At 34.4% G+C, this 72089-nt stretch overlaps 4 protein-coding genes across 4 annotated transcripts; all 4 read right to left on the reverse strand.

Annotated features, from left to right (window-relative positions):
• Positions 1-4161: 4161 nt before the first annotated feature.
• LOC128210876 (A disintegrin and metalloproteinase with thrombospondin motifs 9-like) lies at positions 4162-27925 on the reverse strand. The gene is made up of 8 exons (XM_052915230.1): positions 27916-27925; positions 26658-26726; positions 14703-14888; positions 12486-12641; positions 11622-11704; positions 11081-11233; positions 10543-10693; positions 4162-4202 (listed from the first exon to the last, which is right to left on the reverse strand). Exons 1-8 carry the CDS (start codon positions 27923-27925, stop codon positions 4162-4164), a joined length of 849 nt encoding a protein of 282 aa, XP_052771190.1.
• Positions 27847-40322, reverse strand: LOC128211571 (ankyrin repeat and SOCS box protein 14-like). The gene is made up of 4 exons (XM_052916526.1): positions 40273-40322; positions 35806-37464; positions 35142-35262; positions 27847-31937 (listed from the first exon to the last, which is right to left on the reverse strand). The coding sequence occupies exons 2-4, from the start codon at positions 37431-37433 to the stop codon at positions 31740-31742; spliced, it is 1947 nt and encodes a 648-aa protein (XP_052772486.1). The 5' UTR covers positions 37434-37464; positions 40273-40322; the 3' UTR covers positions 27847-31739.
• Positions 40323-47458: 7136 nt separating this feature from the next.
• LOC128211572 (uncharacterized) lies at positions 47459-58284 on the reverse strand. The gene is made up of 5 exons (XM_052916527.1): positions 58135-58284; positions 51567-51928; positions 50753-51252; positions 48589-48801; positions 47459-48072 (listed from the first exon to the last, which is right to left on the reverse strand). Coding segments are annotated over exons 1-5 (1209 nt in total). The 5' UTR covers positions 58137-58284; the 3' UTR covers positions 47459-47940.
• A 1696-nt stretch (positions 58285-59980) lies between these two features.
• LOC128210877 (52 kDa repressor of the inhibitor of the protein kinase-like) lies at positions 59981-60979 on the reverse strand. The gene has a single exon (XM_052915231.1). It carries the CDS (start codon positions 60977-60979, stop codon positions 59981-59983), a length of 999 nt encoding a protein of 332 aa, XP_052771191.1.
• Positions 60980-72089: the final 11110 nt, after the last annotated feature.

Here is a 72089-nt window from a genome sequence, read left to right on the forward strand (position 1 = left end):
GGCAGTAGTTGTACACAATTAAATGCGAAATAGCTTCTGGGATTATTCATGACACGGCTACCGATGTAGAACCCATTGCGGCAAAATATAAACAAAACGTAGACCTAGTGCAATCAGAATGTTTAGCCAGTGTTTGTTTGAGTCATCAATGTTTTTATTTTGCCACCATTAGAAATCGTACAAACATTCGCAAATGTTAACACAGTTATTCCTATGGCTATATTATTTGTATTCTTATTGATTTTGTTCATAGTTACCTTGATCGTTTATGCAAGGACAAAAGTACTCAACCCCGAACAGTCTAAATAAAACATTTTCCTCCAATTCATATAGAAGAGCAGCCACGTACATGTAAGGTTTAAATCCTCTACAAAGAACGGTGAAATAACCCCAGCGTTTGACTACTGGGATTATCCCTGTTGTTTTATTCATTATCGACATTGTACGAGCCTACTTGTGCACATCGCTGTAGAACACGTTTACTACGTTTGATAAAACTGAAACATCATAAATATCCTAGAGAATAATGCTACAGAAGCTAGGGAATTATGAATACCAGATTAAAAATTCAAAGGCCATCGGTCACAAAGAGACTTTAGTAAATTGAAAGCAATCGTTTTGTCGCTGATGTATGCTGCAAGAAATGAAATGCTCATTATTTATTCAATACTTTGATCACGACACCCGGGTGGTCGATCACAATATCATCAATAAAAACAGTATATCCTGTATTCGAACTTCATGTTGAAAATATAATGTTATTATAAGTTACAGAGGTTATTTTCAAGCAGTTCTGTTTCTGACAGTAGTTATACACTGTTCTGTGCGAAATGGCTCCTGGAATTATTCATGACATAGGCACTGATGTAGGACCCAATGCGACGAAATGGAAACAAAAAGTATACCAAGTGCAATCAGGATGTTTGGCTAGTTCTTGTTTGGCACATCAGTGTTTTTCTTTTGCCACTTTTAGAAATCGTACATTCGCAAATGTCAACATAATTATTCCTATGGATGTATAATTTGTATTCTCATTGATGTTGTTTAAAGCAACCTTGCTCGTTTGTGCAAGGGAAAATAAACTCAACATTATGCGACCCAAGAGTCTAAATTATTCATAGCTATGGTCGATGATACATATTCTGTCACATAAGGGTCATTAGCAATGGAAAAATGTAAGAGAGATCAGTGCAAAGCTATAGTACGGTTGTCATCTTTATCACGTTCATGTATTGCGATTTAGATACATTTTAAACCTAAATAAACATCCGAATAATCCAAAATACAGTACATAGTTTTCTAAGTATGTTTGATTAAATTATTATTGATAAGTTCCTAATTTATTATTGTAAAGACTTTAAAGAGAGACAAAATAAAGTGATTAAAAAGATTTTCTTTATCAGTGTAAAGTGTTAATGATCGAATTATTGATGTGATAGTGACTCGGGTCAGTAAAAGGTAACAATATTGATGATTCATTATGAAAATAACACATGTTCATAGTTTGTTTTTGTTTGTTCATTACTTCATAATAATCGGTTTATTAAATGCCAATCATGAGGATAACTTATATATTGTCATTCAACTTAAGTAATTAACAGTCTCTTATATCAATTTAACAGCAAGCACGCCAAATAAAATTAATAGAAACTGCATACATCTACTAATATAGTAAAATTGTACACCTAATTAAACCCTTTGTTTATTTTGGTCAATTATAGTTGTATATATTCTTTATTTATTGCCAAACGTACTGTAAACTTAATCCAGGTTCATCCGTGAAATCGCGAATTCATTAAGTTCGTGAAGTTGAAATCGTGAAATCGCGTACTCATGAATATGTGAAAAAATTAATTTGAAATGGTTAAGTTCATAGATATCTTGGTTTAGCTTGTAAACGCGCATGGGATATTTCTAAAAGAAAGCCCAGAACCCGATTACAGCAAAATATCTCTACTTAATAGAAAATAGAGTACATCAACAGTATAACGACCATATTCTCGCCTATGACGATCCCTTGTATTCACTGTTCATTTTCTGTATACGTTTTACAATTAGTCTTGTTTTTCAAACGTTATATGTAACAAGAACAGTTTAATTCCGGTTACCTGTCCGACCTTCACGTTGTTCCCATTTCTTTCCAACCATTTTTGTTTAACTTTCGGGTATTTTTTTCGGTTGATTTTGTACCGACAAGACACGTACAATCAAGATTTAAGATTTATTTATAAACAGGAAATATATCATGTATGTGATTATAACATACGAACAATAGTATTGGTGAATCAAAACAAAACAACAACAAGTTTTTAGTATGCATACAATATACATCCATTTCGAGACAGTTGAGATATCATGTTCAATACAATTCAAAAGTTTATATATTATTAAATGTCTAATATTTGATTTATACGGAGAATGTGTTATTTTCAGTGTGATAGTATTACTTGACAGAATAGAGCAAACATTTATTAGTTTCGTCCAATCTTTACAAGTTCCTCAAGTTTGTAAATATTTGAATTAGTAATGAAATAATGTTGTAAGTATTTCTTCCTATCATTATTAAAAAGAGCACACTCGAAAAAATAATAGTATTCATGAGCCAAAGAATTACTGGCACACAGGAGGCAACAATGATGATTGTGTTGAATATTAAGATATCTACCTGTTTCTAATGGTTACTTATGGATCATAGTGCTGAGAAAAAGCTAAATTCCTAGATAACATATATAGATATTACTTAAAACCATGTTTTTTTTGCATAATCTATAAACTTAACAATTAAAGTATTAAACACAGCTGCCATGCATCTTAGACTTAACAATATATTAAAATGGCTAACGCTTTCTATTTCCTGATACATACAGACATCTGACAAACCAAGATCAAACCAAAGCAATACTTATTTGTAACTTGTTATAATAGTCAAAGATAATATTCCATCGAAGACATTTAATTATCATCATTCTAGTTATGTTAGCTATGTTTACTACGTTTGCTATGTTTCCTGTGTATACTAGTTCTATATTGCTCAGTATTAGAGCACTTTATAATCTTTAAAAATATTTGCATATCTGCCATATATGAGGAGATTTGATTGAAGTAGTATTATGCAATATCGCACAGATGTTATCATCTTTAGCAGTAATAACTTTACTCCAATAGCCCTAACATTCTAGCCCTAACATGTAATATAATTTGTTTTATACCCAAATCACCATTAACCATGCTAATTGTTGTAGATATCATATAGTTTTCATATTAAGTATAAATTGACGGTATTTGCAGCATTTACACCTAAGTCTCACAATGAACAATAGTCATGCCTAGCAAACAAAACATTCTGTAACTCAGCCTGACTAACCGAGTTTCCGCAAAACACTCTACGCAAGGGTAGGGATGGACCTATCTTACCCGAGCGGCCATGGAAGATGCCTTTTCTCCAACCACAGTTAAACTTAATATAGTAAGACTGTATTTTAATTTATCTTTTACATACGGGTAGTTTTTTATCTTTCCCCGTGGGCAAGATCAGTATTTCCAGCATGACCATACATTTGGATTTACTTATCTGGGGTTGGAGAAAACCGTATCATCAGAATACAATAATATATATATAAATGTATTGTTTGTCTTTATCGAGCGCTTTAGATAACATTGACCCAAACAAAATGATGACGATTTATATGTGAATATGGCATTTAATCAAGTCCCTAACAGAATATACCGACGTACTGACACTATTACTTTTAGGCAGTGAAATCACCGTGTGTAAATGCATGACATGTAAAGAGAAATACTCAATTGGGTATGTCGATTTGTCTTCCTTTTTAACCACAGGAGATATATTGTGCAATTCAATAACCTATTTGTGTTGAAAAATGGGAGTGGATAATTTCTTAAATGGAGCCTTCAACTGCGGCTCATAAAACATTGGAAGCAATGCTCTGATTGACTGAATATGGCGATGGATATGACTTTCATCCGATTCATTAATCAAAGACCTAGCTTGTTATAATTCACTCATTTATACGTTTTATATCGTTTGAACATGTATGCCGCGTTATGATCTCAAGGTACCATTACACCGTATATGTCGTAATGCATCAAAAACGCCTAACGGAGGGATTCTTATCGTTATCACATGGCAGGAGAAGTTCTTCAGGCACAAGATGGAACCACAGCGCTGTTATCTGGAAGAACTGAAAAACATAAAAACATGTTTGTTTGTACTTTGTGTGTTGACATATGAGGCATATTCATCAAATGTAACATTCTGATAATAATATTTTAATACTGTCACCATGTTTTTAAAATATCTTTTTCCATATTGGCATCGATATTTATATGAAAAGTACCCTAAACAAAAACAGCGCTCAGTTAAATGTACCTACTTGGCAGTTCGGATTGCAATGAGAGTACAAACTTTGCAGCGCTGATTGACATGGTAGTATGTCTACTATGTAGTACCAAATGCCAAGGGAGAACAAACTTTGCAGTGCTAATTGACATGGTAGTATACCTACTATGTACTACCACCTGCCATGAGAGAACAAACTTTGCAGTGCTAATTGACATGGTAGAATATCTGCTATGTAGTTCCGAATGCCATGAGATAACAAACTTTGAAGTGCTAATTGACATGGTAGAATATCTACTATATAGTACCAGGTGCCATGAGAGAACAAACTTTGCAGTGCTAATTGACATGGTAGAATATCTACTATGTAGTTTCGAATGCCATGAGATAACAAACTTTGCAGTGCTAATTGACATTGTAGTATATCTGCTATGTAGTTCCGAATGCCATGAGATAACAAACTTTGAAGTGCTAATTGACATGGTAGAATATCTACTATATAGTACCAGGTGCCATGAGAGAACAAACTTTGCAGTGCTAATTGACATGGTAGAATATCTACTATGTAGTTCCGAATGCCATGAGATAACAAACTTTGAAGTGCTAACTAACATGGTAGAATATCTACTATATAGTACCAGGTGCCATGAGAGAACAAACTTTGCAGTGCTAATTGACATGGTAGTATATCTGCTATGTAGTACCAGGTGACATGAGAGAACAAACTTTGCAGTGCTAATTGACATTGTAGTATATCTGCTATGTAGTACCAGGTGCCATGAGAGAACAAACTTTGCAGTGCTAATTGACATTGTAGTATATCTACTATATAGTACCAGGTGCCATGAGAGAACAAACTTTGCAGTGCTAATTGACATGGTAGTATATCTACTATATAGTACCAGGTGCCATGAGAGAACAAACTTTGCAGTGCTAATTGACATTGTAGTATATCAACTATGTAGTACCAGGTGCCATGAGAGAACAAACTTTGCAGTGCTAATTGACATGGTAGTATATCTACTATGTAGTACCAGGTGCCATGAGAGAACAAACTTTGCAGTGCTAATTGACATGGCAGAATATCTACTATATAGTACCAGGTGCCATGAGAGAACAAACTTTGAAGTGCTAATTGACATGGCAGAATATCTACTATGTAGTACCAGGTGCCATGAGAGAACAAACTTTGCAGTGCTAATTGACATGGTAGAATATCAACTATGTAGTACCAGGTGCCATGAGAGAACAAACTTTGAAGTGCTAATTGACATGGTAGTATATCTACTATATAGTACCAGGTGCCATGAGAGAACAAACTTTGCAGTGCTAATTGACATTGTAGTATATCTACTATGTAGTACCAGGTGCCATGAGAGAACAAACTTTGCAGTGCTAATTGACATTGTAGTATATCTACTATGTAGTACCAGGTGCCATGAGAGAACAAACTTTGCAGTGCTAATTGACATGGTAGAATATCTACCATGTAGTACCAGGTGCCATGAGAGAACAAACTTTGAAGTGCTAATTGACATGGTAGAATATCTACTATGTAGTACCAGGTGCCATGAGAGAACAAACTTTGCAGTGCTAATTGACATGGTAGAATATCTACTATATAGTACCAGGTGCCATGAGAGAACAAACTTTGCAGTGCTAATTGACATGGTAGAATATCTACTATGTAGTACCAGGTGCCATGAGAGAACAAACTTTGCAGTGCTAATTGACATGGTAGAATATCAACTATATAGTACCAGGTGCCATGAGAGAACAAACTTTGCAGTGCTAATTGACATTGTAGTATATCTACTATATAGTACCAGGTGCCATGAGAGAACAAACTTTGCAGTGCTAATTGACATGGTAGAATATCAACTATATAGTACCAGGTGCCATGAGAGAACAAACTTTGCAGTGCTAATTGACATGGTAGAATATCTACTATGTAGTACCAGGTGCCATGAGAGAACAAACTTTGCAGTGCTAATTGACATGGTAGTATATCTACTATATAGTACCAGGTGCCATGAGAGAACAAACTTTGCAGTGCTAATTGACATGGTAGAATATCTACTATGTAGTACCAGGTGCCATGAGAGAACAAACTTTGCAGTGCTAATTGACATGGTAGAATATCAACTATGTAGTACCAGGTGCCATGAGAGAACAAACTTTGCAGTGCTAATTGACATTGTAGTATATCTATTATATAGTACCAGGTGCCATGAGAGAACAAACTTTGCAGTGCTAATTGACATGGTAGAATATCAACTATGTAGTACCAGGTGCCATGAGAGAACAAACTTTGCAGTGCTAATTGACATGGTAGAATATCAACAATGTAGTACCAGGTGCCATGAGAGAACAAACTTTGCAGTGCTAATTGACATTGTAGTATATCTACTATATAGTACCAGGTGCCATGAGAGAACAAACTTTGCAGTGCTAATTGACATGGTAGAATATCTACTATGTAGTACCAGGTGCCATGAGAGAACAAACTTTGCAGTGCTAATTGACATGGTAGTATATCTACTATATAGTACCAGGTGCCATGAGAGAACAAACTTTGCAGTGCTAATTGACATGGTAGAATATCAACTATGTAGTACCAGGTGCCATGAGAGAACAAACTTTGCAGTGCTAATTGACATGGTAGAATATCAACTATGTAGTACCAGGTGCCATGAGAGAACAAACTTTGCAGTGCTAATTGACATGGTAGTATATCTACTATATAGTACCAGGTGCCATGAGAGAACAAACTTTGCAGTGCTAATTGACATGGTAGAATATCTACTATGTAGTACCAGGTGCCATGAGAGAACAAACTTTGCAGTGCTAATTGACATGGTAGAATATCTACTATGTAGTACCAGGTGCCATGAGAGAACAAACTTTGCAGTGCTAATTGACATGGTAGAATATCAACTATGTAGTACCAGGTGCCATGAGAGAACAAACTTTGAAGTGCTAATTGACATGGTAGAATATCAACTATGTAGTACCAGGTGCCATGAGAGAACAAACTTTGCAGTGCTAATTGACATGGTAGAATATCAACTATGTAGTACCAGGTGCCATGAGAGAACAAACTTTGCAGTGCTAATTGACATGGTAGAATATCTACTATATAGTACCAGGTGCCATGAGAGAACAAACTTTGCAGTGCTAATTGACATTGTAGTATATCTACTATGTAGTACCAGGTGCCATGAGAGAACAAACTTTGCAGTGCTAATTGACATGGTAGTATATCTACTATGTAGTACCAGGTGCCATGAGAGAACAAACTTTGCAGTGCTAATTGACATTGTAGTATATCTACTATGTAGTACCAGGTGCCATGAGAGAACAAACTTTGCAGTGCTAATTGACATGGTAGAATATCTACTATATAGTACCAGGTGCCATGAGAGAACAAACTTTGCAGTGCTAATTGACATGGTAGTATATCTACTATATAGTACCAGGTGCCATGAGAGAACAAACTTTGCAGTGCTAATTGACATTGTAGTATATCTACTATATAGTACCAGGTGCCATGAGAGAACAAACTTTGCAGTGCTAATTGACATGGTAGAATATCTACTATATAGTACCAGGTGCCATGAGAGAACAAACTTTGCAGTGCTAATTGACATGGTAGAATATCTACTATGTAGTACCAGGTGCCATGAGAGAACGAACTTTGCCAAGTGCCATGAGAGAACGAACTTTGCAGTGCCTACTAACATGGTAGTATATCTACTATGTAGTACCAAGTGACATGAGAGAACAAACTTTGCAGTGCTTATTGACATGGTAGAATATCTACTATGTAGTACCGAATGTCATGAAAGAACAAACTTTGCAGTGCTAACTGACATGGTAGAATATCTACTATATAGTACCAGGTGCCATGAGAGAACGAACTTTGCCAAGTGCCATGAGAGAACGAACTTTGCAGTGCTTACTGACATGGTAGTATATCTACTATGTAGTACCAAGTGACATGAGAGAACAATCTTTGCAGTGCTTATTGACATGGTAGTATATTTACTATGTAGTACCGAATGCCATGAAAGAACAAACTTTGCAGCGCTAATTGACATGGTAGTAAAATTACAATGTAGTACCGAGTGGCACGAGAGAACAAACTTTGCAGTGCTCATTGACATGGTAGAATATCTTCAATGTAGTACCGAGTGCCAAGGGAGAACAAACTTTGCAGTGCTGATTGACATTGTAGTATATATACTATGTAGTACCGAGTGCCAGGGGAGAACAAACTTTGCAGTGCTAACTGACATGGTAGAATATCTACTATGTAGTACCAAGTGCCATGAGAGAACGAACTTTGCAGTGTTAACTGACATGGTAGTATATCTAGTATGTAGTACCGAGTGCCATGAGGAGCAAAATTTGCAGTGCTTATTGACATGGTAGTATATCTAGTATGTAGTACCGAGTGCCATACCATTACAATTTTACAGTGCTTATTGACCTGGTAGCATATCTACTGTGCAGTCCGGAGTACGTTGCAGTGCTAATTAACATGGTAGCATATATACTGTGCACTCAGGAATGACATGACAGTTCCAACGTTGCAGGGCTTATTGAAATGGTAGCATATCTACTGTACAGTCCAGAGTGACATGACAGTACCAACGTTGCTGTGGTAATTGACCTGATAGCATATCTACTGTGCAGTCAAGAGTGACATGACATTACAAAAATTGCAGTGCTTATTGACTTGGTAGCATATCTACTGTGCAGTCGAGAGTGACATGACAGTACCAACGTTGCAGTGCTAATTGACATGGTAGCATATAAAGTGTGCAGTCAATTGTGGCATGACAGTACCAACGTCGCAGTGCTAATTGACAAGGTAGCATATATACTGTGTAGTCCATAGTGACATGACAGAAAAAACTTTTGAGTGCTAATTGACAATATAGCATCTCTACCCTACAGTCCCGAATGCCATGCCAGTACAAACTTTGCAGTATTTCCACTCTGTAGTACCAAATGTCATGACAGTACAAACTTTGCAGTGTTAATTGACATGGTAGTATATCCACTATGTAGTACCAAATGACATGACAGTACAAACTTTGCAGTGTTAATTGACATGGTAGTAAACCTACTGTGCAGACCGAATGCCATGACAGTGCAAATTTTGCAGTGCTGATTGACATGGAAGTATATCAACTGTACAGTGTCGATTACCGTGGCAGTGTTTATGTTGCAGTGCCGATTGCCATGACTGTACCTTCCATTCAGTGCCGATTGCCATGAGTACCTTCTTTTGCACTGCCGATTGCCATGGCGGAACCTATTGTGCAGTTCCGATTGCTATGATGTGCAGTGCCGAATGCAAAGGCAGTACCTGCTGTGTAGTGCCGATTTATGTTTTGTTTAACTTATGCAATGTACCTTCCCGGTTATCCTGTATTAATGATACGTATCTTCTATGGTGATTCGACATAAATGATATGTACCTTTCTATTCAGTCGGTTTAAATGACACGTTCTTTTCCGGTCAGTCGGTTAAATGGCACGTTCTTTTATGATCAGTCGGTATAAATGATACGTAACTTCCGCACAGTCGATATATAGAATACATACCTTTTAGATCAGTCGGTATAAATGATACGTACCTTTCCGGTCAGTCGATATAAATGATACGTATCTTTCTGGTCAGTCGGTATGAATGACACTCACCTTTCCGGTCAGTCGGTATGAATGATACGTACCTTTCTGGTCAGTTGGCATAAATTGTACGTTACTTTTCTGTCAGTCGATATAAATAACATGTACGTTTCTGGTCAGCCGGTATAAATGACTAATACCTTTCTGGTCAGCCGGTATAAATGAAAAACACCTTTCTGGTTAGTCGGTAAAAATTATACGTTCCTTTCTGGTCGGTCGGTATAAATGACACATACCTTTCAGGTCAGTCGGTATAAATGACACGTACCTTTCTATTCAGTCGGTTTAAATGATACGTACCTTCCATTCAGTCGGTATAGATGATACGCTTTTTTGGTCAGTTAGTGTTAATGATCCCCACCTTTCTAATTAGTCGGTATAAATAATACATTCCTTTCTTTGGCCTAAATGATACGCACCTTTCGCGTCAGTTGGTATAAACGATACGTGACATTCTGGTCGGAAGGTTTAAATGACACCTACCTTCCTGGTCATTCGGTATGAGCGGCAGTGTATCATCGACCGGCCTGCAGCCCCCACAATAACCCCCGCAGTTAGCACTGAAGGTCGTGTTGTCCTCACTCTGATACCAGTGCTCTATCTGAGGATACCATCCACGTGCAAACCACTCAGCCTTTAGTAACGGGGAAGTGGAATAGTCAATAAACGTGATATATCCATACTTTGGTTTGCAAGTCTGCTTTCTACTAAAGAGTAACTTGCTTACCAATGTTTTCTCAAAGAAGCATTTGTAAAAATAGTAAAACTAACAATTTAAAACAGTTGTTGCTTTTTTTCTATCCTCAATCGATTTGAAAACAAAATTCAAGCAAGTAGGTACAATTTCATTGCACTCAACTGTAACTTAGATGTTATCGGATAACCACCGCACAGTTCTTTCAGGCGTATGGTTAGATTGAACCTGATGTCTTTATAAATTCGGTAACGTTTTTGATAAATTGTACCTTACTCGACATTGAGATACATTCTACATAACAAATTATATATCGTCTTTACTTACTAATGGACCGAACTTGAGTCCAGTTCCGATGGTATGAACCTTAAAGTAGCCCTTCCGTGGTGGACAGCCTATGTTACAACGGCAATCATCCGCTGCTGCATAGTGATATGTTGCCGAGGCGAATGTGCTGTCCGTTATTATCACTTGCAAATTCTGCAAAAATGAGTGGATCCCATCAGCAAAACCTTGATACTCCCAACCAATCAATTAATGAGGCATGATTAACACATGGATAAACCCCATAAAGCTACACCAAACTGATGCCTCGGCAGTCGGATTGACCGCACCTATCTTTTAGAAACTGCGAAATGATATTTATAATAAAGATTGAGACCGATTGTAATTTTCACCTAAAATGCGCCTGGAAAATGCCATATTTATCATTCTATAAGCGACCGCATCCAATTTTCACCAAAAAAAAACAAAATCTGCTAAAAGCCAAAATATGCGCCTGTGCATTTCATGTTTTGCATAGAAAAACACAACTTAATTGAAAAATAAAATATTTCTTCCAATAGTTAGTACTAACTGTGATGTTTACACGAATTTTGTTGAAATATGCCGTCACTTTTTCTGCTCCATTATCTTTTCCGGCGTTATGGCCGTAGTTTTGCGTAGGGTCAACTGAAGTAGAGTAGTCTTTGTAAGTATTGAAATCAGCGATAGTTGAATTGTTAAATAAATGAACATAAGCTGAGCTATGTACACCATAACCAACGGTAAAAAATGAATAAACTATGCAAAAGATTGAAATTATACTAAATATGGACAGGACAATAAAACAATAAACATGTTTTTAAGATTAAAAGAGTAAAAATGGCATTACTGGTCTTTTACATTATTTATTTCTCTTTTTGAGTAAGTTTTGCAATTATGAAAATGAGAAATATAGACAGTTAAAAACAACGTAAGTTCTGAAAACTGTTAAGAATTTAATTCAAAGAGTATGGGGACCCGCTCATGTTTTTCAATCTTTATTTTCGGTATTGCATCTGAAAATACTTTAAGAATGATTTGTCTCTTAAATACCGAAATTGCAGAAAAATAAAATTCAAGTATAAAAACATTCTTGTTGAAGCGAAATCGAACCCACGCCGTTAGAGCCAAGAAATGTTTTAGAAAACTGACTCAATAACAATCCGCCACAAGGACTAATACATCAACTATATTGGACAATAATTAAGCAAATATCAACATTTGTTAAACGGTCCAAGCTGTCGGTATCTTAGTTTGAACACCTCTGATAATTTGACACACTGTATTTCGTAATATTTGTATAGTTTTACGTAAAACGTGCAAACCAAGAGCCAGTCCATTTCACCTAATAGCAAATAGCTATACGTACACGTCAACGTGATAAGTGTCCAAACCAAATGGAGCAACAAATAGAAATATTTTTGAAAACCTGTTATATACTCATCCGGTGACCCAGAAGCCATCGAATGACAATACACCTTGACCTTGGTGTCCTTCACGAGTTGTAGATGTAGTGGATAAAGCCAGTACTCGCCGTCTGTGTAGGCAGGCTGGCATTGGAGCACTTCCTCACAGCTGGATGGCTCTTTAAAAATTGTACAGTGTGTGCATTTTGATCATGCGACCTCAATTAAAAACATTATTTATGCAAGTTTGGTGATCAAACAAAATAGTTTTATTGTATTTCTTACAAACCACAAGTTGAACAGTTTCGTTCGTTTTAGTGGAAATAAGCTTTTGCTCTGCTAACGTGCTATAAAGTCGGGTTTGTTTGGTGAACATTTCATTGGTTTGTTACAAATTATCTAGTTTCATTCATTTAACCACATACGACTTCTTGTGCTTTAAAGAAATTCGTACTCATGAACGTTATAAAATGATGTGAACTGGCAAAGTTTTAACTGCTTTACCTCACACTGGTACCTTCAATTCATACTTGAAAACAATCCATTGTTATTATCAGAATGCAGAAATACTACTGAAGAATATTTAAAATTGTTGTGATGCCCTGGTTCGCTAATTTTGTGTTTTTATGTCGCGATGCCATGACAATATCAATCAAAATCTTAGGTTTATTTTATAAAAAAAGTGTTTTCAATTTCGACCCGATGTGATGGAATCGTTGCTATTAGCGATGAAGCGCCCATGAATAATCTTAAACTAAATGACATGTTTCTCAAAATGTTAAATTATACTGAGTCCTTTTATTTGGTTTGCCTAAGAAACATTACCGTTTACAATGAAATATCATCACAAGGAATAGTCAGATTGTAATTTACTGGTCTTTTAATTAAGATAAACATATTATTGCTTCTAAAATACCATTTTGCGAATTTAGTCCTGTTCCAATAAAGCAGACCTATACACCAATTATATTATAAAATAATAGAGAATATAATAATTTTTATATGATTATACTCCCATTACATTAATCCAATCCACAGCGTTTTGATTAATCACGTGATTGAACAGCATTTGGAGCACGCAGAGGAAACATTGAGTTGCTCTTACTGGGGTACCATCATTACGGTACACTACGCCCAACACACCTTACACTTTGTTGTCATAGAGAACGTACATACACCTCGATTGAGAAAGGGGTTTGTCTCGTGAGATAATTTAGATAACATAAGCAATGAGAAGTGAAACAACCCCGCAGTCCAACAGAGTAACGTTGTATTACCTTCATTTATGCCTATCATTTCATTTGAAAATTAAATAATTTTAAAATTGAAAAAATCTCGTTTTTATTTAGTATTGCGGACTATGATGCGCATGTTATATGCTATATTATGTTATGTGGAAACAGAAAGAATCGCGTGCAATGCATACATTTTTGTCCGGACGTCCATATTATAATAGCTAAAGCATACTGTACACCGAAAGGCTCAGTAATTAACCATTTGTTTATTCACAAAGCATGAAAATCTAAAAGCTTAACATATGGCAACATATATTCAGTACCAATATCAGGCGTTTTAAAAAAAAAACAGCACTCTGTTTCGATCTAAATAACAGACCTAATGTCTGTTCGTCTTCTTAACTTTTACTTGTTCAGTTATTTGATTAGCTCATTATGACATTGGGGCCATTTTCTAGTCATTGCACTAACGAGCGCTTCGTACGATCGAGTTTTCGAAATAATTTGAATAGTTAGGATGCACAACATTTTTAATTTGCAACTTCAATTCAATTTTTGACACACGCCTTATATTCAAACTGTTAGTCCTTACGATATTTTGTGGCACACTTATGAATAAGATGCCCTTATTATGCATTCGGGATTCATCGGCCATTTTCCACCGAAAGACAATCGGATCTCTGTGGTCATTTTCCATCGAAAACAACCTCCGATGTATGTAAGTAGAAGTAGTTCTTAAATATAAATTATATCATTAATTAATTTTAGTATTTAATGTGTATTTTGTATATCTAAGTTAAAAATAAATGCCAGTGTTTTATTGCATAAATAATTAAGATACCCGAGAGTAACGTAATCAAGTTTAATTGATAAATTGAAAATACTACGCGATCTATCTTCTGTGTAGTGAAATGTAAAGATTTCTGTAATTGTTAACTACCCATATACATCCGAGGTTGTTTTCAATGGAAAATGACTGCCTTTTATAAATAAAGAAATACTTACTTCTGCATAATGAATTGGAATAATCGGGTTTTGACCACGAATTGTTGAGCAGGCACTCGATAGTTGGTCCTGACAGATTGGCTTGAATATAGTAGCGACTACACGTGTAGGTGGTGAGGCTACCGTGTGAAGTTCCAGCAATATTTCTGGTATAACCCTTCGGAGGCGGTGGAGGCCTTCCACAATCTGTCGCACAAAAACTACATTTGGCTGATGATCTAACTACATCAGTAATACTAGTATAGTGGGCCTTAAATGTGTAAAATGTGTCGAGGGGACAAACTCTATTTACTTTTATACATGTATTCGTGTAAGTGAAAGAATTAATGTACACATATTTGTATATGGAAATCAATATCTTCATTCTTCAATTCATCTCATTTCTTCGGCATTTTCTCCTAAAACTGGATACGAAGTTACTAGTTACCCAGTTAAATAGTAAACGATAGGGTGTGGCGATTTGAGAAAAAAACAAGCTTTTAAGCCGAAATGTCGTGCTATCTTAAACGCCTTTATCAGGGTAAGACGTCACATAATTTTAATATTTTACTTCGGAAAAACATAAATAATAACCTAATAAAGTACTCAGGGGGTGTAACTTCGCGTGACTTCAAGGGCTTATCACATTGGTCACCACGGGTCACAACCGACTTAAATACACGAGTAAGTGACGTTTAATTTACTTTTTTTACTAAAACGATATAAAAGAATTTTCATATATTTTCAGTCAAAAAAGTTAGTTTATTCTTCATACATCACGAGTCACGCTGTACAAAGAATTTGCTTTAACTATAAAAGAAAATAAATATTGAATTGCAACATAGCAAAATCTTTGCCACGGGGTTAGCAAATATTATTCCCTGCATATTATAAAAAAAGAAAATTGTACAGAAACTCAACCATTTTCGTTCTAAGTACGTTTTTAATGTTCAAATGAAACATATATGCACATATAAGTTCATACTGCTTTCTCATACACTCTTCATGACCTTGTTTACAAATCGATCGCCGTTTTCCTTTCATATTTATTTCTTGTTCACCTTATGATAGATTTACTTGGTTTGCAGCAATCTTACTTTTCCACAAGGCGATGCATACATGGAAAATATGATATTTCCCATTTACGTTTTCTACTTTAATCGGTGTGAGGTTGTGCATGAGAAAGAGTTTAACCCCATCACCGCCCCCCCCCCCCTCCAAAAAAGGAGAAATACTTTTTGCTGACCGTTCCAAAGCGGTGTCCTAACAATTCAAACGCGCTAAGTTTGATACATCTTATATGTGGAGCGTTAAAAGTTGTTTGTGTATGTGTGTGTTGTTTTGTGTTCCCAGCTTTGGCGTCATTGAATGTTTGTGTTCAAGCTTTCGACTACTGGACATGTTTCTGTAGTTTTTATATAGCACTTACCAGGCGAAGCTTATAAAATGCAATATACACGATAGTAAAACAGACTTGCCCAAATCTTCACATGTTGGAACCACGACAGTTGGAATGCATCTTTGTGTTGGAGCACATCTGTTGTTAGCACACGAACCAACCAGAAACTCCTGGAAATAAACCACTGACACGATCAGATGAATACCATGCGGTAAACAACAGGGGACATTCGATATGCAAAGCTATTTAGGTTCGTAATGTAATAAACGTCATCGAACTACTAGTAGTTTGTTAACTATGTTATCATGTTCTAAAACCATTTACTGGGCATGCTGATTATATAATCTTATTCGGACAGTTCTAAACTTATTTATAGAGATATAGGCTGACTGCAATTAATCAACTTTGAACTTAACCCCACCTACTGAAAGTATATTTCCATATGAGTCTGCTACGACGGGGCAGTATAACGAACTCGAAAATCGAATGACCCCCCCCCCCCCCCCGAACGGTTGGAGAAAAAGGATGGCCAGCTACAAAATTTTGATTCTTCGTCTTGCAGAGAAATCTCATTTGAACGGATTTTCGGTCTTACTTTGAACTGCAAAATGATACACCATATGTGTTTTTACTTAAACTTGCAATGTCGACTTACAATTTTCAAGTACGTTCCTGGACTATGGCAAAGTCAAAACATGTGCAAAATAAATAAACACGGTTATGAATAAAATTCTTACGTTGAATATTAGCATGAAACTATCTCGTAAAACCTACATATTTTCATAAATCTATAACGTATGATAACATGACATAACAAAACATATCGTTTATTCGTCACTAAATGAACTTTACAGCCATATACCATATACAACACGTAAAAAGAAAGACATATTGTTAACAGAGAAGTTTAAAAAATAAAATGCTAAATGTAAATTATATTAAATTAAGCTTTTTTTCAGTTCTTGATCGTAAACGATATGAATTGCTTATAATGTTGGTATAAGTTTATGAAACGGAAGTTGTTGTGGTTGGCCGGTTGGCAGTGGTAATCGCACTCGCTTCTCACCGGGTTCGATTCCCGGCCTGGGCGCATGTGAGTTTGGTTTGTGGTTACCAAGGCGGACAAGTGGGTTTCCTCCGGGTACTCCGGTTTCCCCCACAACACAAGACCACAATCTCGCGTAAAATCGTGCCAACGAGAGTGATTAATATAATGTGGCAATAACTTGTTTCACAATCGTTGTAAAATGAATAAGTTTGAACTATCGATGTCTTATTCTTGTTTGCCAAGCATTAGTTTCCTTAATCATTATTATTTATGATTTGGGATACTCTATTTGAATAAAATTGTATGCTAACTCGACATTTCTTGTGTTTAAATACATATTCCTTTAAACAATATATTGTGTTACATGTTGTTTCATATAAATGTAAAACTGACATCTATGACCGGTGTAAGGAAGTATTGTAAACCCGATAGAATCATGTTTCCCCGGTCATTATTCTTTAGGAAAAGTGACCCCCGGCTCATAATATATTGATGTCCGGGTCATAATATTACAACTCCTCTTCACGAAAAACATGAACCCTAACGAAGAATTTTGAGAGGGACTTCACCCTATATCATTTCATTCTTTATTCAATTGGAATCATATTTATATATATAATTATGACAGCTGTGTTAAAATTATATGACAATATGGTATGCTATGTGTTTCACCATGTCAGGGAGTCCTTTTTCTATATTGATGATGGGCATTTTTCTACATAAAAAGTGACACCTGTCGTTATGCTATGGGGTTCATTATTTCTTGTTACACTGGCCTCATAGAATCCAAGCATCAAACAACTGGCACAATATATGAGACTACTGAGCTTGTTTCTGTAGTTTTTCACATTAGTGTTGTATTCTTTATATTTTATTTTATACAATAATACATTTAAGCCTTAATAGCTTTACCCGCTAAATATTCTTGGTTTAATGCATAATAACCAGTATAGTTAAAACCAGTTCCTATATAGTTAAAATCACTAACCACTTCTATGTTTTTGCCATCATATGTCCAGCTTTCATGTGGCAACAAACGCCCGCGTTTACGGGATACCGTAATTTTGGTTTGATCAGTGTTTCCTATAAGACCCCCCCCCGTATTTCAATACGTATGAAGTAAATCCAAGTGTTGTTGAACATCAGTTAATGTCTTTCCTAAAATGGCCATTTTGTCGGCAAAAAGTAATTAATACAACATCATCTATGTTCAGACCAGAACTTACGCTATCTTGTAAAAACAATTCTAGGTCTTCAACAAATAGTGAAAACAATATTGGGGACACTACCTACCCTTGGCGTAACCCAACTGCATAACCAAAATATTGTGAATATGATGAACATGATTTTACACATGATTTTACACATGATTTAAAATGTTGATACGTATATTTGATGACATTTCTATAGATAGTACCAAACCACTGCATCATATCGACAAAAATAACCAACAATCTTTTATTTTTATTGACATATTTTTTAACTATAGAAGTTAGTAAAAATATAACGTACACAGTAGATCGACCCTTTGGAAATCCGAATTGGGCGTCCGAAATAGTATTATTGTTATCACATATAGATTCAATGACTTTATTCAATACAGTGGTCAACAGTTTCGAAAGGCAACAAACTAGAGTATTACCCCTATAATTGTTAAAATCATTTAAAGAGCTTTTTATACAATGATACAATAATTCCTTTTGTCCATTTATTCGGATAACAGCCGGAGTTCAAAAAACAATTAAAATTATCACGTACGTGCGCTGCAAGTAAGTATGCACATTCAATTTAATACTCATTTAACATGCAATCATTATAATTGGATTGACAACGCTTTATTGTTTTAATAACCTTCTTCACCCCACCAATGCTTATCGGATTATCTAATTCTGGATATATAGTATTAGGTTGGCTATAGTTACGATTTTCGGAAACGATTCTGCTTATGCATTAAAACAATCAAATATATTATCACGAAGTTGTTCAACTAACATCTAACGATATAATGTTCTTAGCACTCATTCTTATTGACATTATACAATTTCAAAGCTTCTAACTAAAAAGTGCGAGCATTTATGCAATCTTCGTCAAACCAATCTGCATTTTTCAAACATTCATCATTGTCAAATACCGGTACATCTGTAAGCAAACATTGTTTAAAGAGTGTACAGGATCCGCTACACCCCGTACATTATTCAATAACGAATTTTCAACATTATTAACGGATTCCTTATTTGTACAATCAATATGACTAACATCAGTATTTAATTGCGGTAGCAAATAAATTATTTCCGCTCGAAATTGAGCTTTAAAATTTAAATCCCCTCTATATTTAACATCATTGTATCTTTTTGGCTCAGGTGTACCATTGTAACAATGCAATGAAAAGTAACGGAGCGTGATTACTCCACTCATTAAATGACCCGATCGTAAAATCGTTAAACAATGAAAAAATGCGCTCATGTGTTAAAAGGTAATCTCTAACAGAAGAGCCGTTGAGAGAAAATAAGTATATTGGTAAGTATTGCCTACTCGACCATTTAAAATGCGTAAACAAGATTTACAAATATATTATAATCGTATACCATCATAGTCAAATCTAGTGTCGATTGTGGCCATAACGGGTGAAATATCTGGCTCATAATCTTCATCATCAGTGAAAGAATTATAATTATTATGAGTGATAAAATCATGTTTATTGCTCACACGGCTGTTTAAATCGCCGAAAACAAAGACTTCTCCATTTTCTTTAATAGAAGCTACATCATTTTCTAAAATATAAAAAAGGTCAACATAGATAATATTATACTCAGGAGAGTCCTCTCCCCATATATAAACACCACGCACGCACGCACGCACGCACGCACGCACGCACGCACGCACGCACACACACACATATATATATATCATTGTCAATATTTAAAGAAAGTTTTTATCTAATTAAACACTAATTATAGTGTCTAATTCTTTCTTTACAATAGAAGTCTTTCAAATGTTCCTTATACTATATTAAAACGCCACCTCTATTTCTACGAGCATTCCTATCCTGAAAAGTTCTATATAAATTATGAGAAACATAACCATTCAAATTAACTTTGCTTATAAAACTAGCCCAAGTTTCAAACAGAAAACAAATATCCTTAGATGAAATAATATGTACAAAATCAGTACTCGGCTGCTTAGTAGCAGTAAGTCCATTTGTAAATGGCCAAAGGCAAGATATCAATTTGCCAATAAAACTTGTGGTCTGGACAAGTCATAGTCATTATCGACACCAATATTTCATGATCACATTGTTCCCAAAGAGGTTGGCGATAATTATCTTTCTAATTACAAATAGATAAAATCTTTACTAATGTTGCCTGTCATATAGTGGCCAAAAATAAAAATGTGCAAATCGGAATATGGGCGAGACACGACTTAATTGTTCTAAATTCATTAACAATAAATGTTAAAATTCGGCGAATTATAAACACACTCAAGGGGACGTATATCACTTTGTGCCGTGTTTGTACGCTCAATAAAGCCTTTTGGCCATTCAGTTGCGCAAGAGGTATAGAGCTATAATCAATAGAATTCCTATCCTTATCCCTAGGCATACCTCACTAATTACTTTCAGACCATCGGTCAGTTATTTTCCATCGGTCAGTCCAATCAAAACACTTGCACACTACCTGACTATTTGAGAATTCTGTAATTTGGTTATCAAACCAACGTTTGCATGAAGGGTTCCCAACATAAGCATAGATAAAGTACACATATAAAGAATTCTGCAATTCTTAATTATCACTTATATAACGATAAAAAATACTTCTGGAACGTATATAAAAGAATGAGTATACAGCGTACACTGACTACGGATCACTCTTACAGAATACATAACATTCGTTTGACCAGAACAACACGATAAATTTAGTATAAATCTATTTAAATAGTTTAAGATACAGCACAAAAAGGGGTAAATAGTCAGATCACACCTTGTAACGATACCTGAGAATTGTTGAAACTGAACAACAGAACAGAACAGAAAATGTTTCTTCAAGTATCAGACTTATTTGTCTTGCCTATTTAATGTTCATTGTATTAACACCCTATCGCATTGATTCTTATCTAAACTTATACGACTCATTTGTATAACTTAAATTGATAAGTTATGACGCGTTTCGAGCTATTTCCACATGTTTTCATGAGATACGAAATTGAGTGAAAAAAACAATTGCCTTGATTTAATACAACATATTTATTGAACATTTATTTTTGTTTACTGTATCATTTACCTCAGTTAACATAACAATGTATGCAAGTTGATTCTGAATTATGAACATTAACATTTAGAAACCATGTTCTCACTTGGGAACTGAAATGATCACAATATCGTAGAAACTCTTGGACGTGGGGTGACGGTAAAAACATGACAAAATGAGCTTGAAGAAAAAGCAATATAATACAACATGCATTGTAAACATATTGAAATTAATAATTAAGATATTTATTTAGATTTTCTAATTACTAATACGTTTAAATTTACTTACATTACATTTGAGAAATTTACATTTTTTTTTATAAAATTTTAATTATCTTTGGGGTACCGAAGGCCATGTCGAAACAATATTAGTAGTGATCTTTATACATACACACACACACACACACACACACACACACACACTTACCGAAGGCCATGCCGAGATAATACTGGTAGTGAAATTATCGTCGGTTAAACTTGTCGTGAACTGTGGGGATGAACTGTCAATTGTATGTAAAACACAAGAACCATTGACTGCTGCAAAACTCACTGACTGACAAACGGAGATAACGAGGCAATCAATGACGCAGGCAGTGACGTTAGAACGGGTGACGTTGCCGATTTCATAACCAGCAAGATATTTCAAAGGAAAGTGTCTGTCACCACTTATTAAATGACACGTATCTGTATATATTGGGCGCACAACACAACATAACACTAAAACTGTCCCTGCTAAGCTTAACCTCATTGCTAATAATGATTTAATTAAGTACACATCAAGATGTATTTTAGATTTGCTTGTCTGGTTGTTGGCCCTTTCACAGACGTTTAACCTTAAAAAAAAGTAGCATTTATGGTATCCATGGTTTTATTTTAAAAAAAATAGAAATTAAAAAAAATCAAATATCTAAATTTAAAAACAAGATATATGCTATAATAAAGCTCGTATGTCCAAACACGTCTCTCCTTTCTTCATGAACTGAAGAGGGATGAATTTGTTAATTCCCGCGAGATAACTGATTTTAATGAATAGTCGATATTTCAATTAAATCTCCATCGATTCAATGGAATATTCATAACGATTTTTGATTACTAAACAATTGATTCTGTAATTAAGTAAATATCACGATATTTACATATTAGAAAATGAAGTGCCATTTTCTGGTTCTAAATATGAACAGTTATTACACTAAGACATGAATTGTCTTGTGTATAAATCTTTTAAAGAAATATCTTTTTACTCAAATGATAATCTACCATTTATTATTTAAAAAATAATTAAACAAAATTATTACCACAATGAATAATTCTTACTAACTAGTATCTTAAGTAAACACATGTTTTCAAATCAAAATAGTCAGAATATCCCTGACAACATAAACTAGACTTCGTCACAATTTTTGAATTTCAGCAATAATACCGAACACCACAGACTAGACTAAACATTTCTGTATTTCAATAAATTTATCCGACATCACAGGCTCCTTCTCATCACAAAAACAATAACACGTATTAGGAACATGGCATGTTATTGGCAGCAAATATATAGATCAATTGAAAAAGCTGTATTCTAGTTGAACTGTATCAGATGGAAGTCACATCACATGGGTTCGCTTTGTCAAATGTGAAAACGTCAGGAAACTCTTCCCCCCAAACATGATTTGCAAACGACAGTACAAGTAATCAACGCAGCCCCACAAACAAACGACACGACATGACTACAGAACCATGACAGAAGAATGATACTAAGACTCGAGGATTGGGAAAACAATATTCAGAATGTCCATGCATATCGAGTACAGATAATCCTTCGTATATCAACAACAATTTTTTTCTCTTTTGATTATTCTAAAAGTAATTACAAATTCATAATTAATTTCATATTTTGACCACGGAAAGGTTCATGCTTAACCAATCATGATATATGTAATGACGTCAATGTTCCAGTATCTGAGCTTCATGTTTAGTTAATGAGAAATATTGTCACGATAAGATACATAGGGGAGTACCATGGAGTGCGATAAAGGTACTGTGATCCATCTGTTTCACATTCCAAGGACATAAGTATTCCCACAAAACCAAATTTCCATAGAATCGCATGAATATTCATCTTTTGTTTGACCTTTTTCTTATGGCCAGTTCTTTAACTAGCGAAATATGTTCTTATTGAAAAAAGAAACATGCACATAAATATTAGAAGTCATGGTTTGCGGTGTTTATACGTTTGTCTCTCAACATCATTATCGTTTGGGTCCTTGCCGTGTGCCTCTAACAGGTTTTTTTAATGTTTGACTCCAGGTTTTTTTTAGTTTTCATTGTATTTTTCAAAACTGTAAGCAATTTAAAAAAAAAAATGATCTCCAATATTTTACAATGGTGAAAAGAGTTGTCCTTAAAGGGCTCTATTCTTTCTTGAAACCATATGTTTCGGCTGACAATAATTTCGACCTTCTCTGCACAACGTACATCTTTTTGTCAAATCTGGACCATTTCATAAACCGATCGATATTAATTATCTCCTTTGATATCATTTAATGTACGCTAGAATACTTAATATTATGACTTCAAAATCAAATGCAATATTTAATGTTATATAGTGTAACGCAATAGGTTACATGTTGTTCTGTTTAAAAAGATCTGCCTGCGTCTTATAAAAACTGAATTATGGCTTGATCCCTTCACATTCCCAAGTGTGACTAAAACACAATACGCGGAAGAAATGTTTACCCCTTCGGGTGGTGAGATATTCGCCAAAGGAGAAATTTTGTAAGACAATGCCACGAGACCTGCGATAAATGACACAATTAAGACCATAGGTAAAATAAATCTCTAAGTTAATTTACATATAGTCCATAGGGAATTCAGGGAATATATCAATTTGCACGCGGAGTAAAACTAAATTCAAGTACATCATATATTAATGTAAGCCCCACTTCAAATAGTAAGCAAGAATTGAAAATAAACTATACGTTTCATATAAGAAAAATAAAATTGATGTATAATTCGATAAAGCGCTCATAACCGGTGAATGAGTAAATACAGATTTTTGTACGACAAAATACGAGTAGAAGTGTTGGAATGACGTCAAAAGTTGTTTCACAAATAATTTATTTGACGATAACTGAAGTGTACATATTTCTTGTCTATGTTTAACATACAAGCAGGTAACGAGATAGTACCTTTTGTCAATGATTGGTAATAAGTGTATGGCAAATGGAATGACTGTTAACATTAGTAAAAGTAAATATGATCACATCCACTACTTGTTTCAAACTAAGCATTTAAGTGTGGTGATTAAAATTTGGATATTGCTAGGCAATTCAATTCAATTCAAATAATTCAAACAGCGTTTATTTTCTCATACCATAATGCATGGCAAATGGGGTTTAATACACTTACAAGGCATGGCGGCACAAACATGATTAGATTTAGAATGTGATACCCAATGGATATTGGAGAGTGATGGATTTAACTTGAAATATATCCGTCCAGTGCATGTATGTATATTTATGAAGAAATAAACAAACCATACTTTTTTATAATTTGGTACTAAACTTTATATGCGAAATGTATTTTGTTCACATGTAATTTTAAGTGTATAACATAAACTAATATCATAAATGAGGATGTTACCATGTGGTTAAATGGTTTTAAGAGTAGAAATTGGGCATTAATGCATATTTCATAATGCTACGACAGATAAAAATTACAAAATGCTATTATTTTTTTTACATTCTGACATAATTTGAGAAATTCATTATTTCACCAGTAGGTTTGGCGAGAAATGCAATAAGTTTACTTCCTGTAAGTAAAGTTTTATTCTAATTGGGCGTGAAGCCATAACTAACTACATGTAAAAGACACAAACACGGAAGTGAACCCCAATATTATCGACAACCAATCCTAAATAAAGCATATACTTTATGCGGGATTGTTGGGATAAGAGTGAAGTTGTGCACATGCACACACTAACACTAGTTCAAACCCTCAGTGAATTTAGATTTTTAATGACCGTTCCACAGCGGTACCTAACAATCCTTTATAAGCACCCCTAGTTTTATATATTTTATATGTAGTGTGTTGTATGTGAAGGTTTGTGTTGTTGTTCCATGTTTCTGGTTTGTGATTGTTTTTGTGTTATGTGTCATTGGCCATCCTCGGCACCCCAGCGTATCATAACCTAAATGATACCCTGGGCAAATCAGCTGTTTAAATCTCGTACTCATGAACAATTCATAAGGTGAAATCAAGCCGCTTGATTGGTCACATGAGACACACCTCATGAGTTGCGAAAATGGCCGAGAAGTAACGGATGTAATCTCGGTTCGAAAGAATCCAATAAGATCACGGCTTACAGATCGTTTTAGGCGGAATATTGTTAAATATGCCGGTGTCTCTTCACAAAGGAGACTCTTTCCTTTTGTATCGGCTATTTCATTGGTCGGAAAATGCTTATGAATATTCAAGATTTACGAAGTTTCCCTAGTCAATTTGCCCAGAGTATCATATAGGTTATGATACGCTGGGGTGTCGAGGATGTCATAAAGGTTATGATACGCTGGGGTGCCGAGGATATCATTAAGGTTATGATACGCTGGGGTGCCGAGGATGTCATTGGCGTGACCGTGTGCCATTTAATGTGGTTTATTTTTTTAACGTTCGAATACTGGACTTGTTTGTGTAGTTCTTCATATACATATTAAAGTAGATATGATAAAATTGGCCACTAGTTCCAGGTAAGGGCCATGTTTGCTATTTTCATTACTATGTGTCGTAACTTCCTGATGAAGTTTAGTTCACATGAAGTATTGAATTATGTTTAATATATGTTAATTAAATTTATGACAAATAGCGACTTATGAAATTAGAGGGAATTTATCGAGTTTCCCCATGTAAGGCTAGGTTAATTTTCATATTTAATGCTTTGTTTATGAACTTTCGGTACAGCCGTTTGAAGCGATCGACTGTGGAGAACCCCATAATTCTCCACAATAATTAAGAATCGAGATACGTACGCATCGAATAGCCAAATGAAATACTTAATGGTCGCAATGCAAATCAATTATCATATTCCGAAGAAACATAATAATTGTATTGTTCTACTAGCAACATTGTCAACACAGTTGCAAAAAGAACCCCTAGATCTAATAACAAACCCCAGGTAATTGTAATTGACCACAACCTCTAAATCATTATGAAGTATCAGTGTCTACTTGAAGTTATTGGCTCTTGCAGAACACCATTATTTGGTTTTGACATGATTTACTTTGAGTTTCCATTGCTCACAGAACCGGTGTAGGACGTTAAGGTGATCCTGCAGTCCTTCGGCTGTCTCGCTTAGAAGCACACACTCTTCTGCAAACACGATAATGAATATCAGCAGGTCTAAAGTTAAGCAGTAATTCATATGTTCATGTAAATGGTGGTCTCGATATGATTCACGAAAGTATTTACACCTCAACTTCCATTCTTTAAATGAACTGCCTTTCGGCAATTGCGTTCATCAATCGATGAACATACCATCTTTGGATATGTTCGGATCGCAATTAATCGCATAACAATATACATGAAAACTATTGATCCTTTGGACTCAACACACTTAGACCAGCCCAATTGCGTTCATACCCCGATAATGACATCAACCCCGCAATTCATTCCTTAATTGAACACTATCAGCGTTGTTATCTCCCTTGAAGTAAGCCAGTGCCGTTCTTAACACGTTCTGCTACACCATGTTTCTTTAATCTAGCTGCAAACGTCTTGAATAATTGCTGGATCCAGTAAAAACAGTTATAGTATCATTATTTTAGTTGATATAGCAACCAGAGTCACAGTCCGGCTTTGGTGACTATAAACCAAACTCACATGCTTCGATAAATAGAATCCGGTTCAGAATGAAGAAACAGTAAGAGCAGTTGATCTAGGGTCGTGGATAAATATATATTTATATATGTATATATATATATATATATATATATATATATTGACTCGACAAGTCAGCAAATGACCTTATTGTGCATTTGATCCTTTCCATTCAACTTGAAACAGAAGATTTCAGTTCCACACTACATGTTTATCAAAGGCTTTGGAAATATCACAGTTAACGGCTCCTTTTCCTTCTTCGAGAGATTCACAAATTGAATCGTCGACATATGTTAGTTGGTAGACGTTTTTTTGTCTTTAAAAGTTGATTAATTAATTTACACAAGTCGTGCGAAAACAAAATATTTTATTGCATCATATGATAAATTAACAAAACAAATCTAGTAAATAAATAACAACTTTCTAAACGAAGGCTATTCTCAATATTCAACAGCGCAATTAAGTAAATAAATCAAACATACTAATAACGCATGCTATTAAATCTTTACATATTTAATATATATATATATATATATATATATATATATATATATATATATATATATATATATATATATATATATATATATATTATAATATACAACACAATAATATGTCCCTGCTCCTGTATGTATAGTACATCTGTGCTGCAATCAAGGTTTATAGTCATGTCGTAACCAACCTGTAGTCATTTCGTACCCTATATTTAATTTATATTGTAAGTTGTTTTTCATATGAAAAACAATAATGGAGTGGATAAAGACTCAACTAATTAACATATATATGAAAAAAAGAATCTGATAAACCAAAGTAACAAATACGATACGAATAGGTCAGGTACGAAATGACTATCTAAAGGGTACGAAATAACCAAAAAAATCGGAGGGTACGAAATGGTCAGGGTACGAAATGCCTAGTTCCCCAATCGAGTGTGTCCTGCAGCGTTTCCCTGGTATCTACATTAATATGTGAAAACCTAGTAGCATGTAACATGAACAATGACAAGCTCAACGTAATAATCTTATATCACAGAAATTTGATCCATGTACATGTATTAAAGAAGCTCTCTGAAACATGCAGTGAAACCTTCAATCACAGTTAAGTTTCAACTTATTTCTTACAGCAAGATGGTGACAACACTGATGGCTGAAGTACGTTTCCTGGATAGAAACTAGTACTGGTGGCCATTTTCAGGGGCCGTGGGAAAGTTATCCTGGTGGGGATTTATCACACAATCTTTTTGTTGGTAGGTGGACATCTTTACTACTAGACCACTGTCACTCCTTAGATCGCATTTTAATCATATTAGTTTCCATACTGATGCAGTGTATGACATTATTTATCCACCAAAGGAATGTTTTCACAAAATACAATATATAAATATGCATGTATATACATATCATTACACAAATATACAACAATTTCTTAAAATTACTTGAAATGTGGTACAAAGCATACTTACTAGTATTTGTATTCAAATCTTTAAAAATAGGAATTCATATTAAAGTGACTTGCTCATGTTTTTGGAAGAAAAAATAGTTTTCCTGGTAATGCATCTGTGTTTATTTTAACATTATTTTTCTCTATGATATAGAAATTGCAGAACAAAATACATTTATAGCATAAAAAAGTGTTCTGGTTTTAGTGGGGTTCAGACCTACACCGGTCAAGTAAAAAAAAGAAAATAAAAAAGCCTGCTAGTCCACACCACCACCGGGACTTTAACAGAAGTGGTGGATATGTTGACCTGTTTAAGATATCGTGTGACAATGTCAATCAACAAATCATGCAACACCACAGCCGTAATTAATTTTCAAAACGTTATTGTGGTCTTCAAAGATGATATTTAAGCAAATATCAACATTTCCTGAAGGGTTCCAGCTCTTGGTATTTTTAACACTGCTTATGATTTGCCAAACTTTATTTTGTAATTAAAAAAGAGTGCATTTTACAAACCATGAGCGAGTCACTTTAAGGTCCATGATTTTAATACATGGGAAATTAAGGCACACCATGATTCCATTTTTTAGTATCCAATTCCATTTTAAAAACGTTGGAATAACTAAAGATATCACAGAAATGATGACTGCACCAACACTCCACATTGACAAAGGATGTTTTTGTTTGACTTTGTTTGGCAAATATTAAAACAAGAGCTGTCACAGAGACAGCGCGCTCGACTATTCCGCCGCTTTTCAGTGTATAGATTGAAAAGTTTTGGCGAAACATGCATGGATCACTTAGATTAGATTTCAAATGCAATACATGATGTGCTGAGCTATTTACATAAATTGGTGGTACGCAAACTTTAATGTAAATTCTAAGTCGAAAAAGGGGCATAATTCTGTCAAAATGCTTGATACAGTGACCTCTTCCTGTGTACAGGTTGGGGGCATGATGGTGATCAAGCGTGCAAATTTTCAAAGCCAGATGTCAATGGACTTTGAAAATATTTGAGGTGGTACGCAAACTTTAACGTAAATTCTAAGTAGAAAAAGGGGCATAATTTTGTCAAAATGCTTGATAGAGTTACCTCCTCCTGTGTACAGGTTGGGGGCATGATGGTGAACAAGCGAGCAAAGTTTCAAAGCCATATGTCAATGGACTTTGAAAATATTTAAGGTGGTATGCAAACTTTAACGTAAATTCTTAGTCGAAAAAGGGGCATAATTTTGTCAAAATGCCTGATACAGTTACCTCCTCCTGTGTACAGGTTGGGGGCATGATGGTGAAAGCCATATGTCAGTGGACTTTGAAAATATTTGAGGTGGTACGCAAACTTTAACATAAGTGGTTACGCCGAAGCTCAGGTGACTAAGATAGCTCTCCTTACTCTTCCAATAGTCGAGCCAATAAACATCATACCGTTATATATGTTTAAAGATAATACGAAGAAAATCAATTTTTATTTGCCGCAAGATCAACTTTTAATGTTAAATATAGCCTAACACATAACTCAAACACGCACAAACATGCGCAAATACATTGACCCAGCCATGTGAGTGACCTTGACCTTGAAATTTAAGAATGCGGATGTCGTCTCCTTATTGTGGTCATTATTTCAGAATTTAACCATGCATGGCAGGTATGGACATGAATCAACATTATCAGTAAGGCTTATATAGCAAAACTCTCAATGTTCGAGGCCACACAGTGACCTTGATATCAAAGCTGTGGACCTGGGTGTGGCGCGTGACATGTCATCTCATGGTGTGCACTAATGCAAAGTTATTTCGAAATCCCACCCAGTATGACAAAGTTATGGACCGAACATGAACAACTGTAACTTACAAAGTTTTAAGGAGTGCAATGGTCAAGATATTATAGCTATGAACCCAGGTCTACGCGCCACACATCGTCATCTAATGGTGGTCACAAAACGCATTTTGCTTTCAAATCAATCCACGTTTTACTAATTTATGGATGGGACAGGAAAGTGGGATGGACGGACAGAGGAGTGGTAACCCGCATGATTCCTATAAAGTGCAAACTTCTCTTGGCAAAGAGACAAAACAATATACTACATGTAACTGGGGCATAAATTGCTTAAGTCGAATAATGTTAAATGTATATAATGACGTATATTCTACTTCTGGATCTATCCATTTTAACATAATCTTAATTAAAATAGCTTTCTCTAGCATATCTTGACTTTTGAATGCTTTTTATTTGGTTTCGTCGACCCAAATCCAGAAGACGTCAAACATTAAATCAATCTTGCACGGCCTGATATATGTGATAACAGTAACTAACTCAATTTCAAATGTAGTGAATTCAATTATATTACTAAGATAAAAAATGAAATAGAAGTGTAAGTTAATAATAAAATAAATAATGTTTCTCAATGAAATATCTTTTTTTTCATTAAAGTAACTGCATTTCACTGCCCTTATCGTAATTGTTCCCATGTTGGTTTATAATAGTACCAATGCCAGGTTCACTTAGCAGGGTCTTAATTTGTTAAAATAACATCTCCCAAATGAGGTCACAACATTTTGTTTCTCTTACAAATTTCCAATAAAATTAACATTTTTCTAAAATTTTAGCACATTATCAACAAAAATTAAGCTGAATTGTAGTGTTGGATAGAAATTTATATCACCTGTGAAATTTTCATTTTGGCTCATGGCTGAAAAATATTTTATATTTACATATTTCAATAGGACATATATTGCTAACTTTTACTTGTCTAAAATGTTCAGCCTGACTACTAAAAAAGCTGCTGACTTGAGTTATATTAAAGATGATATACTAAATATCCATATAACCAGCCATAAAAACTCTATATGATCAATTAAATGTAGAACAAGATTCATATCACCTTATATCTCTTGTTACCTAACCAAAAATTGACGATATTTTCACTAAATCTGCATTAAGTTTTATCCTCGATGCGTGCTATTTCACTAATTGTAAATCAACTCATTTCACCTGAACAATGGCCAAATGGTCTTGACAACCCTGTAGCATTTCAACAACAAAATAAAATGTTTCTGCAAATCTTTCTCATGAGGTAGTGTTTAAAGCCAGGAAGCTCTTCAATGGAGGAGGTAGAGGAAGTGACATCACAGCAGGAATTATGGTCCGACCACCATGTGTTTGAGCTAGGTGCCCTCGTATCCCATAGCGACAGAGGTGTTGTAGACTATGGGGTTGGCTGACGTAGTCATAGAGCAAGGCCTTCAGTTCGGGATTGCGCATCACCTGAAAAAGAATACAATTATTTTTACAATTATTTTTACATGTGTACATGACTATATAATGTGTTTGCCATGAAGTCAAATGTATACTCATAAGGAAAATAGTCTTTAAATATTAAATAGTACTTTCTTAAGTATTAAAATTTACATATTTTAAAGAGTAGAATAATTGTGTTATACAACATCATGCTTATTATTTCAGGTTAAAGTAAAGTATATCAGTAAGATAAAATTCCAATTCCACATAATGTTTATGCACCAGTCAATTGTAACCACCGCCCCCCCAGGGGGGGGGGGAGGGGGGGAGGGGGGCGTGGTTTCAATTGACTGGTGCATTACTGTAGTTTTCAGGATATTTTTTTCAGCAACAAAGACAAACATACAAGTAAACTGATGGCACAAACTTTTATAAATCTTCTGTACATTGATTTTATATCCATCAATATAGCTTGATTTTAAATTAAGCTTAAGGCCACACCAAATTAATGTTTCACTCCTCAGATTTTTGCCCAAAAAAATTGGAGCGAGCGAGCGAAAAAATAAATAAATCAGTTTTCATAAAACCCAAAGCGAGCCAAGAGCGAAAACATTTTTTTTCTTATGATCAATATAAAAAACAAATATTGCTCAATAAAATTGCCCTTAAACCACTTTCTGAATGCAATCTTAAAACTGAACCTCAAATGGACATTGGGATAATGTCCGAATACATACTATTTATTTATCCGTTTTAAGTGCACACATTAAATGGATACACCAAATTCTAATATAATTAAAACATAGTAGTTTGACGATCATTCATAATTAAAAATAACGCAGCTTTTAGGAAAAATTTGAATAGACTTATATAAATCTACTTGAATCACATTAACATCATTTGCAACTGTATTCATTAGGATTGATTTTGGATGTATAAAAAATGATGTATTACACTGGCATCTTCAAACATTAGACTCCATATACATGTACAATGAAATTTCTTGACTTAATTTAGTTTTGATTATTACAGTTAGTGCAATGAGATGTGCTTATCAAAATGAAAAGTACAAGAATATGTTCAGAGTACTTTCATGGTCAGTGAGATGTTTTTATAATACAGGATTATGCTGTAAAATAAAGTTAAAATTAAAGCGATAAACTTAGGTTAGGCTTACCAGTCTATCCAGCCCAGTGTTAATATTGCTATATTAGTGAAAAGATATTTGTTCGAAACTGTTGCTATGTCAGAATTTGGTAAAAAATGACTTTGATACACCAATTTGGACTAAACAATGATTCATGTTCCTGTTAAGTTAAGCTGTCTTCTTTAGCATCATGTCATATTAAAGGTAAAATTCTGGTCACTTGTATTTTGACTTGAATCAAATAATACTAACTTAATTGAGTCATTGTTCATCATTACAATTTCCATCCAAAAAGAATCTCTAATAACTAGTCCACCTAAATGGACCAATCTTTGTCGTTACAGGGATACATTAAAAATGTCAAAATAATAAAAGTGTCCCTGATCTCTTATTATTGTATTTACACTAATATCAGATACACATGTTTAATTGCATAATTATTGATTCAATTAATGATCTTTTAGTGCATGAGACAATGAACAATGACTTCCAGCATGGTCAAAATACATTTATTGTCAAAGATAAGATTAAACTTCCAAAATTTGAGCCACAGTGTCAATACCGGAAGCCGCCATTTTGATTGAATTTATTGAAACAAACACTAAAACTATCGAAATATAATATAAAACACCATGCATCGGTTACTTCCCTTTACAAAAACACTTAAACAAGCATAGAAAAATATTATTGACTATTATTTCAGCCTTTAAAAAAACTATCACTACAAAAAATCAGGTTGGCGATAAAATATAGGAATGGCGCACCAAAAAATTAAAAAAAAAAACATTTTCAAAAAATTGGAGCGGTAAATCCGAGGAAGGAAACAACAATTTGGTGTGGCCTTAGTATTTTATTTCTACATTTATGTAAATCATCTGCCTGAACTTTGATATCTAAGTATTTTCAGGGAACTAAACAATTGTATCATGGGTACAAACTGTTACTGTCTGCAATTACCGCAGTAGTGTTTCGTTAAATTTGAGATTTCTACTATTTTCTACCAAATCTTAATATATTACATATGAAATTCCTGAAATTGAAGATTCAACTTCTATGTTTAGAGACAATTGCCTTTAACAAAGATGAAAATTGCTCATCATTATAATATTTGGACATTAGACAAAATAGTGAAGTAAGATATTTTAAAGTAGAAAATCAGGAAACTTGTTGTTCGAAAGGTATGCTTTTTTTAAAAAAATGGGGGGTGGGCGTTTAAAGGAGGCTTTTTTCCCCAAAATTTGCCCCAAAAATGGTCGTTTTCAGGCCAAAAACTTGAGGCGGAGGCAAATGGGCGATTAAGGGGCCAATTTTGACCCCTGGGACATAATTTGAGCATGCTTAGTTGCCATTTCATGATGCTACATACATGTACCAATTATCAAAAGAAGTGGCCCTGCTGTTTCAGTGTGATTCTTCCATTAATATCAGAGGCAACAAGGGCTCATCAGCTAAAAATATATTATTATTGTTAATCTTCAATTGACATGACCTTGAGCTGAGAGCCAAGTCATTACTTATTAGCCCTCTTTGATCTTATCTGGGGCCCTAAAGGTAATTTCTAAAGGATGAAGTTTATTTCTATAGATGCAGTTTTTCATGTACTTGACACTTGATGTTGTTTTTATTAAGACAAAAATTTAACTTCCAAAACTGCATCAATCTAGGTATAGGACCACTACATAAGGCTGCATACCGAATATATCACAGATCTGGGCCATGGTGTCTCTGAGCAGATGTTTAAATTTTTAAAATGAACGTCCTACAATGCACTTCATGCTCAGGCGAGCTTGAAATAAATCAGAGTGGACTTTTTCTTAAGCCAAAATTTAAATTCCAGAGAAGAAACTTATCCTGGTATATACTTTTGGAAGAATGCAGGAAACCTGAACCCACAATGATTAAGCTAGGGACTCCCATTTTAAATTCACTGTGCAACCCTGAGACCTCCCAAAATAAACTTTCATTGAGCGTATAACCATAGTTTGGAACCTCAGCCAATTACCAAACACTTCTCATTTGTCAATCAAGAGATCGAGTCACAGCTACTCACGCAGAAAATCATATGACAACCCCAGGTACGGTACCTTGATGTTCTTGGGATATGTGGAAAGTTCCGCTCTTGTTAACCTTGCACCAGCTTGTAAGAGTAACCTCAACGCTCTCTCCCGGCAGTTGAATATTGCCCAGTACATCGCATTTGTGTCCCTAAACAACAAACATGCAAATTTTTTTTTCTGAATTGCTATCTTTTTTAATAATTAGACAGATATAACAGTTGTGAAAAATCCTTCAGTTTTAATCTTTTATCGACATGTTAGCTTTATTGATTTAAATGTCAATGCCAAATCCATGAAACAAAGGAATGAACTAAACCTTAAAATTGTCATTATATTATTTATTATATAAAGAAACAAACTACAGAAAAGATGCTTGTTCTTTTAACATTTTCCTATTGTTGAAATTGTGTTAAAAACTAATTTATACTAATATTTTAGCAAGACTTATAGAATTGCTACATATAATACAAGAGATAATTGTCAAACAATACATTTCATAATAATATCTGTGATGAATTTTAAGCATGGCCAAACCTTAAATTTTGAAAGCCCCTGACAACACAGGATATGCTACGTATGACAATACAATACATATATATCTGTTTTCGCCAGAAATAGACAACCTTCAAGCTTACATATTTGATGATTTTGTTATATAAAGAGTACAACAATCTAATGTTCCAATTCTCACCTGTGGTCTGGTAAGTCTGCACTTGCCCCATGGCTTATCAGCAGTTCAGCATTGTCTTCAAATCCAAAATACACACTGGTCGAGAGGGCGGTCTCGCCATACCTTCCATCCTGAACATTGAGCAAGGCCCCGTTTTCAATTAACAAGCGACATACACCAGCAGTGACCTTGCGGGAAGCAAGAATCAAGCTTGTATTCCCGTCATCATTTTTCTTGTTAAGATCAAAGTTGAATTTTAAAACAAATTTTAGTAACTCTTCACCCATTTGGGTGGCCATTACAGCAGCATGGAGAAGGCTTCCATTTTGGCAAGAAATATATGGGTCCGCCCCTTGGCTGATCAGAAATTGTGCGCCAGCCAAGTTGTTTCCAAGAACTGCCATATGCAATGCAGTTGAGCCATCAATTGCTTGGGTATTAATGAATGCCTGTTGCTCTTTTATGGTCAAGTTTGAAGTCCGCTCAGAGCAACTTAAACTTCTTCTTAAGTTTTGTCTAGATGGTCCAACAATGGGGTCTGTTTCATAACTTAATGAACAACTTTGAAGGTTGTCTGCCAGAGTGTTCATTCTATCCATTTCAACAATATCTGACATCTCAATTAGCCTTTTGATAAACTCCAGATGATAATCAGACCCAAAGAAGGCAGCAATATGTAAGGGTGGATAGTGTTTTCTAAACACAGCTATGGGACTGCCTTTTGTGCGACTGCAGCCAGCTGACATAAGAGCCTCAGTCAAGGTAGTGATCATTGGGCCCTTGCAATGGCTAAGCACCAGAGCCAATGGTGTCGTTCCTCTGCCGTTACGCTTATTCAGATTAGCCCCATACTGAATTAACAATTTTACCATATCGCTGTTGCTCCTAATGATTGCAAAATGAATAGGAGAATGCGAGCAGGCTCCATAACCTTGGTTTACATCTTCACCATGTTCGAGAAGAATAGATGCTAAGAAGAGGTTGTCTGTTTCAACTGCATGAATCAAAGGAGGAGTCGTGAGGAGCACTTCTCGTCCCTGCATCTGCATAACTTGTTGGACATCGGCACCATTTTGTAAGAGCACTTTTGAAACATCTATTGACTTGTTCAATGAGAGCTGTAAAGGAGTCAAATCTTGGCAACATGGGCCATTTACTTTAGCACCAAAAGAAAACAAGAGTTTCAGTATATTCGCATCATTCAAAATAATTGTTAATGCTATGGCATTCATTTTCGTTTCAAGAGTTTTCAAATTTACATCAGCACCATGTTCTAATATAATTCGGATAAAGTCAGTGTCGTGTGTGCTAACTGCACACAGAAAGGGTGTCTCTCCATAGTGGTGTGTATTTGAAGAAACTCCATGACGGAGCAACTCTTTCATCAAGGAAAACACCTCCCCTCTCTTTTCACCTTTCCTTACTTGTTCATTTGTCCATGCAGCAGAGAGCCCCAAGCCTTCTGAGTGGGAAAACTCCTTTAGGAAGTTCAGATAAAATTTAGCGAGAAGGAAAACAGATAAACCATCAACATCTTCATATTTATCCAAAGATGAAAGTGTACTCTTGGCTTCCAGGATGTCGCCATTTAAAATTAATTTGCATATTTCGCAAGATGGTGTTGTCTGGGGCTGGATGCATGTTGCCATGGTAAGGGGTACGTGGCCAGAACATGAACATCTGCAAGAAACCATTGACATCTTTACATTTTGCATAAAAGTTATTATATAGTATAAAATAAAGAAAATGTGCATGTAAAAATATACCAGTTCTATAATAACCCCAGAAATAGCAACTTTTAAAGAAGTTATTCTGAAAATAGTCACAAGCTTTGAGGTAGTATTTCTCTATATAACAGTTGATCACATTTATGTCCCAAAAAGTTGAAGGAAACATCATGTTATCATCAAAATGCTTGACCTTATTTGAGACGAATATCGTATTAGGCAAAATTCATTTTCCACTAGTAAATTAGAACAATTGATTACATAAGAACAATAGTACACTTCTTTTATTTCAATGCATTTTTTATTTAATAATGGATGTTGAAGAAGCCTGTCAAAAGCTTGATGATATTATAGTATTGTTGACATTTAGCCTTTAATTGAATACAGTGTTAAAGTATTATTCATGTCAACTACTATTTCTGTTGTTTTTATATATAAATAGAAACAATAGGGTCATCTACATGTCAGGACCAGCCTCCATGTCAAGTTTTGAGTTTGATGATCATAGGTTCAGGCATTGTTGAGCTATGTCCCTGCTTATATCTCTGGATAAAAAAGTATCAGCCTGCAATAACATCAACAGTTCAACATATTGCTCTTCACAAGCAATCTAAATCTTCCCCAATACATGCAAATTAAGTGCAAAGTTGTCAGCTAAGCATCAACTCCGCATCAGTGTTCCCGCTGGCGATCATCATTGTCAGCATTTGCTACCAAATTGCAAAAGTGGCGATAACTTTTCAAATTTGGCGAATTTATGCCGACAACTTTTAATTTATTTTTTTCTTAAAATGACATAAGCGGTGCCCATGTAACCTGCATGATAATCGATTCTGTCACTGTCATAAATCAAGCGCATCTGCAGGTAGTCACGGCCCAGTCAACACCTTGCTAATTATTGCAGAATTTTATTGCTTTCATGGATCAACAATGATATCCTTTAAATATTATTTCTCTTATTAGCAAACAATTTTAATATTTAGCTCAACAGCTTTGTTGTTGCGTAATTAAAGTGTTAGTTTTAAAAATGCAAATCATAGAATTTTATGTTGTCGGAAAGTCACGTGATATGCAAATTTCGTAATGATGTTTACGCGCTAAAAATAGATTTGCTTTCGGTTTTGTCGCAATATGTAATTGCTACAAATGCAGCATTCTAGGGGGTTAAAAAGTGTCAAAAAGATTAACAGAAATCATTAAGTGTGCTTACAAATAAATAGAATTACAACCCATTTGATGAGGCTTCCAATAAGTTGGCTGGAGTAAAGAGTAGACAAATTTCTATTAGGATTATAAGTATGGCCTTAGTTTGACAATGGTTTTATATCAACTATAAAATATTTAATTATTCACCAAGAATATGTCAAAGTTAACAGGTAGTCACTCCCGGCAGTAATTAATTTCATATCAATTCTGATTGGTTGCTTTATTTTGCGAGAATTTTGGTGCAATTTTTTCCGCGCTAAAATATTCATTCTATCTTTGTTTGTCTTGCCTGACAGTTGTTCTTGAAATAAGTTTTATAAAAAAAAAAGCCCACCCTCCCAACCCTAGTGTTATATTGCAGTGTACTGTGTTTGATGTATGTTGTTAAAGCTACATAATTGTTGTTTAACTTCATCTGCATGTGTTGTGCTATATGCTTACTGTTTGTTTGCATGTGTCAGTCAATATTTATCATGATTAAGACATCATGTTAGTTGTAGTTACAGTTTTATTAGCTGTTACATAAGTTGTATTGACTGTGGACATAAATAAAATACCAGGTTCAGTTAAAAACCACAATGGAAAGCCTTCATCTCCCCAAAAAAGTCAATGCACCTTTCAGCAAAAATCCTTTTTTTTGCTCGAGTCTAATAAGTATGAATGTTCTTGCTATCTGAACTGTTAACAAGTGTTTCCTTCTAGTCAAACAAGTGTATATATTATATCTATATACATGTATCTATATTGTAAATTTGTAAATATATTGATAATCATGAAACAAGTTACTGTTTTGCATTGTTTTATCACTGCGTTATCCATGTATTATAAAAATCTCACTGAAATTAAAATTCTCTCTCACCAATTTTGGACAAATGGGAGCAATTCTCTCATTAAAAATCTGACATAGAATTATCCCTGCTATTGTATGCAGGCATTAGACTGAAATCAATATATTGATGTATATATGTCACATTTTTTGCAATATTTTCATTATTTTTTTATTTATATACTTGCCCATATATTTTGTCAATACAGTAACAATTTGCTAATATCTTGTGCATCATGTACAACAAAATATTATGTTTTTGAATGACAATGTGCTAATTAAATGTAATTTAAGGCTCTTAAAATGCTTAAACTACATGAGCCTCAGGGCCTTGCCCTGGACCCATAAGAGGGCCATTCACGGCCACCTTAACCCCTTGCGAAAAAGTGGCGTCAACTTTTTAGAACCCAGAGACCCCTGTGCATCATCACAAATTGGTGATTTTATGCTTGAATCATGCATCATAAGTGCATTTTATTACTGGTAAAATGTGTACTTTGATTAATAACAGACAGAACTTAAGAATATGATAACAGCGTGATATACAGATAAAGTTTCACAGTTTGTCCGAATATCATAATATCCGAAATTGTTTACTTGGAATATAGCCAATTTTTTACAGTTCCACTTAAAAACACAACATTTTGTATTTCGAGCCTTTACAAAACTTATTTATATATATTTTTTATGCACATATTACATTTAACCAAATTCGTTTAATGTTTTTACCTGTATTTGACATTAAAAAAGTTTTTGTTCCGATTTAGGAGGCAGACAACACTTCGCAGCGGCCAACAGATTTATGATTCAGTTATTGTCCACGGATTTGATCTCTATGGCTATAAGAGAATGTCTTTAATATGGAAATTAAAATATTTCAAGTAAGGGTTGAAAAGTTTCGAAATAAGGGTTGAAAAGTCTTTAAAACAGGGGTTGAAAAGTCTAAAGGGTGAAAGTCTTCGTTTTGAGAAGGGCTTAAAAGGTCTTGTGGTTAAAAAGTCCTGCTCCCCTAAAATTGTAAATTCTTACCCTTTTCTTCTTTAAAACTGTTTCTGACAAACCCCCAAATTCCAATCTGCGGCTCAACTTAAAGCATATTGTCTGCTTGCCTGTGGTGCGCTCAACGTCAAATTTGACACATACATGTTGTGATCCGTCAGTTGCTGCTGAAAATAATCCAGCCATGCTAATGTCTCTCGCAAGTAAATTTGTTGACCTGATTTTAATGTATAGAAAACTTAACTTGCTTTTATGTAATGTATAACTCTTATTATTTTAAAGTCAGCATTTTTGCAAAACCATCGTAATACTTATACTTGCTGAGAATACTCATTATGACAACTGGGATATAGTCAATACATTTCTTGAACTTGTAAGGAATTAAATTAGGGACAAAGTATCTGCCATTGATAAAATGAGTCATACGCTGTGATGGTAGTTTAAGTTTTGACACATTCACAGTCAAACATGGGAGAGATTGTTGCAAGTACGTCATTAAAAAGGGTGAAATACGCACTTCCTTCTTGTCGGACACAACTCTTTCAAGTTGTTCAGCAGAAAAGCTTCTCAACACAAAAAACTTAACAACTGGAAGACGATGGACTTGACCACTCCAAGGCGATAATCCTATCATTTAGCTATTCTGATGAACGTGTTGTCTATTTGTGGTGTTCGTACGTTTTGTGTCAAGCGTTAAGTATATAGCCCTTCATTTAGTTTTAAAGAGAGATGAATGCAATTTGCAGTTGCTTGTATTTTTTTCCTGTTGATATCATGTGTTTATTTTAATTTTCAGAAGACAAAGGTCACGTGGACCAACGATAAAATATGCTGTTTAAGGGTAAACACGCTAAGATATACACCTAATTATTATAAGACCCGGTCAACTAACCTCTTTCTAAAAATAAACACGACAAAACAATAAAAAACATATTATATTTCCAAAAAATCAGCCAAATATATAATGGTAATGTATGGCAACATATTGTTGACGTTCCACGTTCATTATATTTAAAATGAAGCCCCCAAAACCAATTTTCTCCTAAAATCTGTACATAAAGCAACTCCAACAACTTTTATCTAGTTTAGTTTAAATAGAACTCAGAAATATTTAAATATATTTTAATACCTAATAATGTTTCTCACCAGGAACTCTGCTGCTTTCGTGATTGAGGACGAATCCTTTAATGAAATCCAATGAATACGTACCTTCTCTGGACCTGTGATCGACTGTCAAGAGAAATAAACCTCCATACCGTGTGGTCAATTTGATCCGTTCACCGTATTAGTTGTCGAGGTCTTAATAAATAGTTGTTACATAACAAAATTTTGTACAACTATCGAAAAAAATGATAAAACGGATACTTCCGACTGTTGTTTTTTTACGAAAAAAACAAACAAATCTTAAAAGCTAATATATAGCATTCAGATTACATTTGAAGGACGAAACGATGTTTTTGAAGGTATCAAGGTATGCGAGCGACCGAACTCGGATAATATAGGCGAACAACCACATTGTTTTAATCAATATTGAAGGACTAACGAATAAAGCTACCGTCCACTAGATGTGCCAATTCATTGTAAGAATACGTACATGGTTTGGGGTACTGTGACAATGTCTTTACTAAATTATTCCAATAACATCTAAATAATAGGATAGACAGGTAGATGCACATTTTTTTATATTTTTTTTATTTAAGAACCATTTCATGTACCACACATGAAGATCTTCAGCAGGGTCTACACATTTTGTACTTACTGTTATTTAATGTTGATAGTGTACTGGTCCAATTAAGCATTCTGATGGTAACATTTTGAGATTTGAAAACTCATGTACACATTTTAAACATAAATCAAGGTGAAAATGAATGAATGAATGAAGACAGCAACACTTACCATGTTTTTTTTCAAAGTTTAACCTGTAGAGCAATTAGCTAACATTTGTAGAAATTTTCCCGAATCAGTCTACAGTTATAATGAGAAGATAGCGAGGATATTATTTTCTACCCTCGCAATATGAATAATATTTTAGTTAGAATCTAACTCAGCCACCAAGCTGCTTTGAATATTAAACTACGATAGATTGTTCGGTATTGTCCGAAAAACAGTATTACAATATATTTGAATATACCCATCCTGTTTCGCGTTATATCTTTGAAAATAAAAACAAAGTAGTTTAAAGTATTAATGAAATATATGCCATATTTTGACAACTGAACACAATAAAACAACAATAACTGTCGTATGCTATATTCATATACATTTTGTACATTTATAAGACATTTACAGTAGGAAAGAAATCAACTTTATTTGACGCAACCTGGTCACCTTCATTCTTTACCATTCCTCAACAACAGTATCAAAATTTTCTTTAATAATCTAGGAATAAGTTCCATATCACCGGAACCTCATATCTAAATGGAGTTTTACCGAACGTTGTTGATTGCTTACTTGGATATAATGTAGAATATTTGTTTTCACGGAATAGATGAGGTTCTTAATTATTTATTGAATCTAGTTTGGAATTAATAGTTACTGATTTTAATTTTGAAAAATAACTTTATGTAAGATAAACATTAATGAATTGTTTTGATCCATTCGGAACTCCTCGGCCATTTTATCGAAAACAACCTCGGTTGTATGCCGGTACATCAGTTGAAGTAGTTCGTAAATATTTGAATTATATCATTAATTAAATGTATTGTTTTAGAGTTGTATTTATTGATCCAAGTTTAAAATGATTGCCAGTGAAGTGAATTATTGTAAACAAAATTAAGATTCCCACGAGCAAAGTCGTAAAGTTTAACCGCTTAATAAAATTTCTACGCGATCTACTTGCAGCGGACTTAAACGTGCCAGTTTTTGAGTATGTAAACTGTCCAAATACATCCGAGGTTGTTTTCGATTAAATGGCCGAGGAGCTCCGAATGGTTTTGATCGAGATTCCGGCGTTACCTGCAACCTTAAAATAGCAAACGTCACCATTTCAGTCAAAACGTCCCAATATGTCGTTTAAACCTTTTAACCAAAACTGTGACGTATTGACCGGCTACCTTTACACCTCTTTGTCAGTAGACCATCGTCAATTACGTCGTTTAAAAGTATATACCAAAGCAGGATGATTTTTTTCTACCACTTTAGTCAAAATGTCCAAATTCTAGTCAAAACGTTCTAATTAAATGCCATATATTAGCCGTTTGGGTAAAATGTCGTTAATACAGCAATAAAACGTTATTGCCACATCTTGATGTTGTGATGTTCTACGTCTTTAGTCAAAACATTTTGATCGTATCGTAATTTTGGCCAAGCTGACCCCAAAATGGAAGCTATTTGGCGGTGCTAGGTGATAGACCTGGATGTCCCCTACATGTCAGTACCCGGTCTTATGGCGTCACATAGCCTCCTTCTGGTCGTAAAGGCCACCCGAAGTGTGGCAATGTGCTTGTTTTACCCAAATAAGGCGTCCTAGACGTTTGGGGTAAGTTTTGGTCAAGCTGAACCCAAGATGGAAGTTATTGAGCGGCACTAGGTGATAGCCCTGGATGTCCCCTACATGTCAGTACACAGTCTTTGGGCGTCAAATCGCCAACTTAGGATCGTAACAGCCATATTAAGTAGTTGATTGTCAAATTGCTTGGTTTTTAAACATCCACACTAAATAATAATAAAAAAAATGAATTTTGGTCAAAGAGGGGCAGATAAATATTGTCTTGACAGAGCAAAACGCCACTGATATTACAAATGGTTCTTGGAACGCTAATTGCAAAACTTGGGCAATGATAACTGGAGAATAAAAATCTTTGCTATTCAAATAGATTTTTTTTGGTAACCTAGTTTCTCACTCAATATAACCAATATTCAAATTACTTTTGAGCAAGTCCCTTTTCTATCTTATAAAAGTTGTTTCTTGTGTGTTCTCAAGATTTGTCTTTGATTTCACTAAGTGACTATTTCAAAGTGACTATTTCGTTGACCCGATCAATATTCAAACGACATATTTCATGAGACAACTTTCTTAATGATCATAAATGGAGAATGTACCTATTGATATTAATGCAGTGTGTTGGGACCCAACGTCATGAGTCCCGCATCCGCAAAACAGAATTGCAAGTTCAAGTTTTTTTCAAGTTTTATTCATACTCTTGGCCCACATGGGCATGAGAGGTAACAAAAACATGTATCAAAACATACAACAGCAAGAAAAATATAAATATGAAAATGAACAGCAAAAAAACAAACAAACAAACATATCAGCATATCATGAAAAGTATTTTAGAATAAAATTAAGGAAGATGATTCAAATAAAATTCAGCATTATTATTTTTGCAAAAAGTGCTTGCTTTATCAATGTATTTTTATCAGAACTACACATTAAATTTTTATAGTTCAAAATATTTGGATATCTACAGAAGTTATGATTAACATATTTACGTCTTTCATAAATAAAGTGATTACAATTAAAAATATAATGAAATTCGTCTCCTAGTTCTTGTCTATCACACAGTGAACACAGTCTTTTTCCTCTTTCAATGCCATAGAAACGACCCTTTTCAATAGGTAAATTAAAATTTAGGCATCTAAATCTACAAAGATCAATAGCCAAGTTTTTTGGCAAACATTGCAGATAATTCTCCAGTTTCATTTCAATTTTATAGATCCTATAGTTCAAACATTTAGGAGAATCATAAACACTGCTATGCCAGTTTTGTAGATATTAATCATACAATGCAGATTTCGTTTTATTCTTAAAATAATTTAAATTAGGTATACTCTGCATAATATAATACTCTGAACATCCAATGTTATCTAGAATATTTTTAATTTTGACAATCCATTCACAATGTAGAATACCCTTTTCATGTAAATTATACATAGTTCGATACAAAATTGAAATTATTCTATCTTTATTACCACTAACTAATCTACCCCAGAAATTAAACATACTGGAATAATCGTTATGGGGGTTAATTGTCCGCCGCACTGAGTAGTGGGGATACAGTGAAACGTGTAGCGCCTTTGTATTTTCCAAATTTTAATCCGAAACCAACAACAGACTTATAACAGTGAACAGTTTAGGAAGTGTATTATGTTTTAATTCGAATTAACTTAATAATGCTTCTTAAGCCGTCACAAGGTTTTTGTTAGTTTCACAAAGTTAATGTTTGTTTACACTAAGTATGTATAACAAAATTTCATTTAGAACTAAAGATGCAATGTCCTTCACAAAGTCTCATAAAGTAACACCAAGTATTCTTAATGCTATTATCATTAACTTACATGTATGTCTTACAACGAATATCGTATATCTTCGTTTACAAGACAGATGTTTGTCGTTTATAGTCCTAAAATTATCAGCGAATTTCAGCGAATATGTACGGTATAATAATTTAATTTGCTGTTGCTATGATTCAATATTCATGTATTGACATAGTGTTTGACCAGACATGGCCCATATTTGATTTCACGTATTCACTCATTATGAGCAAGTTTCTACGTCCCTTTGAGTGAACACCTATTCCAAAACGAAACTGGCTTTGCCCTTATATTCTAACATTACTTAATCGAGTGCGTTAACATCATTTGTTAATGCACATTTATATAACATGTTTGGTTCTGCATATGCCTTTTCCAATTCATACAATTGATCACTGAATCACTAATCATATCGACTGGAATGTAATCACTTTGAAAATTTAAACAAAATGAAATTGGCCTATGTATTGACATGTGTTTTGCAACTGCCATCAGTTACTTGCATAACACAAATAGCTTCTAATGATATGCAGATATAGTTAAGATTCGACGAACCACAACTGCCATTTAACAACGACGTCTCAAATGAACATAAGCATATATTAAGCATATCAAAATCGCTCATAAATCTATCAAAATGTTTCAAGTCTTCTGTCTCTAGTATTAAACAGGTTTGCGTTAATCTAAGCATCAAAATCACCGATAAAATGTCGTGCTTTTATCACAGTATGTGTAATGCAAATCAATTCATTGGTACATTCCTCGTATTCTGCAATTGGATGGTTAATACAAGGCAAAAACAACTAAAAACATATTTTCTCAGCACAATCTGAAATTGATTTTATGGTCACCGATGTTTAATTGTAAAATGAAATTGTCAAAAAGTTTATGCAACACAATTGATACTCTGCCTCTCCCTATTTTTGCTATTTAATATGTAACCCAGCATTTTCATGAATCGTAGAGTGTCAGAAGTCATCTGAAATTGACTCCATAAAGTGCAGCCTAATGGGTAACAGCCAATGTTCACCAATACCACATACATCAATACCCACATCAGTCAATATCACAAAGGTATACGGCACTAGACATACTGCTGCTTATATTCTATGCCAAGAGGTTAAAGCAACTGTGCACCAGATGATCAAATTGCAGGAAAAGATGAAAATTGTCGAAAACTGACATAAACTTGGTATTAATGTGTACAATGCATTGAAACTTACTAAATGAAGTACCACATAGTTTACAATTTATTTAAGTTTAGCAGTTATTTCGTATTTTTCCATTAAAATATTACTGGGTATGTCTACCTAGTAGAATTCATTCCTTATGCGTGATTAGCTAGTCTATCTTATCACGTGATATTACTAAGTTAGGTATAAAGCTTAAATATACCACTCGTATAGCATATAAGCCTTCGTAGCATAATGGATACAACACTGGACTGCAATTTTGGCGACACGGGTTCGAACCCGGTCTCCGATACATTTTTTTTTTACATTTTGGTACTTTTACAATTATGATATCAAAGCGTAACACATTCTATTAAATAATTGTCCTGAGATTCGTTACAGAAAATATTTTTTGGTGCCAATCTGGTGTACAGTCCCTTTAAGACTGAATGTAGTGACCTTGCTCTGAAAATGAGGATGAAAACAGCAACTGTTTATAGGAGATTATAATCATTATTATATAGCATTTGAAAACACCGAGTACACATTCAGCAAAATCATACATATCTAAGTATAGTAAACACAACAAAAATGAAGTATAGTATTAGAAATGTCTAACAGTTACGCGCAAATGTGTGTTTTGTACAAACAATTAAATGAAATGATGGTGCATATCAATCAAAATCTTTTTGATCTTTACTAATGTATCATATATAATTTTTACACAATTTGTCACGTATACACATACACGCTTCCTAAAATCTCTGTTATATTACGTCTGTTGCTCCCTCTAGCACATAAGCGTGTAAATAGCAAGTAAATCTCGTCTACACGTTAATTTAAAAACATTTAAAATGTCATCCTGCAAGTCATATTTAGAAATACATTTTTTTTGCACCCGCCGAAACACTATATTTACCTTATGAATCATACACTACTGATGACGTGCAATATCATACAATCACACAATGCATTAGGGTGGTAACAGTTTATTCCGTAATGGTTTCACATCCAGTCTTTTCCAGCCAGAAGAGCTCTTTTTATCCTTGATTTCAATCCCAATAACCATGACAACCATAACCAGCTGCCAAATTTCTGAAAAATTCTGAAAAAAGAAAAGAAAGTAGAAAATGAATCCCGATCAAATTCGACGTCGTCAATTATCAGGCATTTGTTGTTGATTATAAGAGATAAGAAAAGAAATGTATTTATTATAGTGACATAAGTAATGAGCAATAAATATAATTATTCTTGACAAAAATATCACACTTCCGGCCCAGTGGATCTATAAATCACCTTACAAAAGTAAATTATATTTTTTATATCAAGGTAAAGTATTGTTACTATGAATAATATAGGCAGTCAATATATACATTAAATACATATGGTAATCTATGCAATGACAACAGACATTTATGTTATTTGAGAACATAACAAACATCTTCTTAATAAGTAACCCTTGGTGATATATTCTGCTATCTTCCTGGGATTTAAATGCATAAGCGGTTATAGTTTATTCAATTATTACAGGTTAACATCATTCAGAACATAAGAATTTTTAATTAAAAAATAATGGTTTAAAATTACCAATACAGCTGATTTTTATTTCGTTAGCTCTCACCTTTTCCTTAGATTCAATGAACTGATACTTTTCATTGTGTTTGATAATCCTTAGCTTTTGGTGTCTTCCGTTGTCATCTATAAAGTCCATCGTATATTCTTGTGTAGCATTAGCAGGCAGAACTGGATTGGCACCACTAGCGTATGCTGTTTTATAAGTTGCGTCTGTGTTAGGTGGACTTGAGGAAGCTTTCCTTATCAGAAATGTACCAGCCTGAAAACAACATCAAACTGATTCTCATCATCTGTCATACCTGCTCGTTTGAACACTTAATCGTTTTGGATTGAACATTTTTCAGATTTCCTTTAAAATATAATGCAAACAGTAAATGAGATTATCATGAGAATGCCTGGTTGTTAAGATTTTGGTAGTATATATGATAAGAGTGCTACTAGGAAATGGAACCATGAGTTAGTATTCTATAAACTAGCATGTGTCAGTAGGCGATAGTGGACTGTTGCAGCATGATGTGTACTAGCGTGTGTCAGTAGGCGATGGTTAACATTGACTTCATTAGATTTTTATGGCGTGTCAGTAGGCGATGGTTTAATGTGGCAGCATTAAACAACTTTATATAGTGTGCAAGCAGGCGGTGGTTCACTGTGGCCGCATTATATATACACTTAGTCTGGTGTGTGTCAGTAGGCGGCAGCCCAGCAAACAATTGGCATTGGATCGACGTAAGTTTCATGAAATCATACTTGTGAAGAGGATGATGTTAAATACACTTACTTAAACAATGAACAATTATAATGGTAAATAACAAACTAGTTTAATAACATACACAACAAAATTGCACACGGGTCTTTCAGAATCTGACCAAAGATTAGATTAACACAGAAAAGACTAATATTGATCTCAAAAAAGATTTTTTATTAAAGAGAACAATTAACATTATCTTCTCATACAAAAAATTACAAATCGGCACGTTCAATGCCAAATGATGGCGAATGGGGTTGAATTACATGTACTCTAAATTTTCATTAAAACAGCCTTGTAAAACAACAGAAAATTAATTAGTAGTATGAACTCTTAAACATGTATCATTATCTTTCTGTATTAATATAAATATAAACAGTAAAGCCTCTACAGAAGTAATTGATTATTTACTCTCTCGTCAATATTCAAACATCCAGGTGAGCAATATGGCGGATTGAAATGGATTCATCATTGCGCGGTTCTATTTTAAGAAAAGGAATTAAAATTCACTTACTTTCGGAATTATTGAAATTACATGATAGGAAGCTGTCGATATTAATATTTCTGAAAATCCATGTTCAAAAAGATGAATTGAAACAAAAGATTTCAACAGAAAGAAAAAAGTCTATAAACACGCGACACCATGCGGAAATTCCATAACCGAAACCAAGGGCTCAAACAGGGGAAGCAACTTAAATTATAAAATGATCGATGTATGTGTGTGTATATATATATATATATATATATATATATATATATATATATATATATATATATATATATATATATATATATATATATATATATATATATATATATATATATATATATATATATATATATATAATCATGTGTCAGTAAGCGATTTTTAACTGTGACAGAATTATAACTACTAAAGTGTGCCAGTACGCGTTGTTGAAATCTTGCAGCATTAAATAAAAATAATGTGCATGTAGGCGATCGGGAAATGTGTCAGTATTGCATATACTTTAGTGTGTCAGAAAGCCATGGTTAACTGTGGCAGCATTAGATATACTTAAGTGTATCAGAAAACGACGATGTCTTGTGAAAGCATTATATATACTTTAGTGTGTCAGTAAGCGATTGCGAAATGTTGCAGCTTGGAGATATATTTTGCATATGTCAAAAGACGGTGGAAAAATGTGATAGGATTGAAAATACATAATTAAGTCAATAGATGACGATGAACTGTGGCAGCATCATATATACTATAGTGTGGCAGTATGCAATGGTGGTGAATTGCGGTAGCATTATTTAAACTTAAGTGTGCCAAAACTACGTAAGCATAATATATACTGTAATACGTTAGTCCTCAAAACTATTTAGAAAACGTACAAATATCCCATAGCATAGGCAATATCCACCAAAGAAACATATCTTCTATAACTTATTGGCCGGGGACTTTTGCAAAAACATCAATGTTATGCGTCAGAAAATAGCATACCGGTTTTCCTCTGAGTCTCGCCTTGGCTTCATCCTTACTAACATCACCGTGGAACCAGCTAAATCGGTATAAATCAACGTTATGGTGACATCTATACTCCCAATGACAAGCAAAAATATCGACAGCATTTCCTCGACTTTCTCGTATAAAACGTTGAACATCTGTATTTTTCAAAATTGCTTTCATATTTTCACGTGTATTGTTTTTGGACTTGATAGTTAACCTTTTATTATCATTTGGTCGGTTGTATGCCTCAAGATCCAAGTACGGTGCGTTACTCGTTTCAGCACTAGGACACTGGGCTGGGCCGCGGGAACAGGGTGGAGGCGCAGTCGCAACTTGCTCAGGTAATATCGTCGGACGGCGATCACGCATAAGTGATTCGTGGATTCTAGCTCTTCGAATATATTCTGGATCTGACTCTTTCTGAGAATGGAATTTGACGTCTTTGGCCAAAGAGTATACCGTATAGGGTCCGTAGGACTTCATTTCAACATCAACTGAAATATATATTTTAAATGGATTATTTGAAACAAATGCTAATCGAGTTATCTGATATCAGTTCAAACCAAAAAGAACAACCATTTGTTACAATGTGTAAGAACGTTAACCCGTTCAGTCCGAAAATAAATATACTAAAAGAATGGATCATGCCATACCGTTAACTGCTTATTCTGAATGTTGTGTATTAGTTGAAGACTCATGATACAGGCTAAGCTTTATGATGCTTTGAGAGTTATCATACTCTTTGCCAGTTATTGAAACCAAATGTATTCTAAATCAATTTCAGTAAGATGATGATCCTATTTCTTACAGCCATTTGGAAAACAATGCAGATAATCGTCTTCGTCTTCAAAATGTATAAGTTGAAAGAAATTGGTCCTCATGTGAATATGAACGTCTTTGTCGTCTTTTCTTATCTGTTCGTCTTCCCTTTCCACTGGTCCATATATCATCACATTCACGTTGCCTTCCCCATCCCGAAAATCTCTCGAATAAATAGGATTCCGATCGTAGTCCTCAGGTTTATCATACGGGTCATCAGCGTCAAAAATGCCTTTATGTTTAATGGTGCTGTGCTGGCAATGGTCATCGAATACACAGTTGCTTTCTATTTCTATTTTAGCCGCGTCTAGTTGTCTGTTCAGCCACTGGATTTTAGCACTCTGTGAAGCCCTATAATACACGAATATCAAAATATAATGGGTGTTAGATATCTACCGAGTTAGTAATCTAGCTTTTTGAGTATTGCCTTCTTGTCTTTGTTAATTAAACAATGACAATGCAGTGGTTCACTAACTTGCTCATGTATGTAATGGGACCCATCAAGACAAAATATACAAACAAAATTACCGCAATCATCTTCGCGCGTTCATAAATCGTGTCGATGATTGTTGTTTATTGACGATGATTGGATTATTAATGCAGGTGCTTGCCATCCGTTATGAAATTAATGTTGTCTGAAATCCAACTGAGCCTCTATTTTTATCTTTTGTGGCGTTAGATGTTTGGTACCTGCTATAAGATATACTCGCCATTTTACTTTAAACAGGTAATAAAATATTGAAGTAGTATATCTTATACACACTGGCCAACATGATGTAAGAATTAAATTATGAACTCCAAATAAATTCTTTAAACCATGCAAACATTTTAAATCGCCTCGACGTCGTGGCGATGTCGCCTCGACGTCGGAATCCGAGGTAGGTTTGACGTGGATTTTTGGTGGGTTTTGAGGCGACTTCGCAGTCATTACCAGAACATCAATCGGTTCGACATTCTTTTAGATATCTTCTGTCTTCACATACAAGTTATTTTTAAAACAACGTTCTCTCTATTTAACAAGATGAAATACTTGAACAAATTTCTCTCCACTGTTAGTCCAGTGAAATCGTGACATATGTTACCATATTGTACATTTTGGGTTAAAATAATTAAATTTTGTCAGGCGACTCATATGCATGTTGAGATTAAAAAAGCTCAGGACCCACCTTAATTTCGTCCAAGATGGCGGCCAAAATGAAGGATTGCCACCATCACTCTTATTATTATAAAGAAGAACTTTTATAAATAAATAAATTGTTATATGATCAAGTAAATACATTATTTATTTTGAATTTACCTTTTTTTGTAAAAATCTTACAAAGAAGCCCTGTACAAATCAGATATGTTTGATAGAATAAGCTTTTTTGTTGAAGTTCATAAATGTTAACAGATTTGCTTTGTTAACATGTACTTCATATACGGTGTCAATATTCTTTTGAAGTCTCTGTTGTAGAAAATTAATGTGAAACTATGCCAATAGCAAATAAAGCTTCTTTCATCTCATGATTGTTATCATTGAAATAACTACACATAATAATGGAATGTCAATCAGGTCAAAAGTGGCTGATTGAAGGAGTAGGTGTTCAAAAGCAGTCTTATATATCAACATGTTCGGCCAAGTATGGTGTATGGAAGTTATGGTATATATTTCCATCGCGTGGTGTCGATCGATAATTCCAAAATTGGCTGCCATAACGTTTCAATTCAGTAAATATGTTATGTTTAAAAATGGCAAATTTGTTGACATAGATAAGGATGAATATTTACTTCAGGTAATAGAGATCAGAGTATGAAAGAAACCCAACAATAATTCAAACATCTTTTTCATCCTTTTTAGTTTATTTATATAAAAAAAATTCAGAATTGGTGATTTCAAAAAAGTATTTTCCTTCAATTAAAATAATATTTAGGGTAATGTTTTCAGTTTTTTTATAACACGCAAATATCACGTCAATTTGTTATGTTTTTTGTTTTCAAGTTTAACTGTTTGGTCTTTCTTGATGAGTTATATGCTAGTAAAATGGATTGCTAAACCTTCAAATACATTTAATTATATAAGCTATCGCTCTCCTATTTCAGCTGATACTTTTAGAAGTTGTCAACTTTATAATACAATAAAAGTACAGGGAAACGTTCTCTATTTTTTAGAGTGAAAAACACTTAAATACGTAAAGCTTAATTATTTTTAACATGTGTAAGAGTTGAATTAAATGCAGATATGAAATATTGATTTGATGTTAGTAATATTAGCTTAATCATTGTCAAGGTGCAAATTGTATGGATATACGATGTAGGTGTTTTACTATACTCAAAAAGTCCAAAATAATTTGAATGTCAAAAAACGAAGTATAACCAATGTCATTTTTCTTCATTGTATTTGAAAAAATCATTACATTAATGAAATCAGTCAAACATGTTTAATTATATTTCATACCTTTTCCAATATTAAAAGTCAAGCTATCTATATACCGTCCATACTTCAGCTCATACAGTGCTTAATAAGCTTCATGTAACATATCTGTGTGAGTTTCCTTTCATCCTATCCAGGCGGAAGCAATAATTATATGTTTATCCAAAGGTGTCGAACCTTATGTGCTGTCATTCTAGTACCAAACAACCCAAAAACAAAATCTTTGGCAGGTCAAATAAGTATTTAGAAATCATGTTGTTATAAGTCCACTGAGTGCCTAAAACCTCATAAGAGGGGGGGGGGAAATAAAAATAGTCTTTTGTATATACAATAGGTCCCCAGCAGCCCTCCGTATACCTATTGTGGGTACAGTGAAGCCAAATAATTATCAAACAAACACCAGCCGGGGTTTACAAAAGTCCAGCCAGAGCTTATTCAACCACATTTTGGCTACTATCTATACAAATCTGCCATACAGCCACCATACAGCCACCATAGACTGACTGTTCTCAAGTCCGCTGTTTGTTCTAAAAACCTTTTTACAGTCCATATTGTACTAAAATTACAATAAAGAGGCAATTAAGCTATACCATGTGCAAATAAACACTAGTTTTGCTGAATTTGAAACCATGACGTATAAGTAAATCCTATATAGTCAATTCGATGCCCAGTTAATTCGAATTTTGCTGCAAAAAGTTTATTTACTGTCAAACATATCACAGGAGGTACTTATATCTCGGTACCAAATCTACAGTATAAGTCCATCATGTGTCATGCAAGCACCAAAGCATCGTAATAATCAGCATTCTTAACCACAAAAAGCATCTACACGAACCCTTCGAGCGTTTGACCTTTAATGGTTACAGTAAAGCATTTTCATATATATATATATATATATATATTTAACTCCCATAAGGTCTATACAAAGTCAATCAAAAGCTCTATCTTTTTAATTTGACTACAATTTAGAACCAAACAAACAGATTCAAAACAAACTGGGAATTTCTAATAAAGCCTTTGCATTGCAAAAGGCTTCATTCATCAACCATGATCCCAATTTGTAGCAAAACAAAACCATGGGCTGCTCTTATTAAGCATACTGATTTCAAAATTGAACACATTCTGGTAACCATTCATTTAAAGACCCAAACGAATCTAAGTATAACTCTAATTGAGTAAAAAACCCAGTTTGAATACCACAAGCCCATTCAGAGCTTAAATGTCATGTGCATTTCTTATAAAGCCTACTGAGTTCTAAAGGCTCCACATTTTGACAACAACAAACTCCGTTCAACGCCGAACGATCACATGCAAAACTTAAATAAAGCATACTCCCTGCCAAATAATACAGTTTGGCAAACATAAACCCGATTGAGAGCCGAACAATCACCTGCGAAACTTTTATAAAGCATACTTCGTGCCAAATAATACAGGGTGACAAACATAAACCCGATTGAGAGCCGAACAATCACCTGCGAAACTTTTATAAAGCATACTTCGTGCCAAATAATACAGTGTGACAAATATAAACCCGATTGAGAGCCGAACAATCACCTGTGAAACTTTTATAAAGCATACTTCGTGCCAAATAATACAGTGTGACAAACATAAACCCGATTGAGAGCCGAACAATCACCTGCGAAACTTTTATAAAGCATACTTCGTGCCAAATAATACAGTGTGACAAACATAAAGCCCATTCAGAGCACAACAGAGAAATATGAAGATCTTATTAAGTAAAAAAGCATGTCTTTGCAAAATCAATGAAGACCATTCAGAGCAAAAACCCATGCACGGCTCTACTTAAGTACATTATGTGTCGAATAAACTAAGTTTACCATAACGATTTTTCAGAGCCAACGAAACATGTATTCAGCTCTAATTAAGCTTTAAATATCACATTAATTGGCCCAATGCAGTGCCAAAAAACTCAGTGCAAAGTTGTCAACACGTTGGCAACCATTAAGCCCTTTTCAAAATTTATGCAAAAAGCTACAGAAACAAGCTCAGTAGCAAAATGTTTAAACATAAACCCGGTTTAATGGCACTGGGCAGACGCAAAGCCTATTCAGCTCATGTGCAGCTGTCATTAAGCATGTTCTGTGCCAATTAGACAACATGTCGGCAACAAGTTAGACCGTTCAGAGCAAAACAAACCACGCGCTGTTCACAATAGGCATGCCCAGTGCCAAAAAACTTTTTGACAACCATAAAACCAATTCAAAGCCAACAAATCCAATGTTACACTCAATAATTAAGACAAGTCGTCCATGCCACGTGTTGGGCATGAGTGGATTTGTGGACTTATTGAATAATTTGTGAGAAGGTCCTTACCCTACCCATAACACTAGTAGTTTACTAAATTATGTTAACGGTTCCATAAAAAGTAAGCTGATGCTAATGAAAACTATCTAATTTATATTAATGTCATGCCCATGTAGTTACACACAAATTGCATAAGCATCAAAAACTAGAACATTATACAGGAATTTCTTTCATTGACCGTGAAATGGCCTTGGGATAGTAACATAATGTAAACTTAAGGTACACTGGGAACAAGAGCAATAAACTTTTAAATAAATAGTCTTATCTTATTAATTGTGTGTCATATTCTCATATAATTTATCGCGGCCATCTTGAACGCCATCTTGTATCTTTTGGTCCTCAACATAGTAAGGTAATATAACATTAAGTTCAAACATGTCTTTTATCCTCAAACTCATTAAATGGATGTAAATGTTCAAACATTTCGTCATGATAAGCATCAAATTTTTAAATTTAGGGTTCTTTCCGGTTAAAATCAATAAAGTAATCATTATCAAGGATATTATGATTGCAAGGGCAACTCAAGATCTTGTTTTGAGAAGTATATGTATAAATATTTTAAAAGTTCACTTTTAACATATTAATCATCCTTAAATGTATCGAAACAAGCAATTTATTCAGGTCACAGGAAGTACCGCGACTATATAGTGATGGAATTATGGTGGTGGTGGTCATCTTTAGGATTGGTCGCCATATTGGATAAATGAGTGGGTCCTTCATGGGCCGTATTTAATGAGCAAATTAGATAGAGCTTAAATTTAAGATTAGAAACTAAGTGTTTTGTTTAGCATTTTTATTTAGCTGACCAATAGGCTGAATCACTGTGGCATGTGTAAGGATACGGATAAGAACAATATCGAATACTGACCCTAACTTTTTTCTCGATCATTCACCTATTTTTGCAAGTGTACAATGTTATAAACATATTTAAGTTTACCCACTGTGCCCATGTTTACATTATATCTACCTACTATGTAGCTTTAACTTAATTTATTTCATCATAGTTATTGAATAATACATAAAATCGTTTATAAAAACAACTAACGTACACTTTTATCATTTGTTTTCATAATTTACTTTATTTGATCATTTCGAGATATCTAAAATGGAAGTTTTAAACAACTTACGGTAAACTCTAGTGAATTAAACTCAAGGGATTAATTATATGTTAAAGAATAAAGATTTTCACCAACTGTAAGGACATAGGTCCGATATCGGACCGATATATTTTACGATCTAAAACTAAAAGCATTTAAAAACAATTCAATATAAATCAAGAGTATTTCGGTTATTAAAATATATTATTAACCATAAAGCTACTCTGTGTTTTGTTTTTATCATTAAATTCATTGGGTTATTTTGATATAAAGAACGAGAACCTGATCAAACTTATTTTGAAATCCACAATGTATGTTACGTACCCAAAACATAACATTTACCACCCAAATTTTCATTGGATTTTCAATTGAAATAATTTTGAAATAACACGAAACTGTATTTTCGTATGACAAAAAAAAATGTGAATTTAATTGTTGTTGTTTATTTAAATTATTTAAAATCAACCGTAAGTGTTAAACGCGTGACAAGAACACTCTTAAACATTCGTTTGCGTAGGCAGTAATTAAAAGATGTAAAAGATTGAGCCAAAGGTCATTTATGCATTTTAGTATTTTACACTAAGTTACCTGTGATCACATAAATATCAACTAGTTTCGTTTTACTAGTCTATGTTTATAGTCTTAAAATATGAATTTAAATCTGCAAAAATATACTCGTTTTGTAAACAATGGCTCAAAAAATAAAACAAAATATTAGAACTTACATATTTTTTTCACGTCTAAGACATTATAACTGAGAATTTAATCCATTTAAGTTTAAGATCTGTAACCGTTTCATATCAGGAAGTAGACGAATCCTAACAAGTGTGTTACGGGTTAGATAATCTTCATAAATACGTATCGAGTATCGGTTTATGCTGGCTGTATTTGGCACATTCGTACTGCATGTTAAATGATATTCACATGAATCAGTTGTATGAAATCTTAAAATCAGGGCGTTATTCTCTACGTCTCGTATTACACGATGCATTTATTTCTTATAACACACATATTACGTACGTCTCATTTTGAAATTAAACGTATTCATTTCTCTGTCCTTTATCTAACTGTTATTAATATTGGTATTTTAAAGATAAAACTGGTTATTAATGTTTTTATTTATCTTAACATTTCTCTGTTTATTATCAAGCTTTCTGTTAAATGTGTTAAAGATGTTAAACGGAAGATCATTACTCTCAAAATAAACTGCAAACTTTCGGTTTTTCTTATCCAATGAGAGGACAGTGTATGTCGGTTTTTCCAATACAATTATTTAAGTAAATCAGCAGACAGCCGTTATTGATTTAAATCAGGTAAAGCGATAAATATTAACAGTGACTTGTCCATTTATAAGGTAGTTTACACAATAAAATGTAGATCACTAAAAGGTTAAATTCCATAAATTCTGATGTTTTCATTTAAGTGTTTGCAGCCAGATTGTTGAAATTTACTTACAGTGTGATGCAAAGCGTAATCATTATTTTTAGTTATTTAACCACTTTTTAAGTCTACCGCTTCAACCATTTATATTCAAAAACTACTGACTGTTAATCTACTGAACTAAATGTACAAGACAACTTGAGAAATACTGCCGTCGCATTGAACAAGATATAATATTGAACACTAAAATATTAAAAAACAACTGGAATCTATGTATGTAATAATCTAGAAAAGTCAATAGTATGTAGTTAATTCATTTCATTCTAAATTTGAATCAACACGTAAATATCCAGTCATAATATACTGAATATGGATATCTACGAACAAGTTTTTCTCAAAATGTATTCATACAAACAAGTTCGGTGTTATGTTTTGGCTTAAAGCTGTGCCCCTAGATGGAGTTTTCGTTAAATGTGGGACTACAGGGATTTCTACTCTCCAATGTACTATAGTGTTAAGATCATAAACAAATTATGTGGGTGTTACGTTACGTTTTTCTATTTTATATATATACATGTATAACCCTCTTATATTTGCTTAAGTCTCGTTAATTTTACTGCTATATTCTCTCGACATTTCTTTCAATAATCAGTTATAACACATGCATCATTGTGAACATTGGTTGTGGTATGAGTCCAGGAACAGTGTTTTATGGGAAAATTGAGTTAAAAACATCCTTAATGGAAGTGTGTGTGTGTGTGTACCTTGACGTTGAAATATAATCCAGTGAATGCAAGAAATAATATGTATAACCAGGGGCGTAGCGTGGGCAGAATTGAGTTTACTTGAAATATGGTATTTGTTTGTGGGGGGTCGTCCCCCGGAATTTTTTTTTTAGAAGAACGCAAAATCAGGGGTTTATGGGCTTAAAATGATATCAACTGTATTGTTTTTGAAGCTGTTTTTTGTCTAGTTTTTCAAAATAAAATGAAGGAGATCATATATATGACTTGCCAGACATTTAATAAAACACGTTTTCTTACGATCTAATATAATTATCGCGGTTCAAAGTCATGATCTACTTCAAATGTATAACTATCAGTCGTCATAGTTTGATAATTATAAATGACTACAGACGTTATATAATGATTTCAGGTTAAGAATTGATATATTGTTGTTCTTTGTCATTGTTTAAACACGAAATATAAGAGCTAGTCTTCTGTTATTGCGCCTAGCAAAGATGTCGACCACTCTCTCGGAACTGATCTCCCTATCTCTGTAAATATTTATCAAACCTAAGCCAGAGAGTCGTTCTGTTGTCATGGTGTTTCTCAGATACGTTTTAACGCGCTTCATCGTCGAAAACGACCTTTCTGCTGTTGCCGTAGAAACTGGCATAGCCAGTAAAATTGATAGGCACATTCTTATGTTTGGATACAATTCCAAAGGGGCTCTTTTTATAGCTGTTTCAAGTGAGTTGGGGACATCTTTCGGCGTCACTGCTCTCCATCTCGTTTTCCAACGTCGAACTTCGTTGCAGAATTGATCAATGTCGCCGTTGATATCAGCCTCAAATTCGGTAAAGATTTGCTGCACCGTCTCATTTTCCAGCTCACCAACCTGGTTTGGAATGAGGTACTGCGCCCTAAAACGCCCATGTGGAACAAGAAGGCGATCCCTCAATTCTGTAATGAGATGATCTACGAATTTTTTATACATGTTTCGTCTCCAGAAGTCTGATGGTGTTGCTGCTGGAGCATTAGGCCTGTTTTCCTGCCTTTTAGCGTTACGAGGAATCGAAGGCTCCACTCCAACTTGCTGCGCCAAAACCACCGCTTTAGTAAACAAACTGTCCCAAGTACTATCATCGTTCCTATCAGTATCGAGTTGGGCTGTTAAAACCCTCGCCTCTAACGATGCTTGAACAAGATCGCAATTTTCTTTCTGCAACATCTTGGACAGAGGAACGACGCCACTGAGAATGTACTCGACAGCTACAAGAGTGACGATAAAGTCGAAGCTTAAGATCCCGCTTCTGTATGATGCAGCTTTTGTATCTCCATGTTCAGTTGCGAGCACATTCAGTGCTGATTCAACGGCTGTAAATGCGGACACAAACGTGAATAGAGCGTCAGCCATGGCAGCCCAACGCGTCGCACAGAGAGACTGTAGTTTGGTTCTTTTCTCCATCTCTTGCTAGCTAGCATGATCTCCTGCCAGCTGCTCTTTAAAGCATAGCATTCGCTTAGCAGAATAGTTAAACGCAAATGCGATGGTTTGCACAAGATCCATCATATTCCTTGCGTAGACCACAGTTGATGCGTGGACAATGGCAAGATTCAAGCAGTGTGCCTTACAGTGTGTATATACAGCTCCTGGATACTGTTCTCTTATCCTTGCTTGAACGCCTCTGAACCTGTATATCAAAGATGAAATAGAGTAGGATTAGCAATAAACAAATCATATATTGTCTATGTGTGTCAGTGCATTTTAAAGCCCTAAATTACACATAAACAACATTTTGCCCAAGATATTTTCGTAAACTTACCAAAAGCTATCGATACTATTACTAATTCTAGCTATAATTAGCTTTTTCGAAAATCACCGAACAGTTCGGGGTGTCTCTAAGTCTTTCGCGTATCGAGATTCAAATCCAAACATCCAAATTAAGGGAACGTTTATATACTAACGGGAACGTTTTGAATACAATGGCTGTTGAATAACAAACTTTAAACATGTGTATACATATATAAGTATATATATACAGCCATAACTCGCATCCGTGTCTATGGTGTTTATATTGCAGGTTTGTTGTTAATATTACACCTTTATAAATTTTATCAGTCGTTACACCAAATTGGCACAGTGTTGGTTAATGATACCTTTAACGATTTGTTTTAAATGTGAAATTACCGTCCGCTCATGTTAGCAGCGCCGTCATAGCCCTGACCTCTCATCTTGTCGAGTTGAATGTTCAAGGCGCGCAGATTGCCCAAAAAGGCTGCGGTCAGCGTGGCACCGTCTGTGGCTTCACATTCGGCAAATCCCAAGAATTCTTCTCTCAGGACACTTTAAGCGTCATCATAGAATCTGAACAATGATGTGTTGAGAAAAATTAATTTCAAACTGAGAAAACCAGACCTTTAAAGCTGCACTCTCACAGATATACCGTTTTTACAACTTATTTATATATTGTCTTGGAAAGAACAATTTTTTGCGTAAATAACTGCAAAAGATTGCTGACAAAAGATCAGATCGTAATTTTTCATATTGCCGTTCGAAAATTAATGTATTATGGTTACTAACGGTTTAAGAAAAATGCATAAAACATCAATTTTTGAACTAAGATATGAAAATCTGCGATCTAATTTTTGTCAGCAGTCTAATACAACTGGTTTCCATGCATTTTCGTAAAGAATGGCTTGTTATAAGACAAAAAATAAAACAAAGTTATCAAAACGTTCAATCTGTGAGAGTGCAGCTTTAAAACATTAAAACACAATAAAGGTAATGTACGATGTATGATAATGACCACGTAAAAAGATATGGTAGTATTTCTGTAGGCCGTCGTAGAAATATATTTGATTACGCAATTATCGTTTAAGCCGTAAACACTTCACAATTTACCTCACACACAACACCATCTGTTCCATCGTCGCCGCATCCGTAGCCTCGTCAGCGATAAACCCGAAACAAGGGGCCTTGTTGCATGCTGACACGATATCTTCGACGAGAAGTTCTCCACATATAGAAATGAATTCGTTTTGAATTTCTGGAGACGTGTATTTAGTGGAAGAATCTCCTTTCTTTAAGTGTTCTCTCAGCAAGGGGTTGTGTTTAGCTTGGAAGCGAAGCAATGCCTCAAAGTTGCCTTCTCCTTCGGAGTGTTCACGCAAGGCTATGTTTTGTTGTCCACATAAAACAATAGCATCGACGATGCTTACCAACACCTGTCGGTTTTTCTCAACTAGCATAATGTGTGAGCTTGATAACGTACTCATAATGTCCTTTTTCTGCCCTTCCATGATAGCGACAAAGTTATCAGCTGCTTCTGTGGCACTGGCATGGGAGGAACTCTTCTTGTGACCCGCTGCATGAAAACAATATTAAAACATGTTACCTCATTTATGCAGATGAAATCATCGATATATCTTAATAGTTTAAAAAATCGAAATAGAATGTATTTCATTTTAAACAAGCTATTGCAGTATTGCCAGCAATACATAAGTCGCCTGCAGGTTTGGCGGAGTAAAAAGCCGAGTTCCTTCATGCAATTTTATAGGCAGAAAGGGTTTTTTGGAAATTAAATAAATCATAACCTGTAATCATTGACAGAAGCTATTGCCTTTATTTATATACTAAGTTTAATTAACCTACCTAGGGTATTTTTTAAGTATTGCATTATCCAGTTTGTTTGCGTTTTCAAAGTATGTGTGTTGCCATAGCAACCCCAATATTTTTGTGACGCTTTTGTCATGCTAGATGAATACTTGCCATCATGCCCCCTATACACAGACACAATTTCATAAACCAAGCTCGTTTACTTTGTAATTGCAAAATCAACTTTATGGTATTTTCAGCGTTACTGTTCCTATAGCAACCAAAATATTTGTCGTACAAAATAATAAACTAACGTGCATAAGCCCCAAAATGCTCAATGGTTTTAGTATAAGTGTACATAAGTTACCTATATTCTTGGTGATGTTGCTCCAGTCTGTGAGAGGTGCCGATACCAAGACCTTGACTTTTTCTTCGGAGTTGCCAAACAAGTAGCACGGCCCGCAATATATACCATCTTTGGATACGGAATAGCGAAGCCAACTGTTTTCTGTCAACCACTTATGGTTTAGTTTTCGAAAGCACCCTGCTTGATATCTAAGAATAAATCATATGTAACTATAAGCAAGTGTATAATGAATTTTCGGCAGTTTATTGAAAAAAGAATTGTTAAAGGTTCATGATAAGGGATATAATTTCATTCATTTTTCATATATAGCAATAATTGCAAGGTGTTTGGATATATGTGCTCAATATATCAAAATAATATGCATTATTACTTATTTATTTGTATTGTATAGGTTAAGTAAAATATCACTGCTTTGAGAGAAATGTTTATTCTATTTTCGTGTAGCTTAGCTAGTCATTTGGATGAATCATAGATTTACTAATTAAAAAAATATGATAAAGAAATCATAGATTTACTAATTAAAAAAAATATGATAAAGAAACCGCTAAAAAAGAGGCGTGATCGGGATTTGAACCCGGGTCGCTCGGGCAGTGCTCCACTTTCTTAACCACTACGCCACCGACTCTTACGCTACTGTACTAGGACAGTTTATTTAAAGTATATTTAAGTATCTCATAGTTAAGTAGATCATGAAGGTGGAAAAGTATTTTGACCCGATAGAAAAGTATTTGGCAAGGTTTCCTAAAAAAAAAAGGTTTTGTATACTGTTGCATAGGCAACTTGGTATACAGTACAGATTTATTTTCAAGCAAAAAATCAACTTTGTATATATCTTAAAATATTATCTACAAAAACATTGAATTTAACGATTCAATGAATGTTTGTATGTTCTAGTATGTTTACCTGGATGGAAAGGCATATTTGTGCGCCATATCCCACTTCGATGTCAATATCTTTAATTTAAAGTTATTGTCTGCGTTCTTTTTTTCTTCACAAACATCTGGATACGGAGGATCGAAGGTCATGTTTACTGCAGACGAAACGACTACAAGAAAACGGCGATGTAGACGATAAGAGAAGTAACACCGTTAAACATAATAGATACTCGAGCTGGGTTACCGGTCGTAAACAATATAGACACAGCGCTAGCTAGCTCTACTGGGCAACTAAATAATTGGCGTATTTTAATATAAGAGTTGGAACACTAGTATATTTTATCCGTTTAATACTTAAAGTAAGTAGGAGTTCATCTATGTTAGACCCCCCTACATCCATTCAAAATATTTTTATTGTCTTTTTCGCATTTAAAAGTGATTTTATTTTTTTTAATTTCAATTTAAAAGTTTACTCGAACGAGTAAACGAGTATGCCACGCTACGCGCCTGATAACACAATGCCGTAAACATTCAATAAGCATTCAGCCAATATAAATTGATTGTTAGAAGTTCATCCATTTATTTTACATTTTTCTTTGATGGGTATTTTACCGTTGAGTATGTGTTCTTGCTCCTTTTTATTACATAAGGGACCATATACAAGTGTTTCTGGACGAACAAAAATCAAGGTCGTAACAAATCTCTTATTAACATATAAATGTTACACATCGTCATCGTCGGTATGAATAAACACCGTTTCCGTACAGTACCGGACCGAGGCGCAAAAACAGAACCTAGTGCAACATGTCTTTTAAGAACACAAAATTTATTCATAGTCAGTTAAATATTTGTTTAAATGATTTTGTTATGTGTCTGTTTGACCTTATCTTATTAATTGTGTGTCATATTCTCATATAATTTATGGCGGCCATCTTGAACGCCATCTTGTATCTTTTGGTCCTCAACATAGTAAGGTAATATAACATTAAGTTCAAACATGTCTTTTATCCTCCAACTCATTAAATGGATGTAAATGTTCAAACCCGTGGTCCCCAAACACAATCTTCAGTACTGGGCTTGTATTTTACACTGCAATCACACTAAGGAAGCGACGCGAATGATAAAGTATTCGAATTCTATCCGAATGTTTATGCAAATCATATCCTCAAAATAATGCTTGGCATTGTGATAAATTTTATGAACTTCTGATTCAGCTGATTCCTTTCTTTGAATAGCGAAGGGCTTTATACCCCTACAAGCTAATAACCGTTAACATCAAATAGGTTAGGAGAATATAGCAATACAAGTGATAGGCTGCATAAAATTCCTACATCTTCTAAGAACGTGTTAACGCTATCAGTTAATGTATTGTCTAAAATTAATTATTATTTCTAGTGTATTTTTTTTTTGCTTTTCAAATATAATCAGATTTCACATTAATATTTATTATATATAATTAGATGCGGTTTGTAGAGTTGACGTTTGGAAGTAGTAGGGAGTTTGGAACATGCTCTTCCATCTGGCAAACTGATATAGGTTTAAATGAGCTATGGGAGCTAAGCGGCTCAGCTGTTCTACCCGGAAACCAATTATGTCAGCATTCTTAAAAACATGTGTCAATATTGACGATTTTTTTTGTAAAGAAAGTCAATTAAATTTAAGTCACTTATATTTGCTAGTTTTCAAGTTTGCTTTTTAAGTTGAATCCGGCGTACCTAGTTTCATCGTCGGATAGCCTTATATAACGCTTTGCTTCGATGTGTACCGTGGCCGATTTGGCTAGGTAAATCTCGTAATCATGAATAATTAATTCATGAGGCAGTTTCATTGGTTCTGCATGGAAACCCCTCTGCGAATCTGACTCTCACATATGCACAAAAACTCATACTTATGTTTTCCAGTAGGAAATAAATTCTAGCGAAAGTTCGAAGTGAACTTGGTCCGGCAACCTAGACCACTCGCCTGGGGAAACAACTGACAGAACAGGGTTATAAAAGAGTAATGCATTGTTACATGCAACTTCTTCGTCCGTTGTATTGCTGGTAATTATAAACGGTGAAAAAACATATTATTTATATTTTGAATACGTCTCCACAGACATTCCCTAGAGATGCATACTTGCTCTTCAATTTAAAATGTGTTATCGCCTCCCTGAAATGATACATCTGCTCTGTAGGAAGAATTTTCTCCTTCGCGAAGTTTGGCATACCTCTATCAAAGGGATAACTTGCTCACCATTGTGAGCATTGTGCACGCCTCTCTGAAGGGTCACATTTGCTTTCCATTGTAAAAGGTTGGCAAACCTCTCTGTATTAGCTCATTTGCTTTCCATTGCCAGCATTTGAATAGCCCCTCTGAAAGATCACACCTGCTCTCCTTTGTGACCAGTTTGCACGACACGTGAGGGACACAGTTGCTCTGTATTGTGAATAGTTGGCATTTGAATCTGTAAGGACACTCGTTCTCTAGTTTGAAAAGTTGGCATGAGAATATGGAGGAATACTCGTTCTTTATTTTTAACATTTTGAATGGAAATCCAGGAAAAAAGTAGCTCTCTACTGTGAACATCTGGTATGGGACTTATGAGGGAAACTTGCTCTTATTGTGAACATTTGGCATGGGGATCCAGAGGGACACAGTCGCGTTCTATGTGAACAGTTGAAATGGCAATCTGGAGGGACACAGTCGCGTTCTATGTGAACAGTTGGCATGGAATCTGGAGGGACACAGTCGCTTTCATTGTAAAAAATTGTAGCAAGTTTCCCTCATAAGTCCCATCAGCTGAATCAGAAGTTCATAAAATTTATCACAATGCCAAGCATTATTTTAAGGATATGATTTGCATAATCATTCGGATAGAATTCGAATACTTTATCATTCGCGTCGCTTCCTTAGTGTGATTGCAGTGTAAAAATACAAGCCCAGTACTGAAGATTGTGTTTGGGGACCACGGGTTTGAACATTTACATCCATTTAATGAGTTGGAGGATAAAAGACATGTTTGAACTTAATGTTATATTACCTTACTATGTTGAGGACCAAAAGATACAAGATGGCGTTCAAGATGGCCGCCATAAATTATATGAGAATATGACACACAATTAACAAGATAAGGTCAAACAGACACATAACAAAATCATTTAAACAAATATTTAACTGATTATGAATAAATTTTGTGTTCTTAAAAGACATGTTGCACTAGGTTCTGTTTTTGCGTCTCGGTCCGGTACTGTACGGAAACGGTGTTTATTCATACCGACGATGATGATGTGTAACATTTATATGTTAATAAGAGATTTGTTACGACCTTGATTTTTGTTCGTCCAGAAACACTTGTATATGGTCCCTTATGTAATAAAAAGGAGCAAGAACACATACTCAACGGTAAAATACCCATCAAAGAAAAATGTAAAATAAATGGATGAACTTCTAGCAATCAATTTATATTGGCTGAATGCTTATTGAATGTTTACGGCATTGTGTTATCAGGCGCGTAGCGTGGCATACTCGTTTACTCGTTCGAGTAAACATATAAATTGAAATTAAAAAAAATAAAATCACTATTAAATGCGAAAAAGACAATAAAAATATTTCGAATGGATGTAGGGGGGTCTAACATAGATGAACTTATTATTATTATTATTATTATTATTATTATTATTACAATGCTTTAGAATAAAATAAGAGTAATGTTATATTCTATACATGTATATAAAAACCCATTAATATGATTTAACCATGATGCTTGACAATTTGGATATTACAATGGTGACCATGTATTTAAAGTGGATTAAAATATATCCGTTATATAACTATTAAAACACGATAACTCTTATTTGTTTATTATTTATATTCCATCGGTCAAATTAATAAATACATTGGATATACAAATTATACAAGAATTGATTATGTATTAGTGAGACAATGAGACTATCTAAGTGTCAGCTCTAAATGCCCCTGTGTCAATAAACAAATACACAGGAAATTGTCCCCTTCTGTGACCCAGTGCAATAAACAAGGGATGCTCAGCAGGGAATGAACATGCCAAACAAGTCCGATAGAAATCTTTCGTCTCCTCAGAATGATGCATGGCGGACGTGTTTTCCGAATCATATCATTTTAATGTGTTTTCAAATATCTTGTAGGAAATTGACTTCATTGAATACTTTCCACATTTTATCAGGCGCGTTAAACGCGCATATGTTTATGTGGTATTTTGAGGGCTAATCGTGTGCTTTTGGGTGTTCTTTTACTAGTTAAAGACGTTAAACATCTCTTTTTGTACACCGAGAATCTAACTACTTTGGTTGTAATCACAGAAGCGAGTTTTTTTTCATCGACGACTTGCTAGCATTTTATGTTCTTGTATTGACGGATTTCTTTGCCACTGCGGTCTTGTGTGATTTTCTGTATAACGTGAGGATCGTTCGCCTTCTAAATCGGGCCATGGGGAAGTTCCTGAAGTGAAAAAGTCGTTTACTTCAAATAATGATACACATCACATGCCATACTGAAAGGCTCGTAATCATTAGCGATTATCAGAACTAAAAACGTATCCTCTCAAGGCTAAACAATTGTGCAGAAGTTTGTTTACATTTCACCAAAATGTGGATAATGTGCTTGCAATAAACAAAATGGGGGGTTAAGGAACAAAAAATCGGCCAGGAAACGTGTACAGTCGGGCAATAACCAAGTTTTGAAAATAGGAATATATACACGCAAGCACAGTTACAACATGCATCGATATGTAATATTTGCCGAGAAAATACAAAAAAATGTGGATAAAATCAACACGTTTATTTGTAAACATTGCCTCCTAAGCCACAACCTTTTCAATAACTTTTTTTATCTTTAAACGTATGATACTTAACTAAGATGTCGATCGAAGAAATTTTTTTCGTCACATACTGGACGCATACATTTTTCAAAAATTTAAGAAAAAGTCCACTTACCAGGCAAAAGTTGGTTCCTGAATCAGTACTAAATCCGCCATTTTGTTTGCCATGAAACATTTTTCTCACTTAATGTTTGCATGAAACGAAATTACGTCCTCCCCCTTGTTTTTTCTTTGTTCGCCTGCAGCGCTTCCCCATGGCAAGGGGAGGCCGCATTATTCTGAAAAAAGAAGACATTTTGTTTGATTAAATCATTGACCCTCTTTATTGTGCCGATAAACATGGTTTTGCTTCAGTTGTTCGACATCAAGGTTTATGAGCATGTATAGACTACAACATATGTCTATCAATATGCATTTAATCAAGTTGCACTTCTAACCTACCGACGACACATAAACTCCATTTTTGTCAAAAAATACCAGACAAGCTTATGAAGAACATGCAACGTGTTGTTGGAATCATGAAGTTTTCTGATCAATAAATTGAGTGACATACTTAGCAGTGACATGTAGTTGTTATATATGTATATATCTTTTAATTGCTGTAAAATATAACCGATGCTCATTGCAAAACAGGCTCAAAGTGGGCTCATTGCAAGATGGAGCGAGGTCGGCAATTGTTCCTAAAAACTGCTTTTCGTCATAACCAAATAGGTTTTGCTTTTCGTCATAACAAAATACAATCATTTGATATTTCTATATACTGTATGCCTTATTTGTAGGTATGTATATATCCTGAGGATAGAATATGCATTCCGACACTTCCCTTTTAAGGCAAACATGGTGAATATATATATAAACAACTTTTTGGACCAGAAACGTAATTTGCTTCTCGTCATAACCAACAATATTTTGTCAATTTTCAGCATTTGCCCACGATTTTTTAAAAAACTATATATTACTCAACATGCCGCTTAGTAACCGAGTGTAGTGTACATTTTTCCGCTTAGATTCCGCTAGGTTTTATAAAAAATGATATAAAAATAACACACAGCGATAATCCTTTTTGAGTCGAGCGGTATTTTACTTCACGTTATAACTAAATGTGACGTCACAAACCACGTGGTATACCTACACTGTTAATAAAACTTTTTAAATAACAAGCAGTTCTGTTGCTGTTAGCAATTCATTTAGTGTATACGCAACAATCTTCAATAATAGTGTATACATTATATATAATGCATTAATCTATATTTTATATGAAGTTTAGAGTTATTCTTCTTAATTAACTTAAATAAAGCTACTATGCATTTGAGATCAAGTACACAAACGTATTTGAAGAAAATGTTACAAACAGAAAATAAATAAAAACAAGAGCTGTCACAGAGATAGCGCGCTCGACTATTCCGCCGCTTTTCGGTGTATGGACTGAAAAGTATTGGAGAAACATGCATTGATCACTGTTATATTAGATTTCAATGCAATACATGATGTGCTGAGATATTTACATAAATTGAATTGGAAAATATTTGAGGTGGTACGCAAACTTTTACATAAATTGTAAGTTGAAAAAGGGGCATAATTTTGTCAAAATGCTTGATAGAGTTACCGCCTCCTGTGTACAGGTTGGGGGCATGAACAAGCGTGCAAAGTTTCATAGCCAGATGTCAATGGACTTTGAAAATATTTGAGGTGGTACGCAAACTTACACGTAAATTCCAAGTAAAAAAGGGGCATAATTCTGTCAAAATGCTCGATACAGTGACCTCCTCCTGTGTACAGGTTGGGAGCATGATGGTGAACAAGCATGCGAAGTTTCAAAACAGTATGTCAATGGACTTTGAAAATATTTGAGGTGGTACGCAAACTTTTACATAAGTGGTAATGCTGACGCTGACACTCGGGTGACTAGGATAGCTCTCCTTATTCATCGAATAGTCAAGCTTAAAATGATCACATATCAATAATGTTGCACTGAAGTATATTACAAACAGGGGTAATTATAATTTTAGCTAGAATTGAATGTGCAAAAATCTATTTAAATATGATGGCAAAACATTTAATCAATTACTAATAATTATGATTGTATATGAAAAATATGTAGCCAAGCAGCTCTGGAAAATTGTCTGCAAAATATCTCAGTGAGAATACAGAATATATTCTTATTTGTTAAACACACCACACCCCGCCAAAAAAGTTGCAAAATGTTAATTATGAACAAATGTGTTGTTTAGATTTTAAAGGCTAATACAAATCTGCTTTAATAACAGAATTATCTTAACGATGCTTTCAATAAACTTTAAAATAATTTGTGTTTGAAATGACAAATCTGACAAACATCATGTCTAATGATCAAAATTATCTAAATTTCAATAAATGAATATTGTAAACAGCTTTGCTAAAATCAGGTATAAACCAAAAGACCTGTGACAGTTAAATATGCAGCAACAAATGTATTTTTTACAGATCACCAACAGTGACCGTTTTGTCTTGCTTTTTGATAAAAAGGTTGTTGGTTTTTACATCTGGTGGGAAATAAAATTGTATGAATAAATTAATGTTAAAATTTTCTAACTTTTGAAGGCCCAATATGTTATGACCTCCTATGAGGTATATTCTAAATGAAGCATGAAAATTGTCAAAACCAATTGTTCATATCATGGGACTTTCAAGACCCAGTGTATTAAAGATTAAACTTATCAAGGTGTAATTGCAAACAAATGACTTCTAACCCTCACATAATGTTTAACCCACAGGGTGATCTAAAAAGAAATGATAAATTGCAATTACAATCAACATTCAACAAAGCTGATAATATATTCTAAATTTAGCACCTATATAGAATATACAATAAAAGTAATCAAGTCAGTGATATTGTTGGAACACACCCAAATAAGAACCCAG

Source organism: Mya arenaria, chromosome 12, assembly GCF_026914265.1.
Source record: "Mya arenaria isolate MELC-2E11 chromosome 12, ASM2691426v1".
Lineage (NCBI taxonomy): Eukaryota > Metazoa > Mollusca > Bivalvia > Myida > Myidae > Mya > Mya arenaria.

Coding starts and splice junctions, on each gene's coding strand:
- LOC128210876 (XM_052915230.1), bottom strand. Junction 12,642..14,702: donor TTCCAATTCATTATGCAGAA/GTAAGTATTTCT, acceptor CAATTTTTAAAG/AGCCATCCAGCTGTGAGGAA. Junction 10,694..11,080: donor GACTCAAGTTCGGTCCATTA/GTAAGTAAAGAC, acceptor CCGTTACTAAAG/GCTGAGTGGTTTGCACGTGG.
- LOC128211571 (XM_052916526.1), bottom strand. CDS start 37,433: ATGGCAACATGCATCCAGCCCCAGACAACACCATCTTGCGAAATATGC. Junction 35,263..35,805: donor GCAGACTTACCAGACCACAG/GTGAGAATTGGA, acceptor TTTGTTGTTTAG/GGACACAAATGCGATGTACT. Junction 31,938..35,141: donor CATATCCCAAGAACATCAAG/GTACCGTACCTG, acceptor ATTCTTTTTCAG/GTGATGCGCAATCCCGAACT.
- LOC128211572 (XM_052916527.1), bottom strand. Junction 51,253..51,566: donor GCATTGTTTTCCAAATGGCT/GTAAGAAATAGG, acceptor TATATATTTCAG/TTGATGTTGAAATGAAGTCC. Junction 48,802..50,752: donor CGAGACTCAGAGGAAAACCG/GTATGCTATTTT, acceptor TGTTGTTTTCAG/GCTGGTACATTTCTGATAAG.
- LOC128210877 (XM_052915231.1), bottom strand. CDS start 60,979: ATGGAGAAAAGAACCAAACTACAGTCTCTCTGTGCGACGCGTTGGGCT.